The sequence below is a fragment of the Gossypium arboreum genome, chromosome 11, assembly GCF_025698485.1.
Source record: "Gossypium arboreum isolate Shixiya-1 chromosome 11, ASM2569848v2, whole genome shotgun sequence".
In the NCBI taxonomy this organism is placed as follows: Eukaryota; Viridiplantae; Streptophyta; class Magnoliopsida; order Malvales; family Malvaceae; genus Gossypium; species Gossypium arboreum.
In genome coordinates this window covers 4519521-4590293 of record NC_069080.1, presented here as the reverse complement: position 1 = coordinate 4590293, position 70773 = coordinate 4519521, and the positions used below count along the sequence as shown (strand labels likewise).

At 31.1% G+C, this 70773-nt stretch overlaps 7 protein-coding genes across 14 annotated transcripts; 3 read left to right on the top strand and 4 right to left on the bottom strand.

Moving 5' to 3' along the window:
• Positions 1-565: 565 nt before the first annotated feature.
• Positions 566-2150, bottom strand: LOC108450071 (transcription factor MYB73-like). Its single transcript, XM_017747516.2, has one exon. It carries the CDS (start codon positions 1696-1698, stop codon positions 754-756), a length of 945 nt encoding a protein of 314 aa, XP_017603005.1. The 5' UTR covers positions 1699-2150; the 3' UTR covers positions 566-753.
• A 17887-nt stretch (positions 2151-20037) lies between these two features.
• On the bottom strand, positions 20038-26226 carry LOC108489968 (phosphatidylinositol 3,4,5-trisphosphate 3-phosphatase and protein-tyrosine-phosphatase PTEN2A-like). 2 transcript variants are annotated; one of them, XM_017794740.2, is made up of 13 exons: positions 25608-26226; positions 24493-25092; positions 24179-24280; positions 24040-24096; positions 23177-23242; positions 22749-22925; positions 22552-22638; positions 22391-22455; positions 22248-22324; positions 21854-21900; positions 21643-21773; positions 20857-20926; positions 20038-20754 (listed from the first exon to the last, which is right to left on the bottom strand). In XM_017794740.2, exons 2-13 carry the CDS (start codon positions 25042-25044, stop codon positions 20242-20244), a joined length of 1944 nt encoding a protein of 647 aa, XP_017650229.1. In that variant the 5' UTR covers positions 25045-25092; positions 25608-26226; the 3' UTR covers positions 20038-20241. The 2 variants fall into 2 exon arrangements, with proteins under 2 accessions (XP_017650229.1, XP_017650228.1); XM_017794739.2 differs by having other exon boundaries at positions 24493-25073; positions 25608-26052.
• A 1772-nt stretch (positions 26227-27998) lies between these two features.
• On the bottom strand, positions 27999-31466 carry LOC108453748 (cathepsin B-like protease 3). Its single transcript, XM_017752031.2, has 11 exons — positions 31103-31466; positions 30451-30504; positions 30270-30350; positions 30008-30164; positions 29894-29898; positions 29733-29807; positions 29504-29629; positions 28919-29137; positions 28563-28676; positions 28434-28469; positions 27999-28345 (listed from the first exon to the last, which is right to left on the bottom strand). Exons 1-11 carry the CDS (start codon positions 31163-31165, stop codon positions 28211-28213), a joined length of 1065 nt encoding a protein of 354 aa, XP_017607520.1. The 5' UTR covers positions 31166-31466; the 3' UTR covers positions 27999-28210.
• Positions 31467-35175: 3709 nt separating this feature from the next.
• LOC108450429 (uncharacterized) lies at positions 35176-38254 on the top strand. 5 transcript variants are annotated; one of them, XM_053020873.1, is made up of 11 exons: positions 35176-35354; positions 35516-35634; positions 35717-35773; positions 35884-35946; positions 36030-36098; positions 36228-36320; positions 36560-36664; positions 36743-36820; positions 37052-37180; positions 37624-37729; positions 37863-38254. In XM_053020873.1, the coding sequence occupies exons 2-11, from the start codon at positions 35521-35523 to the stop codon at positions 38063-38065; spliced, it is 1017 nt and encodes a 338-aa protein (XP_052876833.1). In that variant the 5' UTR covers positions 35176-35354; positions 35516-35520; the 3' UTR covers positions 38066-38254. The 5 variants fall into 5 exon arrangements, with proteins under 5 accessions (XP_052876833.1, XP_052876834.1, XP_017603540.1 ...); XM_053020874.1 differs by having other exon boundaries at positions 35513-35634; XM_017748051.2 differs by having other exon boundaries at positions 35472-35634.
• Positions 38255-38810: 556 nt separating this feature from the next.
• LOC108450465 (uncharacterized) lies at positions 38811-44591 on the top strand. 2 transcript variants are annotated; one of them, XM_017748106.2, is made up of 14 exons: positions 38811-38968; positions 39070-39099; positions 39185-39312; positions 39611-39754; positions 40120-40265; positions 41037-41264; positions 41553-41722; positions 42302-42402; positions 42775-42921; positions 43300-43355; positions 43449-43506; positions 43744-43864; positions 43950-44060; positions 44159-44591. In XM_017748106.2, the coding sequence occupies exons 2-14, from the start codon at positions 39090-39092 to the stop codon at positions 44251-44253; spliced, it is 1515 nt and encodes a 504-aa protein (XP_017603595.1). In that variant the 5' UTR covers positions 38811-38968; positions 39070-39089; the 3' UTR covers positions 44254-44591. The 2 variants fall into 2 exon arrangements, with proteins under 2 accessions (XP_017603595.1, XP_017603594.1); XM_017748105.2 differs by having other exon boundaries at positions 38811-39099.
• Positions 44592-47658: 3067 nt separating this feature from the next.
• Positions 47659-48974, bottom strand: LOC108450386 (protein IRX15-LIKE-like). Its single transcript, XM_017747984.2, has one exon. The coding sequence runs from the start codon at positions 48740-48742 to the stop codon at positions 47798-47800; it is 945 nt and encodes a 314-aa protein (XP_017603473.1). The 5' UTR covers positions 48743-48974; the 3' UTR covers positions 47659-47797.
• A 7566-nt stretch (positions 48975-56540) lies between these two features.
• On the top strand, positions 56541-61033 carry LOC108483665 (polyadenylate-binding protein 2-like). Of its 2 annotated transcripts, XM_053020818.1 has the most exons (10): positions 56561-56624; positions 56787-57139; positions 58132-58250; positions 58365-59021; positions 59143-59220; positions 59309-59398; positions 59606-59743; positions 60088-60249; positions 60347-60535; positions 60649-61033. In XM_053020818.1, the coding sequence occupies exons 2-10, from the start codon at positions 56860-56862 to the stop codon at positions 60895-60897; spliced, it is 1962 nt and encodes a 653-aa protein (XP_052876778.1). In that variant the 5' UTR covers positions 56561-56624; positions 56787-56859; the 3' UTR covers positions 60898-61033. The 2 variants fall into 2 exon arrangements, with proteins under 2 accessions (XP_017642670.1, XP_052876778.1); XM_017787181.2 differs by having other exon boundaries at positions 56541-57139.
• Positions 61034-70773: the final 9740 nt, after the last annotated feature.

Here is a 70773-nt window from a genome sequence, read left to right as displayed (position 1 = left end):
TTGAATATACTCCCAACAATATAGGCTAGCACGATGGGGGCTTGTAGGGGATGGGCATTGTCTTTTAATGCTATCAGGAAAGAGACCAGGAGCCACATTATCCTAGGCTGCACTGAGCTGTTACCAACCTAAAAGGTAAATCCTTGATCACTATTACCCTTGAGCAAGCGTGGCATGCCTTCATTTATGTTGTATGGAGAGAAAAGAAAAATAAAAATGATTTTTTCAACGAGGAACCATCCCGACTCCTAGTCAGTCTAAGTAAAAAGAACAGTGTCCACGAGACCATGGTGTCTTAGAAAAGCTGCGCATGTTTCAACTTAAGCATTGTTGTTTTCCTGTGGCAGCCTTGCTACTATCCCAACTAAACTCGCCCTTAGTAAATAGGCGGTTAGTCCAGTTATCTTTCGTCTAGTTTTCAGTTCCTGATTTCAATATGAAACCCAATGCATGAATCGTCTCCTTTTGTTTACCAATTTGAGAAATTCTCACATTTACATATGAAAATATCTTAGAAGCTATACACGTAAAAATTCTGTAGGGTATAAATTTAACCAAGCTTGGATATTGAAATTCAAGGGATTTTTGTCATATAATTTTTAAAAGTCCGTTTTTCTTTCTTTCTCAACTTCTCTTTAAACCCATCTCTTTCTCATTCTCTGTACATTAATAACAATTATTAAGGGGGGAAAACCAAAACAAAATAAAAGACCATTCTTTTTTGAGTTTTTTTTTTTTTTCACAATATGGAGTTTAGTCAATCTTATTAACCCCAACTCGACTCATAGACAAAACATTCCTAAACCCCGCATCCAAACACATCCCCATTCCCTCTCCTCTCGAAACGCCACCGTTTTGCTGTTGCATCTGAACCATGTAATCTCTCACCTCCATTCTTATCATTTCTTGCATCACCGCCATAAACTCCGCACTGAACCCCATCACCTCGCCTCCCTTTCCATCATTTTTTGCTTCGTTCCTCGTCTGAGTAGACTCGGTAACTGGGAGGGTTGAAACTGACAACTCATACGATTCAGCCCCAGGTAAAGACAAACTCAGTGAAGTCGGTGGATCGTTAGAAGAAGACGCCGCCGCTTCGACCCCAGGTAATGGCATAACATTGACGTCAACGCTGACTCCGCCGGTCCTCGGGATGGGCTTGTACACGTGTGAAGATGATAAAACGGGGACGCTGGAATCGCTCAAATCGGACCCAGATGGGCTCCCCGGGCTCATGTAAAGCCCAGCACTAACTGATCTTTTCAACGGTTGTTGCTCCCCTTCCCCTCCCAAATTACCGTCATACCCACCATGTATAATGAAATTACTCTCTTCCCCAACCGACAAGCACTTGCGTTTTAGCGTTGAGTTCCAGTGGTTTTTAATGGCGTTGTCCGTACGACCGTTGAGGAGTCGGGCTATTGTGGCCCACTTGTTACCAAATCGGGCATGAGCTCTGATGATGGTCTCGTCTTCCTCGGGGGTGAAGGCCCGATGCTCAACTTGCGGAGACAGTTGGTTGCACCATCGGAGCCGACAGGACTTCCCGGACCTACCCGGGATCGATTTGCTGATCAAAGACCAATTTCTAGGTCCATATTTTTGGACTAGTTTTTGAAGCAAATCATCTTCTTCGGGGCTCCATGGACCTTTGATCCGATCCATTTCTTTTCTGTTTGATGTGCTTGTTACAGCCATGAAATCAAATTTAAAAGCATGCAAATAAAATTTTGGTTTCTTTTGGATATAATATCGGGTTTTTGGCTTTTTCTTTTTTCCTGGTTTCTATTTGGAGCTTAAAAGAAAAACGAGATAGTGAAGGGGGGTTATATAAGAGAGGAGAGCTAAGTAACCGGTTGAAACGGTGAGGAGAAACGTTATGGCCACCGACTGTTCAAGTTAAGCGGTTGGGAAAAGGGGTTTGGGATACAGCTGGCCAATAGACACGTGTCACATATGAATTGCACTGATTTACATGTCACTCTCTCTTAATATTTCTTTCTTTTTCTTTAGAGCTTTTTTGCGACTCTCTACATAGGAGCGTTTGTCTCACGTATTATTGCATTCTGCGGAGCGTATTTTGGCTTTATATGCGTTTAAAGGGTCTAGTCATCTACAATAAGTTTAGATCTTGAATAAAATTTTATTTTAGTTTGAGATAGTTTGTTTCAGCTTTAATTACTCTTTAATGATTATAACATATATTGCTTTATTTACATTTAATTATAAAAATTTTATTTTTATTATCTATTAAATTATAAATTAATGAGACTTTTAAATGTCTTCTAATTATAATTTAAGTTAATCTAAATAAATTTTAAAGTCTACAATTTATTTAATTTAAATTTTAGGTTTAAAATAGATTAAAAAAGTAATTTATTATAACATTTTATAGTTAAAGCCACATAATTGCATCATCTCAGTTTAAACAAAAATTATTAACATAAAAAAAAGGTTTCAGACAAAAATTGGAGATATATATCGAAGAAGCTTCCTTGGAGTGATGAGAAGTGTAAACACGCGCCCTAAAGTGAGGGTGTAGAATACGGTTGCTTCTTATTCACTGTTCTGAAAGAGATAGAGACAAAACCGAACTCTGCGGACAATAATTTATCACGAAAACAAAAAATAGATGTTAAAATTTTGAATTAAAATAAATTAATAAGATAAGAGATAAAGATGAAGATGGTTGGGTGAGGTTCGAGTCTGACTTTGACTGAGAACGCCAGCCTGTGCAGCATTTTCGTGATGAATTTTTCTTTACTTTTCTTAATATTATATTTTCAACTGAAAACATTAAATAAATAAAAAACGGGCTCACGAAAATGCTGAGCTGGCAAAAAACGACAAGATTGGTCGCCGAATCGGAGGGCGAATCATTACTGCTCTTTTTTTTTTCTTTTTTTAGTATAAGTCCAGCCTGTAAACCTGCCACTACCTTTAACGGCCTCTGTCTTATTTAACTGCCACCTGTCGGTGACCAATCGCTTTCCATCCGTCCTTTTTTTGCTTTCTTTGCTTTTGGGATTACCTGTACGGAAGCGGTAAAGGAAGGAAACCCCCGTCAATTGCTAACCTAACCACATTTCAACTTTCAAGGTCTTGTTCCAGCCACCTTCCTTTACAAACTAAAATAATCAACGCACTTTTTTATAATTAATGAATGCATTAAGAGGTGATTAATTAACTAATCAATTAATTAAATAATCATGACTAAGGGTACCCGAATCCATATTCTGTTACTTGTTTGATGGTGGAGAAGAATGTTGGATTTTTTAATTAATAATTAATTTTTGTCTGATTTATTTTTATTTAATTATTTTTTATGAAAAGAAATTTGTTGATTTTATACCTTTAGATATATGGTAGATTTGGTCCTGAATTAAATAAGCCGATCCGGGCTAATAGAGTGGATCAAACACATTCCAACTTGGGTAAGAGATTTTGTAATTTGAATCCACATGGGTTGAATTAATTACTAATTAAAGTAATAAAAGTTATTTTATTTTATTTTATTTGTTTTAAATATAAAATTTTAAGTATAATACATAACCTGCTTGATATGTAAAGTTTTAACTTATAAATTTGAAGTATTCAAGTAACGTTTCTTTTATATGATGAAGGTGTTATTTATATTTATTTTACGGTTTATGAAGATTAATTTTTTAAAGTTTATGAGTATCTTTTTAATAATGTCATAATCAATTTTAAACTTACATTCTATTCTACATAATACAATGTGCTCCATCAATATATCCAATTTTTATTGGTTTCAAAAAGAATTCTAGACCTTAATTAAAGTACGAGAGACTTAAAATGAAAACCAATATTTCCTACATTTATGAATTTCATTCAATATTCCTAAAAAATAATTTCATTGATTTATATAACAGATTGTTAGAGCTATCAATTCAAGATTATGAATTATCTCTTAAAAATTATTTAAACAATATACTATTTTATTAATTTTAAGGAAAAATGAACTTATTTATTTCACTTTATTTTATTTTTACAATTATCACATTAATTAGTATGCACGATAGCAATATATGATAGCATTGATGACTGCATTTTATCATCGCACCTTAATTTTATTGAACCCACAACATTTATACGTATTAACTAGAATATTAATTTATTAATACTTGTTCAGAGTACTATCTAGACGATAAGGATAAAATTGTCAATTCTATTAATTCATTCTCAATTAACTAAACTATTTTTTATAATTTATTTATTGAAAAAATTAGTATTAATAATGCAATGTACAACAAGGAAGATAATGTGATGGTGTTGAGGAGACCGATTTACTTTAAAAGATAGAGAGTTAGAAAAGACAAGATGACAAGGAGAAGGCTAAGGAAGATAAGTGCTCAAAGGTTGCTTAAATGCTCAAATGACGTTTTTCTCATTGCTTGGAAGGATATTTATAGGAGAGGTCATTTTGCCTATTAGTGTGACATGATAGACTGTTGTAGAGAGGTTGTATAGGACGTGCATCATGAGACACATTCTTTTATAGCAATATAAGGTTGTTATCCTCAGGTGGGGCCTAATGATCTTTAGGGGCATGTTCACACCTAAAAAGCGGGTGCTTGGCAAAGGTACTTATTAAGCGGGTAGACTATCCCTAAAAGTGGGTGGTCCATATCTTTGTTGATAATGAGAGCCAAATGGAGAATAGGGATCCGAGAAGGCTAGTCATTGAGGTGTCCAAGTAGAGTTAAAGGGTTAGTTACGAACATTTATCAAGTAGCTTGCTGACACGTGTTCGAGTCTAGAGGAAGTATAACAAATACATACTTCTTTTCTATTTTTTATTTTATATAAAAATAAACAATAATGTCATATTCATCTTTTGTACCTTGTGATATTCAGAGATTATATAGTTACTTGAAAAACAATAGTTTATAGTATATAAAGTTTAGGAGAAATCCACTTATATCGATTTAAAACTAAAATAATTTTTTACTCTTTCAGTAAATTTTGTAAAATTAATATTTTAACAATTGAATTGTTAAATTTATCAATATAATGATACTTATTATGCATATAAATTTTTGAACCAATCCAATATCTCTATTATATCGATCTAAAATATTACATTTATTGAATGGTTAAAAGCTTTTTGATAAAACAATTACTTAGAAAATTTAAATTTATATAAAATTGACATGCATGATCTATATAAATAAAATATAAGTTATGACGATTAAATCATTAAAATAGTAATTATATAAAAAATATAAAAAGGTATAAAAACTACTTTAATTTTACATCTCTCCTCTAAATTTTAATATGTTGATTATATTTGTATCATTTTAAATTGTATAATTGTATTTTTAATTATTTTTTATATCAATGTGTTGAAAATTTAAGAATTAATTGATTAAACTAATAATAATAATAATTAATAAATAATCAAATATCTTTATCTGTATTAAAAATCTGGAGGAAAGAAAATAAAATTTCAATTCAACTAAACTTAAAATCCATTGCAATCTTAAAAGAAAACTCGCACATACAAAATTTAAGAAGCATCTCAAAATATATATAAGAATTGATTATAGAAATAGATTAAGAACGAAATTCTTGATAATTTCCATCCATTCTTGATGCAATGAGGCTTTGACGGCTTCTTTTCCTTTTTCACGCTCCTTATTTTGTTGTCAGATAATTTTTTTCTTTAACCTTAAAAATAATTATTATTATTGTGCTGCTCCAACAATGGAGTCAATTGGAGAGGAAAATTGATTGCCAAAATTCTCACATCCGACACACGTTTCAAAAACAGTAAGATTTGTTGGAGTGTTAGAAGGTCATTTAAATGGAATTATCATCCAACATTAAGTTTTGAAAAATTTTATTCTCAATCTAATTGTATCAACACTAAAAAGATAAAATTTATTCTTCAAAATTAAGCCTAGAAAATTTTTGAAACAGAATTATTCATACAAGATAGTTTTGAAGATTCATGACGTCAATTAAATCAAATTTTCGAATAAGTGTCTCACCATCAATTTTAAGATCAAATTTTGATGACTTTTAAAGTAATTTATGTCCATATAAAATTAAGTCTAAATGACCTTTGAATTAAAGCTTTAGTGAAAAAAAAATTAATTTTTTTTTATTCTAGAGACTTTCAAAAATTACAACTCGTAGTTCATAAATAAAAATTCTTTGATTTATTCCAAATTTTCAAGTATTATTTCGAAGTGAAATTTGTGTGTGTAAAAGCACTTCAGCACCTAAACAGGTTTCTTTCAAGGGTAAACTTCAATAGTACCCAATAGTTTCCTCCTCTTATGCTTCTTTTATGGCGGGCGTTGTGGTCGTAGCAAGAAATTGCAACGACAAAGTCATGTTGGAATTAATGCACAAGCATAATTTATGATTTTATGAACACATTTGTAGCTGTAACCCTAGTGACTAGATTAGGTATGTTGACTAATGTTCGCAATATGTTATAGTCAAATCAAAATGTTTTAAAGCCATTTAAATGTTGAGAGGAAGCTTGTGCTTCACTTAGGCGTTCCAACATAGGCAACATTGTCTCACGAACTACTTATTTGGGATTTGTATGCTTAGATTATTGTCCTTCGTACTGACTATCTCAAAAAAATTCTATAATTTATTTATGATAAAAAAAATTCATATAGTTCGGTTTCTAGAGAAGAAGAAGTGGGTCAATAAGTGAAAGAGTCAAATATTGAAAAAGATAGATAATAAATATTTTCTTTTTATAAATGGAAACAATTTATTTTTTATATTTTTTATTTACTAATTTTCATATGAGTGTAGCATCACAGTGCGTCATAGTCTTTGTTTTTTAATACAATGCCTAGAATTACCTGTAATTTTTCTCAACTCTTAAATAAAAAGATAATGCGCTTTAGCGCATTTGAACCCACGTCTTTTCTATATTGACAACAATGCCGATACTTAAGACTCAACCGACATCTTCTTAAATAAAAGCACAATTAATATATTCTTTTGAGTGAGAATGAATTGTTTTTAAATTTAAATTTTAAATCATTAGATGAATAAATTAGTAAAGTTAATAACCTTAAATCTGATTTTATACAAATTTCCTATAAAAATAATTTTTATATAAAATTCTGCACATAAATTTTTATGATAATATTTTTTATTTTTATTAATTATGCAATATTATATAATAATTATTGTATTCATCTTCGTTGTACCGGTGTAAATTAAAACTTGAAAAAAGAATAAATAAAAAAAACACCGGTGCAGATGGGAGTGATTTCCGACATAAAACGTCTTTTGCACTGAATGGATTAGCAACATTTTCGATTTTGCTATCGCACGTTCCCGATACCTCGCTTCATTCACCACCATCGTTTATTAATAAATCAAATTAATCTTAACCATCATTCAGTCACCCTGATAGAGTTGAGTTGAGTTAAGAAGGCTAAAAGTTCAGCGGTAGCGTCCTCCGGTTCAGAATCATTAAGTTTCCACTTTTTTTTAGTTTTGGTGCTTCACCTGTATTCTTAATTATTATATTATATTATATTATTTGTCCTTATTCGAATTTCAACTCTTATAATTTCTAGTGATTTCATGTTTAAAAACTAGTATTTTTTTTATTATTTCGATCTCATAATATTTAGTCCACTTATTTATTTGATAAAAGTATGAAAATATTAAATAAAAAACAAGATCAATCGGTTTAATATTTTTTATTTATTTTTTGAAAATTCCACTATTATAAATACAATATATTAGAATTGTAAGTTGTAATTTATTGATAATTGTTTATTTACTCCAAAAATAATTTAAGTTTGAACCGTCATTATAAAAATATATATTTATAAATATATTAAAAATAGGAAGAAAATTAGATAAATTTGAAAATCCATAATAATATTAAATTATTACATGAGACTTGGAATTCGCGGTTACACCTGAGAGGCACGTGGAAGACGGAGGGGGTGCACATTTGGGCAACCACGTCCAAAAAATCCCCATCACTACAAGACAAAACCGACAGTTGTTGCTGTTGTTTTAATGAAAAAATAGGTAAATTTTAGATAGGATAGTTCATTCTCAGGCTAAGATCCTCCAAAGTCCGCCTCTTGTTTTCCGCCATGTCATCAGTTTTTGTCAATTCTCAATTGACAGCCCATTTTTTATTCTGTCGATTTTCTTCTGACATTCACAGAAATAATTTTTATAAGGATTAATATATCAAGAGATACTTTTTTTTTTAATTTAACCGGTATCCAAAGTTGATAATCATAAATCGAAATGGTACCTTTTTAGATATTTGATGGATGCTGTTAGTTTTATGTTCTGGGTGCCAAAATTGATCAAATAACTACTCATTATATTTTTAGTAATTTAAAACAAATAATTTTGTCTTTCCCATTTTATAATGATAAATGATTGGGGATTTTGAAATTTAAAAGAATTTGTTATAAACTTATAATTAATTAGATTTTTATGAAAAATTCTAATAAAACTTACATAGGAAAAAAAGAAAAGGTAACACCCAATACTTTCGATTTGAAAGATTAACCTTTGGGGAAAAAACCCCATTTATTCACCCAGTATCCTTTTTGTTCTTTCTTTTGAAATTAAAAAAGCTTTAATTTTTTCTGGTAATCCACAATCGTTCTTATTTTCCTTTTTTGGTGTTATCATGTTAAACCCATTATCGTATTTTGTTGGATAAAAAATGTTTTTTTGGATTAAGGTTTTTGAAAATGTTTTCTTCTAAGGTTTTTTTTGGGGTTTTAACGTGATTAATGAAGAAAAATGGTTTGTTTGTTTTTTTAAGTTTAGAGTTTAGGTCATACCCACACCGACTTCAACACTCACAGCGAGTTTAATTTTTGTCTTCATCGTCACCCCACCACCCGCGAAACCTGTACCTATCATCGCCCAATTGGGTGCGAAATGGGGCGAGACTCTACGAAATCTGCCCTACTGACGTCCCTAATTGAAGTGCATTATCTTCCTATTTAAAAATTTTGGAGAGGCTTTTCATGCAATCCATGCTGATCTCCAAGAAAATATGTGATGGAATTAAAAGCCTGGTGAGGAAGTTCATTTGGGGAGTGTCCAATGGAAAAAAGAAGATGTCTTTAATAGGTTGCCAACCCAAGTGATGTGGAGGTTTTGGCATGAGACAATTACGTGATCATAATATTTCTTTTCTCCTAAAGCTTGGCTATAAAGTGGTGTCTGATGATGAAGCATTATGGGTTTGTGTTATCAAATCAAAATATAGGTTGAATGAAACCTTATTAACAACATTGCGTGGGATAGAAGCTCTTTCCTGTGGAAATCGCTTTCGAATGTTTGGAGAAAATCTTATACGGTCAGTTGATAATCAGAATAAATGTAACGCCCATTACCCGTATTCAACGCTGGAACAGGGTACGAGGCATTACCAGACTTAAACACAATTAAACATATACAAATCCAGATCATAAAACTCATTCCAAATTAAATATTATTCAAACACATGCTTAAAGTTCCTTTTATGGGCCTATGAGGCCTAAAACATACGTTGGAGATAGTTCAGGACCAAACCAAAAACTTTTAGAGTTTTAAGAAAACTTAAGAAAGTTTTATCATGAAACAGGACCACACGTCCATGTGGGTAGGCCGTGTGGTCACACACGCCCGTGTCCCAAGCCTGTGGAGCTCTCTAACTTTCATTCAATAAGAAACTTGAGTCACACGGCCTGAGAATACGCCCGTGTTGCTAGGCTGTGTGATAATTAAATTTCACATTTTAGGTGCAGACTTCACACAGTTGTATCACACGGTCATGTTAAAGCCCGTGTGCGTCACACGACCAAGCCACACCGCCGTGTGTTAGGCTGTGTGCCTAAACCTGGACATTCTATTTCTTATTTTTAAGTTGCAGGGGACACACGGCCTTATCACATGCCCATATGGTAGACACACGGCCTAGACACACGCCCGTGTGCCTACTCGTGTGGACGAAAATAGGCCATTTAAGACCATTTTTCTCACCCTCATACTAATCTCCTGCACAAAAACACATTTATATACCAATAAAGTCCAACCAATCAACCAATTCAAGCCAAAACATGTATATTTCATTATCTATTATAACTAACACATTCAAACTACATTGCATACTTAATCGTTCATCCTATTACATTATCAAATCAACCCCTTTACATGCCATATAAATCAAAAAGTTGTTTAACAAAATCTACCGGAGTAAATCTGGATAGTGTGATCCTCGATGCAGATCCGATCCTCCGAATGTATATACGTTAATCTACAAGATAAATAAACATACATAAGTAAGCTTATAGAAGCTTAGTAAGCTCATAGGCATAGAAAATAAATTTTACCGAACATTTAACAATAATCATATATTATACAATTCGCTAATTCATCATTTCTTATCCAATTTAGGGAACAATTATGGAATTGAGTACTTCGTTATCACAATGCCATAATAAAACTATGGTCTTGCACATAGTCACATGTCACACGCCGAAGCCATAGCCCAGCCATGGTCTTACATGAATCACAAATCACATTGATGCCATATCCCAGATATGGTCTTACACAGAAGCACATATATCATCGATGCCATATCCCAGATATTGTCTTATACAGAAGCACATAATCAAATCTCACCGATGCCATAACCCAGCTACGGTCTTATACGGAAGCACATATCTCATCACACCGATGCCATAGTCTAGCTATAGTCTTATACGGGAGCACATGTCACATGTTTCCATGGTCTAACAATGGTCTTTTCCGTCAATTCATCTTGAACACAGAACAAAAGTACCATATTCCATCGTCCCATTTAATTTGCATTTATCAAATATTATTTTACAATGATCACGGTTTAATGACATTCATATACCATAATATACTATGACATGTATGAAATTTATCTACCAAAACATTGAATTTAACCATATGAACTTACATGGGCTAATTTGCAAAAGTCGTAGAAATTAAAGGACTATTCTTGCAATTTTTCCTTCACACGATTCACTTCGTTTTCTTGATCTATAATTATAAAATAATTCCTTCATTAGTATCTATTTCAATTCTATTCTAATTCACAATTTATGCCCTTTAATTTTTGAAATTACACTATTATCCCATATTTTTTAATTTTTACAATTTAGTCCCTGCTCAATTTATTCATCAATTGAGCTAATTCCTCTCAAATAACACTTCATCAAGACATTATAAACTACTTCAAAGCCTTTAACATTCAAAATTTCAACACAAAATCCTAATTCCAACAACTTTCACAATTAGATCCTAAAAATCAATTCTTATAAAAATCTCTTCATAAAATCATCATATAATAAAATAAAAACCCCAATTCCATGATAAATCATCATAAAATTTCATTACTTATTCATGACAACTTTCAAAATTACTCATGAAATAAAAAACTAATGAATTAAATAAGTGGACCTAGTTGTAAAAGTATCAAAAACACAAAAATTACAAGAAATAAATAAAAAAATGAGCTTTCATGTTGTAAAAATATGAGAGACCAGCTTAAAAGAACCCTTCAATGGTGTTTTTTCTGGAGAGGATGAAGAAAATGAAGAAAACTCTAGATTTCCTAATTTAATCCAATTTTTAACTATTCAATTTCAACTAAATTACCAATTTACCCTTAGTTCACACCATTTCTCAGCTAATATTTACCTAATCGTCCAGCCCATTTTATTTTGGGTCAAATTGCTCTTTAAGTCCCTCTTATTTATTATTTAAGCTATTTAATCACTTCCCACAGTTTTACATCTTATTCAATTTAGTCATTTTTATTCAATTGTCTACCGAAATGTTAAAATTTCTTAACAAAACTTTAATACTAACTTAATAACATTCCATAATATTTCTAAAAATATTTATGGCCCAATTTAGGAATTAGAGGTCTCGATACCTTGTTTTTATCTCATTTTATCCAAAATTTTCCTTTAATTCACAATTTCACCAATTCAAAAACATTTTTAAAATTACACTTAACTTTTACTTACTAATATCTAAACTCACATGTCGGATTTAGTGATCTCACATCACTATTCTGACACCACTAAAATTTGGGCCTTTACAATAAAATTTGTTGTTGGAAAGATTCTTGAATTCCCAACATTAATTCTAACTGTTTGTTCAGTGATTTGATCATAGAAGAGGGCACTTGGAACCTTAACCTTTTGTAGGTTTTGTTACTAGAGGAGATTATTAGACACATTGTGGACATTCCTCCCCCACACCCTTCTAAGGGGCCCGATAGACTTTCCTGGTGTCATACCTCGACAGGAGCCTTCTCCATTAAGAGTGCTTACAAAATGATGAAAGGTAATTATTGGAATTACAAAGACGAGATATGGAAGAAGGTGTGGAAACTTTTTGGAACACAAAGAGTCCATTTCTTTTTCTAGACTGTCCTAAAACAGAGATTACTTACTGTTGAAGGCCAATTTTGGCCCAAATACAACCCAATATCTAACCCAAACCCGCATGGCCTACTACAACCCATTCCAGCCTAATACCCACCCTAATTTCATCAACCCAACATCATCAAAGCCCAATCACATTCAGCTAAACCCAATTACCCATTTGCCCATTTTTAAACCCCAAACTCGAGAGCCCAATTAACCTACCCCAAACCCATTTACAACCAGACCCAAACCCATCGGACCCACTAACCTAAACCTAGCCCGCTTACAACCCCAAAACCCAAACAGAAACCCTAATAAACCAAACCCCCCACTTGCCCCCTACTTGCGCCGCACGCCCCTCAACCTTGGCCACCACGCCCAAGCTGCCCGACATCTGCTCCACCTTGTCGGCCACCACGCCCACATGCATGAGCCATCACACACTCCACCGTCCATGCCCATGCCCTGCAAACAAGCAAAACAGAAGCAATAATAGAAAATAATAATAAAGTATGTAAAAATTAGGCTATTTAAAGCCATCCAAACAACAAATGTAGGCTTCTAGATTCGGCAATTGGAAAAACATAAGAAATAAGAAAATATTTCAAGTCCAAAGCAATAATAGCAATTGCATCAGTATTTTAGATACAAAAATAGCATCCAAGCAAAGAAAACATCACAGATCAAAAACCAGAAGTTAAAGGAACCAAAAAGGTGATTCTTTTTTTTTTTCTATTTCGTTTTTAAAAAAAAAAACCTTGTTTTAGTCTACCATACATATTAAAATATAGTAAAATAATAAAATAAAAATAACAAAAGAATAAATAAAAAAAGAATTTTTACCTTTCCACCATCAAGATGCGATTGGCCGTGCCAGCGGCGGCGACGATCCGGCGATCAAACCGACGCCCTCCCCTCTGGCCGGAAATCGCTCCGGGCCCTCCCTCTCCCTCTTTTCTCTCCTTTTTTTTTTCTTCCCCTTACAAATGATTTTTTTTCTAAATTTAGCCTATTTATAGCCCTCCAAAACGACGTCGTTTTGGGGGCTATACTTGAGCCCCAAAACAATGTCGTTTAAGCCTAACCCGACCCGATTCGACCCGCTCCAGACAAGGATCCACGCGTTTTTGCTCTAAGGGGTTATTTGCGTAATAAGTCCTTCCGCATTTTTGATGTTTTAAATCAGGTTTATATGTATTTATGAATTGGCCCTGAACTTTGTCTCGCTTCTCCATTTAGTCCCTGGCCAAGTGCAGCGTTTTAAAGGCTTGGGGAAAATTACTTTTTTGGCCCCCACTATTTGCAAGCGCATTCAAATAGATCATCTGATTTATCTTTTATTTTAAAATTCGCCCAAAACTTTGTTTTTAATTCAAATTTAGTCCTTTTTGTCATTCTTGCTCTCAAATTAAATTTGTAATATTAGTTTTATTTAACATTAATATTATGTTTACTATTATTATTTTTAAATATTAGTGTACTTTGTATGTATATATTATTATTATGTATATTTTTAATACGTATATATATATATTTATGAGGTATTATTACTAGTTGTTTATAGCATTATTACTCTTTAATATATTATGCATATATTCTAATACTATATTATATATATATATATACATTTTATTTTATATATATATACATACTTTTAATATTATATTCCACATGTATATTCTTAACATCATATTATTATATATATCATGTACAAATTTTTAATACTTTATTACATATATATTCTTATATATTATATGTATATTTTAGTACCATGCTTTATATATCTATGTTTTATTTCATACCATACTATGTATATATTGTTTATTTTCATTATTAATATTAGTACATATATTTCATTACACGTACATATATACTTTTTATTAGTATTATTTTGTATATCGTATTATTATTATACATGTATATATATATATATATATATATATAGATATTTTAGTACTTATTATAATATTTTTCTTATTATTTATATATGTTCTTTTAAAATATCATAGTATTCATGTATTTTATTATATATGTATATTGTATATGTTCATTTTAAATATATTATGTATATATATATATATATATATATTTCTTATATACGCTATGTACATACATCTTTCAACATTTATTATTATGTATATACTTTAACATTACTAGTTATATATTTTTCATTTCATATATATAGTTCAAATAATATATATAGTATATTTCTAACATTATTACTACTTATATATAGGTGTGTACAAAAATATATCACGTATATACTCTTAATATCATTTTTATATATATGTATATTCATTGTTTTCTCGTATTTGATACTATTATTATATTTCATCTTGCATGCATTGTTATTGTTTTCTTATATTCTTGTCATACTCGTTATTTGCTTCAATGTATTTCGGTTCCTTTATTTATTTTCATTTCACATCAATTTGTTTAGCATTATTTGAAAATCTTATTCTTGTTTTTTAATAAGTGAGGCAATGTATCGATTTAACATTAGGCCGTAAGTTTCATCGCTATGTTGGATGGAATTTTTAGGCTCGTGTTTAAACGGTATATCCTTCTAAAAAAAAAACCAAAAAAACTAAGGTTTCTTGTCTTTTCAATTGAATCATGACTAAATATTAAATTGAACTAGCATTTTTGAAAATTAAGACAACATATGTTTAAAAGATACCAATTTTGGGCGTCGCGAGGGTGCTAATACCTTCCTCGCGCGTAACTGACTCCCGAGCCCTACTTTGTCTCTGATTTTAACGTAGACCTAAACTCGGCCTTCTTTTGTTTTAAAAATAAATTTATTAGGTGTCCGATCACACCTATAAAAAGGATCGGTGGCGACTCCCCTCTTTATTTCCGTTTTTCAATTTATGTTTCAAAAAAACCGAACTTCAGTTTTCAAGTTTTCAATAAATTGCCACAATTAGCGACCAAGCGAAACTAAAATTTTTTACGTCGCTACACTTACTAATGCGGAAAGAGTTAGGTGCTGTCTAGTAGTTGACCCTTCTTGTCCAATTTGTGGACATGACTCAAATGATGTTATGCATGTTATTAGAGATTGTACGGAAGGCTAGAATTAGGTTATCCAGGATAATTTACAATGTAATTTTTCTCTAATAATTTGCGCGAGTGGATTTCTTTTAATATACAGAACACCTCGAAGTTCCACGGGGAAGGAGCTACTTGGACGTGCCTCTTTGGGTCACTAGCGTGCCGTTTATGGAAGAATCATAATCTCTTCATCTTTCAACGGAAATCTTGGAGTTCAAGCAAGATAATCAAAGTTTCGATTAGCTGGGCTGAACAATTTTCTTTTGTCTTCAAAGATGAGCCGACAGAAGGCCACGAAACTTCCTATGGAGAATAACTAACAAGGGGTTGGATTCTTTTCAATACCGATGGTGCAGTTCAATTGGAATTATGAACTGCATCTGCTAGGGGAGTTATGTGAGATAAGAATGGTGATTAGATCTCTGGTTATAACTGATTTCTAGGGACATGCTCGGTCTTTGATGGAGAACTTTGGGGCATTTTAGATGGCCTAAAACTTGCCCAATGAAGAGGCCATGATAAGGTGATTATTCAATCAGATAGTTTGGAAGTTGTTAAAGCCATACATGAAAATGCTTTGAAGACTGCAAATTAAGCTTTGATTAGAAGAATACCCAGCAATGGATATTAAGATACATTTCTAGGGAGCATAATCAAAACGCGGATTGTATAACCAAATTGGCTTTCACGGATACGGCGAATCTTCATCTGTTTGAGACCCTTTCAAAGGAAGCATTAGACTTTCTCGTTGCTAAAAGGAAAGAGGGTTTTGTATCCCTCAATATTTTTTCATGTAATTTAATATAGATTTATTTTTTTCACCAAAAAAATTTGGGGAGAGGCTATAGGTTTTAATGTATCAAAAGAATAGATATTATAAGAACTTATAATGAGATTAATGTTAAAATATATATATATTCTTTTAATAATAAAATATATTTTTTATATTTTTAACTAAAAATAAATTATTAATTTTACAAAAAAATTCGTTTCTTAGATTTGATAAAAAAATTGATACATGGTGCACAATTAATAACCAAATTGATAAAAACTAACGGCATGCTTTGATTTATAATTGGTAAGTTTTAAAAATCAAATATTAAATAAATACAAATAATTAAATTCAAGTACTTTTTTATTTTATTATTACTACAAGTTAAAAAGATGAATTTATTAATACTATTATTATCGTTTTTGGAAAGTAATCTATTACCTTAGCCTGTCCCCTTTTGACCCGTCAATGCCAGCTACAACGCATTACTTCCCCTTTTCTTATATTTATTTTTTGTTTTTAAGTTATCCTTTTTTTATCAGAATATTATAAAAGTGTTTTAAAAAAGCATTTGTGAGTTAATATTTTAATTATGATTCAGGTTTTGCATATAATCGAAAAAGACAGCATCTCTTTGTTTTTCTGTGTTATGGGATTGGTTAAGTGGGGGTTGCTCCCGTGATTCTCGCTGTTGTAAGCCGTATGCGTCCGTCGTACTATTTTTCCCATCTGTTTCCGCATCTCTATTATTTATTCAACTTACCTTTTATTCTTCTTCTTCTTATCTATTCAATTATTATTTCATTTAAATTTTGGTAATTTAATTTGTTTTCTAAAATACTGAGACACTTAAGATGTTTATATATATATATATATATATATACACTTTAACTTATATTTTTATTGAATATCATGGATTTTAATTACCAATGTTGTACCCACCAACCAAAATAAGATAAAATTACAGTTTATATTTTCATTCTAGCATGTGATCGGCTAACAGTGAATCGTCCATAATAATAATAAGAAAAAAAGGAAAGATGGTCAAAACCCATCAAAAGATTAGGTGGATATGTTTTATGATTATCCTATTAGTTAAGTAATTTGCCTTCTTTCTTTATGTTTGATTGATTATATTAAAACTCATGTATTCAATTTATTGTTGTAGGTAATATATCGATACCAGTTATATTTATTTATAAATATATGTTTTGATCAATATTTTCGTATGTTTAGATTATTTTAACGTATCTTGGTTTATTTCCGTCAATATCAATTTATATTAAGTGCATATTGATCTATATTGGTTGATACACAATTTTAATATTTTAAATCAATTTTTTATGGATGTAATTGAGATTCATTTATAATTATATATAATATATATTTTATTAAAATAAAAATATAAATATAAAAATATTTAAAAACATCTATAATTAATTCAAAATGATATATCAACATATACCAATATTAATATGTAACAATACTAAAACAACACTTCCTTATTTACATACACCAATAATAATCTAAAATCTTTTGTTGATAATAATAAACTGGGTCAATTCTTTTTTTTTTAATTATAAACAAATTTTAAGTGCTACTGGATTAAATTTTATATTTGAACTTTAATTTTTACATTCGGATCCCGTATATATTATTACAATGTTATTAAGTTTTTAATTCACAATTAATTAAAAATTCCCATGTGTCAAAGAAAGAAAGTAAGCATTTGTGGAGGGAAAAACTGTAACATAAATCCCTCCACATATTTTTATATAATTTTAATGATATTTTGCAAGTTATATTTTTATAACAAGTCATTCTCATTTGCTTATATTCAATAATTTAATTTATAATTTTACATAATAAACCATTGTAAAATTTAAAATCGTTTAAACAAAATCTTTTCAAGTTTATCACTATTTTATCAATTAAATACACTATTAAAATTGAAATAGATATTTTAAAATATAGATAATGTTATAGTAAATTATTTAGCGGTTACAATATTTAAATTTAATTAATTATCTACATTCACTAATTACTAATTAAAATAATTTAAAAATATATATATAAAAAGAAATTTTCATAAAATCTACTATTATATTTATATTTTTTAAAAATTAAAATTTTGTTTATTTAAATTCAGTCTAATATCAATTATTATGTTTTTAAAATTAAACTTATATATTAATATGTTTTAATTTCATACCCATATTATTAACGAAACATTACAAAATTTATAAAATATATTAAAGAAAAAATTAAATGTAAATTAATTAATACATATAATCAATCAATACATCACATGGGTGAAACTGATAAATAAAACTAGTTAAATATCTAAAACTTACTTTAAATTTAATTAGATATTAATTTGAAATAAATATATTAAAATATTTGGATTTAAAATAAAGTATATTTAAAGATAAATAGATTAAATTATGCATTTGTTAATAATAAATATCATTAGAAAATATTAAAATTAATAAAATTGTTTTTTATAAAGGTAATTTTAAAAATTATTGTGACGTTCTTAATAAATTGTTATTATTATTATTTTAATTAGCACCTTCCAAACATTGTAATATTACTTTTTTAACAATAACATTCTTGACGAAAACATTTCCATAAATCACAATGCATTGAGGTATTAACATAATATTAACACGAAAGTAAACATCAGCTTAGATATGGACAGATTTGGTGGTGGGTGGGAGAAAGAAGCAAAAATTAGTGGGTTTTGAACTAACCACCAGTTTATGCTTTGTTGTATATGAACAAAATTGAAGACCATCAATGATTTGCCATTCAATGCTCGGTTGAAAAACACAAAACTCTCATTGCTTTCATTGTTTTCACGTGCCATCAATGGCTTACACTCTTAGCCCACCAATAATATAGGGTTTTTGTCTAAAGTGGTGGAGCCCCATGTCCCTGTCCTCTTGCCTGTTGTTAGGTTAAGGGTCTTTGTCTTTTTTTTCAGACTCTTCTTAATAGGTAGCTAGCTAATCCGTTTTTCATATTAAGCTTCGTTGAGATTAATCAAGATTTCGTCATAATTTTTTTTTACAAAAAATAACATATTATCTAAAGCTGAAGGCAAAAAATATATATTTTACTTAAAAAACTCGAGGGTGTGTGAACAGAAGGAAAAAAAATTACCATTTTCATTTGATGACGATATTTTTTAAAAATTTTTTTGGATCAAATGATGACAATATTTATTTCTCAATGGAGAATGTAGGATTTATATCTATATGTTATGATGGTTCTTCCTTGTTTGCTTATGGCCATTGGTCATTATTATATATATTGTAGTTATTTGGGCACTTTGTTTACAAAATTTCCCCCTGGTTTGATAATGACAAATAACTGTTGAACTGCAATTATTTAATTTGGTTATCAGGTTTTCAAAATTTCTTGTTCAATGATTTGGTTGGGTGGACTTGGTCTTTTAAGTTATATATATATATTATATGTATAATATAAGATGGTGGAATGAGGGACCCTAATTGACTGAATAAACCAACATCTACTGCCCATTATCAATCAAGTTGCCATAAAAAAGTTCTAAGGAAATTGGGATTTGTCTTTTAATCAAATAAACTTGGGAAAGAAATTCCGCACAATGTAATGCTGTACTTGTAATTCGCTTTTGTTAGGCCATCTGTCATGTTAAGAGAAGCGAAATCGAATAATAAATGTAGTTCGATACTCGATTTAATTTTTGTTATTGTTCCCCAATATTACTGTTACGCACGAATATGCAAGATAATAATGCCTAAGAGAATTCAATATAAAGCAAAGAACAAATGGCAGCTAACGAGAGGTCAAGCTATCACCTTCAACCTCTCATTAGTGCAACAAATTCGTGCAATAAATTGTTTAGTTGCATTTTATCGTGTGTTTTTTTTTTCCAAAAGAATAATCAATGGGAATTTCTCGTTTTGATGTTTAGACAAACCTAGTTCAGTCACTGTCATAATCTTCGTCGTCACCAAAACTGAAGACTGAAGCATCAGCAGCAATGGATTTGATGTCACCTGCACCCATCAACTCCATACTGGGGAGCTCAACTCCTGTTGAATGTTTGCCAACTCCATTAATGGCAATGTCTTTGGAACTATTATTCGATGAAAGCTCTTGGTTTTTGACAGATGGTTTTGATGTTCCTTTTTGCTCGGCTGCAGGGTTCAATAGGTTGCTGGAGATTGTAGGTCCTGCTCCAGCGGCCGGTTGAGTCGGCCTATTCGGTGAAGCCCCTGATTCCTCTCCATCACTGTCTGAGAATATGTCATCGTTATCTTCAGTCTCCGAAGCATTGCTTTGTTTTGAATTGGCTCCTACGACTCGATCCTTGACATAACCAGAGTTACCCTCAGTTCCATTGTTTGCAGAATCGGACTTAGAATTCATCTTTAGTGGGCCATCATAGTCTATCATTACCAATTCAATCTTGAATCCATGGTAAGGCACATTTCTCTACAGGTTAAAGGTAACAAATCACCGTAAAACATGATGTCTGAAATGAAGGAGAAAGCCCTTTCGCATACTCATACATTAGCTTCTTTATTAAGTATTTACCTTATCAAAACCATCAAGATCCGAGGCATTGAGTATCATTCTGTTCTCTATCATTGTTGTATTTAACCAACTGAAAAGGAAAGGACAAAGAAAAGGTATCACTGTCCAAAACTATCATATGCATCTTAAAGAGATTTGTATCACACTAAATTTTCATGAAGAAAGCATACTTTTAGAGGCAATTAAGCAATGGCATTAGAAACAGATTTCGTCACCTATGGTATTCCGACACTTAATTTTTCTTGAAGTATGTCAGGATCTTGTGTCTAATGCATATCCAGACATGAGAATGAGAAAATGATACCTGTATCTGACACTTACATTCAAATCCAAATAACATTGTGTATCACACTACATGTTCATGAAGAGAGCATACTCCTTGATGCAATCAAGCAATTGCACTAGAAACAGTGTTTAAAGATAGAATGCATGATCTGCCATTGCTGAAACAATAGCTTTGCTTAGCTTATGAATGCGTTTAAGAGCTATGTTACTCTGATTTTCCATTTTTCTTGAATTTCCTGTATTTGACACCTATGTTCAGATACGGATATGACAGTACAACCCCTCAAATATATGGGAAAACTTAAAAAACTTGAACATGCACATCACATATACCCATATCCTGACATTCACACCCAAGTCCAAGTAACAGCTTAAGAGTAAATGAACTGGCAAATACCTAAATTCATTCAAAACAGGATCTAAAAACTTCTATGGTGAATGTGAGTTCGCTTTTCATTTTAATTGAGATACAAAAGAGCAGAAAAGAGAGATATTTCAGACCAGTAAAAATCGCCTTGGCGGTCATGAAAATGGATTTTGAAGTCACCCACTACTTCTGCAAGACCAGGCTCCCTGGGAAGTGCAAAAATTACTATCCCTTTCTTAGGTGCCTTAATCCAGAAATCTTCTGGCTGCAATTGCAAACACATTAGCAGAGTACTGACAGATAGCACTAAAATGAAATTGTAAAGCTTTAGAAGATAATTTTCACCATTAAATTCTTTGTTTTGGGATGCTTGCTTGTAGAGAACAGAGTTCCTGCAATGAGAAAATTTCAGCTATTACCAAATTGCAGATAATGCAATTCAAAGAAGACCACATGATACGGAAAACAATGATTCATCTTGTATTTAACAGTATATGCCGGCATTGCCATGGGGCCAAGATGTATCGGCTCACCGCTTCAGGATAGGTGCGATACGAAACAGTAAACGTGAAATTGAAGTTCTAGAGAAAAAATTACGGGTGGAATCACAATTAAAATTGCTTTACATTCCTACAGTATATTATTTGTAAGGTATATTAATTGAGATAAGCAAATTTCACACGGTATAATACCATTAGGATGAACACCATGCAGGACTACATGAAAAACCAAAGCATACCACTGTGATCAGAGATGGTAATGGAGGGCCTAATCCAATAAGGGCACTTGTGAAGCCGGAAGCCCCTAATCATGCACCTACAAAACAATTAACTTCAGTAATATTAACGGTGAACGAAACACAAGTTTAAACAAATGACATACCTACGTCCAGGCTGATCTTCTCCGTTGAAGCGCGTTAGGATACGCTCAAAATATTTGACATATCTCTAAGGGAAACAGGAAAAGACACCTATGAGCAAGGATGCCAAAAATTTATCGTTGACATAAATGATTAAAATTTTCCACAGAATGTAATGACTGACAATCTGACTGGGGAGGACCAGAGCTTTCCCATCTATGCATCTTTTCTGGTTGAAGTAATCAATGGCCTCTTCAGCTGTGGGAAAGAACTGAAGAAAGCAAAGTGATAATACAATCATAAATGAATTGAAAATGGAGCTAAAAGAACAAGTCCCCTAAAAAACCCCACAGATCTAGTGAGGAGCTAATAAAATCCCACCTTAAGGAATAAAAGAAGACTGCAAATCATTAGCCCTGTCCTTCCCATACCGGCTTTACAATGAACAACCACAACATTTTCAATGTCCTCTTTCAACCATGAGTAAGCACTTTGACAAAAGGATTTTATGAGATGAAATGGGGGGCAATTGTGGTCATTAAATGGGAAACTCGCAACCTGTAAATAAGTTGGATGTTAGATCTAGCCATCTAGGGGCAGCTGCAAAAATTAGCATTATAAAAATCCCAATGAAATAGAAGGTAGGCTAGAAACTCTAGCATTAGGTATAATAAACATTACAAGCAGTCTCCAAAATTGCTCAAGATTTACTATACCACATAGTTACAGAACCAAACACCCAAATTCGAAGAGCACAGACCACCAAAATGCAATTTGGATTTAGTGGGAAAATAGAGATGAGAATAAACCTTCCCCTGGAACAGTGATGCATCATACAACCTCTCTGAACAAAGATTGTACACTTTGTATCTCCCCTGCACAAAAAGTTGTTGATATAAGATATGTGACAAAATGAGGCCTCCAAAAAGCTTCAGAAATATAAGACAAAGACCTACCTACTCACAGACGTACAAGCAGATTTAATCCAGAACACATAAAGCCACTAAGTCTGGAATGTGCTATTACCAGCCAGTAACAAAACTAAACTTTGAACTTTTATTACTGCAGATATAGAATTACAGAGATGGGAAAGAGAATGATATTACTATTCAACTGTTTTTCTGTAACCCTACAATTTTTAGTTTCCACAACACTTGCAACTTTGCCTGAACTAAACTTACTCTTCTACTATGATTTAGTGAGACAAACACTGACCTTCACAGTTAAGATCACAGTAACCATTAATACATGAGTAATGACATAGCAATACATCCTTCCATCATATTTTAGACAAAACTTAAACAACTACAATCCTCCATCTCCGAGTGAATTCCGTAATTATTTAACTGTATATGATGTTTCCTGAAATATAGAAAATATTTCCATATAGTTTCATATTGTTTTTACTGAAATTATACACATCTCAAATTATCCCCTTTCCTCATCCAGTCACCTATATTATATTAGTTAATATTGAACCCCTAATTTTTTTGCAATGTTGTTTAGGCATGTAACATACAAGATATTAAATTGCATAGTCCATATTAAAATTCTAAATAACCCTCTTTATAGTATTTCATTATTTAAAGGGAGCACCTCTGTCCTCACCCTTTTTAAAGATCTAACAGATAAACAGATAAAAGAGTCCCTTGTTATGCATGCAACATCCTACCTTATGATGAGTTTCAAAAAACTTGATCACTTCCTCCATTTTATTTCGGTAAAAGCCCTGCATCACATTTTAAGTCCATAAAACCAAAAAGTGAACTTGGACACGAAAATTCAATTGCAAACCAGGTAAACCTTTTTACCTCAAAGAATCCAAAAAGCCCAGAGCTTAGATCACCAGCTGGAAACCCCATAGCAATTATATTCTCAGTGATATAAGTCATATCCAAATCAAACTCTCCCTCCTGTATAATATGCATTAAAAATCTTTTGAGCATGTGATTCATTATAAATTGGTATCATACTTGATATATATACATCTGAAAGATAAGGAACTTCTCATCATGGTTGGATAAGAGAGTCTTTTAATATTAACATCTAAAATCAAGATAACTGTTTGATGTCAGACATTTTAATTAAAAACAAACCACCACCACCAGTAACACAGTTAGGATACCTGGTATCTTCGATTGTTTTGCGAGACCATATGGCGTGCTTTGACCTGCACAGCCTTCACTGCATTCAAAGACGAGTCAACTATACCCTTTTTAAATGATTCAAAAACAGCTTGTGGTGCTGTAGAAGCATGTGCTGCCCTGTCATCCGGTGATAGAGTCATCGATTGCAACCTCAATCCAAGCCCACTGGTAAAGCGTGCTAAAGCTGAAGTCCCATCATTTCCAGCTTGAGATTCCTGTCGTGGTGCTATGGGCTGTGGTAATTTCAAATTTCTTGCCCAAGAAGATATGCCAGTGGAGGGTAACGCAGATGCTGTGGAGTTCTGCGAGGAAATGGTTTTCACAGTGACAGTAGATGCATTATCAGCAGGCTTTGGAGGTTCAATATCATAAGTTTTGAGAGGAGGTTCCACATTGTTGGCCATTGGGTGACTTTTCATATCATTCATATTAGCTGGCAGTTTAGCAGTAGCGGCGACTTCATCAGAGGTTTCAACATGAGAGGCTTTACTTGGAGGTTGAGATAAGGAATCAACAGATTTTGAGTCCATTCTACTACTCAACTGCAATCAACCAATATCTGAACAAAGGACATAACACTAAAACAGAGTAAAAATATCATAATTTAATCATCAACGAGTTGCAACGTGGAATCAAGCAATCAAATCCAAAACTAAACCAAGAAAAAAGTGTATTTAGGAAGCAAAATAGAATGGAGCCAAAGAAGTTTGAAATCCTCTCAAGCCAATGAAACGCTCAAAATACCGCATTTTGGAACAGTTATCATTGACAACTATTATTAAAGATGGCTTTTCAAAAACAACAAATCCTAGCTCGAAAGCTAACAAAGTTCATTGATCGCTACTTATACACTGCTCTTTGAAAGCCAACGTCTCAAATTCAAATTGCAATATTTTTCTTTATACGTATAAATCTAAGCACGGGCATATCCTAATTCGACAATGAATTGAAATGCAATTAGTAAAAGATTAGATCTGGAAACAAAACTTGGTTTACTTTAAACAAAATAAAAATCCAAAAATGTTCATGAATTTCGCATTAACAAATGGAATCAAGATTAGCGGCATTTTGATTTTGAAAAATAGAACCTTACCAGAAATCGGATCCTTAACTGAAATTATAAGCTGCAATTGTTGAAGATGAACAAGATCTTCAACTGTTTATTTGATTTGATTGGCTTGCGTCGAAGCTCATGTCCGCAATTGAAAATAAAAAAAAATATTACCATTGAAAAAACCGGTATCGCGGGTCGGAAATTATCCGCTAATTTAGTAATTTTGCTCACTAATGGGTTAACGATTATTTATAACGGCCGAAAGCTCCATCGGTCCATCCTTCTCTACAAACCTCGGCCCGAAAAAATGACGAACCGGGTTTGGGCTGCTTTTAAGTTAATTTATTCACAAATATCCCAAATTATATTAACCCTCTCATGTAGGAGAGAAGTTTAAGGAGGACCAAAGTTCGCCGAAGAACGCTTTACAATTACATGCAACATTTTCTTTTACGTAGAATTAAACTGGAACATGTAATATTTTTTTTTTCTCAATCATGAAATGGTATTTATTTATAAAATAAAAGTCAAGTACAAGGACTGCCTCTTCCAAAGACAACCGACAAAAATCAAAACAGAACAGCCAAGTTTGAACCAAAAGGGACATCTCTGCACAACAAACATCAGAAACAAACTGTTTCTATCAATTCCATCTATTAGATTTTCTATTGCCCGTGGGATTAGTTGAATTTCGGTTAAGTTTTCTGAATTTTTTTATTGTTAATAATAATTCAATTCAGTTGGATTTTCTATTTTAATACTTTGATTTTGTTTTTAAAAATGTGTTTTTTTTATGACTTGAACATTATTAGTAAATTTTCGAGCTTCTTAAAATATTTCTTAAAAATTTTAAAATTTCAACTAAATATAAAATAATAAATAATATCATACAATATTTTTGAAAAATAAATTTTACACAAATTTTTAAATTAATTTTTGAAAAATTTTAATTTATTTTACTATTTTAAAAATATTGTTTTTACATAATAAAAATAAAATTAATTATTAATAAAATTGGATTGGATTTGAATAATGATACTTATGTTCCTTAAAAACCATCCAAATATCTTGATTGAAATCAATTTTACATAATTGTGCAAATATTGATCATGTAAAATGTATTTTACAGAAAATAATATCAATCGAGTTAAATTTATTTTTAATTAATTCATATATCAATAAAAAGAATATTTAATTATTTTATAATTTTTATAATCTGTTTTATATAATATATAAACTACTTAAATTTTATTCCAAATTTAGTTATTTGTCTAATATTTTATATCGATTTTAAAAATTTAAAATAGTTTTTGAAAAACTTTTTATTGAAAAAGTATTTATAAATATAAATAGTTTTAAAAATTTAAAATATCATGTTAATAGTTTTAAGTTTCTATACATTTTAATTAACAAACTGTAGCATGTTTTAAACATATTTTAATCACTTTTTTAAACATTTAAGTAAAATTTCCAGTAATTTCAGCAAAGTTTTAAAATTGTTTTAAATATGTTTGTTAAAAGTTTTATTTTTCTAAAATTTTGTTAGAAATATGTCAAAATATTAACAATATTAAAAATATTTTAATTAAATATTTTAAATATATTAACTAAAAATATTTTTCAAAATATTGTCAGTGTTTATGGAAATATGTTAAAATAATATACAAAATTGTTAAAAACAATTAACATTGTCTATATGTTAAAAAATTTACTTATTTTTGGTATTTTTTAAACATGAAAAAAGCCAACTTTGAATTTATGGAAAACTTCCATTTATTTCATATATTTCTACTTTTATTTGTAAAAATTTCAACATTGATTACAAATTGGACTCATAAATAATTTAGTAAAGAGTAATAAATAAATTAAATACTAATTGCAGATGTCTCATATTAGAGAGGTTTTATTTGGCATAAAAATAAGATAATTATGAAGTATATTAAAGTATTTTTGTATAGTATATTGTTAAATTAATTTGGTGTATATAATTATAATTTATAGTTAAACATTGTTAAAATAAGTAACTCTGAACTTTAAATATATACCGTAAAATGAATATGAAGAGTACTAAAGGATTATGTATAATTTAAAAAATTACTTTGTTTTAAATTAATGCATAGAAGTCAAAATAAATTTCCTATTATCTTAATGTATAAATGACAGGTTAGATTGTTTTCTAGATTGTAACTTTAGATTATTATAGTACATATATATGATTAGATTTGTGAAAAATATTTTTCGCATATCAGAACTCAAAAAAGTTATTTTTGGAAGAAAAAACATTAAATTATATTGCATTAAACACGATTATACCATATAAAAAGACCGAATTACACCGCAATATAGAATGTAAGTCCATTACTTTTTGCAAGTCACTGTGGATATGATCTCGAGGTTGGCAAAGAGATCATATAGTACACTATCAAGCCATTTGTGATGATAATTATAAAGCTAAATCGAAGGGGTAATATGTCAGAATGGGTACATTACTTTATCCATACTACGAAGCAGCACATATGAATTATATACAGGCCGAAGTTCTTGCAAGGCGAAGCATAACATTTGAAACTTGAAATGGAACAAACGACAACAGTTCATTGATAAACTATGATATTAGGTAAGCCTGTCTAGATGATCTTCTCTTAGAATGAAGCATCTTCGACAATTCCAGTATCTGTAACCTCTCGAACAAGGTTTTTGGTGGAAGGCAATCCAGCTACGACATCGGATTCGATACCGCATTCATCTACACCCCTTTTGATCTTGAAGTAACCATCCTGTTACGAGAAATACAATAGTCAACATTTAAGCATCATAAAGACGGTTTCTTAATGAATATGGAGAAAAGTGGGACAGGAAACATACATCACCCCAGCCTCTATTCCATTGGTTTGCAAGAAGCTGCAATGGAGGAAAAAGGTAAAATATTAAAATGAAATCAAAGTAAATGATTCTTGAGATATTTGGCTAAAGATACAAGCCATTCAAACATACCCAGTAATCCTCTCCATCATATGAAGTTCCCCACCCGATCAGCTTAACTGCATGGCCTCCCATAACATCGCCAGTCAAATGTCTGTAAACTCCCGACTTGTAGTGAGCAAAATCCTGTAAAAATCATGAACCAGTTTAGAATATCGAACTGTGTTTGATCAGACTTTTCATTTCTAGAAATACCTATACCAGACACATGGATATAGGGATTCATTTTTCTTGAAGTGCCAAAAACATAGCAACTCTTGCATGGGATTCATGCAAAAGTAATAGTTTCAAAGCCTGCTACCGCTTGGAAATTGCTCATCAAGAGAAGCAGGAAATTCAATTAGAAAACTACAGAGTTCTTCCTTTACCTCATAAACGGTGAAGGAGACCTCAACCGGTCCATTCTTATAAACCTCAGCCATGATATCAGCAGGATTTGATTTGATCCTATACGCACCGACGCTATAGTGTTTTGACTGCTTCCAGAGAAGGTTTCCCTTAACACACTTTCTCACACATTTGGGAGTCGGAAATGCAGGCTCGCAACCAGGGTGAGAACAACCAATATCATCAAAGTATGGATCACACTGCAAGATGAAGAATATAATATTAGGAGGCAAATTAGGTTAAGCTATAGATTTTAATACTAAATCAGGATAGATGTCCAGAATGTTTATCTAATACAGAGATATCACCAGATTTTCGAAAGAAATAATCTTTTCATATTTATACTACTTGGAACTATTAATATAAGAATCTAATTGTTCATCTATGTTACTCTGGTATTCGTTTTGGTTTGAAGCACTTGCGTCTGACACTATTGTCTTATCATATCAAGTTATGATTATGGCGACATCATTTCTAATACTTTGGAAACTTAGATCCGTATCCATCACTCATCCCACGTCTGAGTGACAAAGTTCTCAGTGAAGTTGTGCTTGAGAAAAAAATACCTCTTCAGTGACAACACCACTGCGTACAAAGTATCTCCATGCAGAGATTGGATACCCTCCATCACAACCATCTCCACATAGAAAGCCACAGCATGCAAGAAGATCATTAACAGACAGAGATATGTTCTGTAATCAAAGATTTTGCAAGTAAAAATTGATGTCTATGAACCGTAAATGCTGTCTCTTTTCCTTTAGAAAGAGAAAGGAAACAAAAAGGAGTTTCATTTACCATGTCAAAATGGATACAGAACCGATCAGATAGTGATTCAACAGCTCCAAAAGCCCAGCAAGAACCACAGTGACCCTAAAGCATAAGCTCAGCTAAGCATACTCAGAATTTAATTATACAAGAACCAGATATAAAAATTGAGAGAAATGAAAATGAGTTACCTGATCTTTAATATTGAAATTGACCCAAGAATTGATTTCATCATAAAAAGAAGGAAATCATCAGTCCAATTTGTTTAAAGTTGGCAAAATTTAATAAACCAGCACATAACTCACCGAGAATTCTTCCAATTGAGGTACATTGTGGCCAAGCTGTTCTAGCATCAAAAGAAGTTGGCAATTTCAAGGATTTGTCATGACTTAAAATAGGAACGCCCAGAAGTTCTTTCTTAGGTGTTGGTTTTACTCCAAGAAGGTGCTTAAACTCACCAATCTATGCATCAAAACAACAAATTTGGAACTAATAAGCATACAGAAATAGCAACATAAACGAGAAAGAGAAAGATCAATGATGAGGTCCAGCAAGTTGCTGACTTACGGTGTAATTAGAAAATCTAGGATTCAGTGCAGCTTCCCATCCAGCCTTGGGGTTTTGATTTACTTGTTTTACAATTGAATCCTACATGATCAAGGTGAGAGTAAAGAATCAACGGCTGTCTATTTAACAACTGAAAGTTGAAGCCCTTCTTTCCCTTAAACATATCAGATTGAGAACATACCTGAAGGATCCGAGAGTTAAGCTTGACGTCTGAAAGTTGCTCCACAGCAATCACCTGCTGACAATTCAGTATCAACTAAGTCCAAATTGCAACTTTGGGGGCTGAACCATAACAACCTAATCAATATTTCCTAGCAAACAAAGATGGCAGCCATACATAGAAAGCAACCACAAATAAGCTCCCCTGAAATCTCTCGTTGAGAAAATCAATTTTCTTTTTAGTTATATTGATTTAGTTTATATCTTTTCATCAAACACATGGTAAACTAAAAAAAAAAAGGTCAATAAACCACTATCAGCTCAAAAAAGTTTCCATCAAAAAGATCGAAACCCGGTTAGGGGAAACTACTAGCAGTAAATAAGTTTTCCTGAAGCCTCTCGTTGAGAAAACCAATTCTTTTTAAAGTTTTTATTGAACACATGGTAAACTATAAAAAAAAAAAAATCGTCTATTTCATGAATCACAACTATGAGCTCAAAAAAAAGTAAACGATTTAAGAGTTTCCATCTAAAAGATCGGTTTCGATCTGGTAAACACAGATTCTAGATACTATTGCAAGTTATCAAAGTCAAAAACAGTATAGAAACTACACATATATGCCCCAAAAAAATCGAACCCAAATTAAGAAAACGGAAGAAGTATCGGAAAATACCTTTGGATGAACCGTAGAGAGAAGCAACAGAAAGGTAGCAAAAAAGAACGAGGGAGAAGCCATAACCTTAGTTTCCAAGGACAGAGGAAAGGGCAAAAGTGATTATGGGGATTAGAAGGGTCCTATTGCTTGACACTTTCCTTTATTGTTAAGAATGCAAAGAAAACGACAAAGGAGAGGTTAAAAGCGAGATAAGGGAGAGAGATGACGAAACTTCAAAAGTCCCATATTTTGAGGAATGATTGCGTGTTGGGTTATTATTGGACTGTTTGTGGACATTAAAGCGGCGCTGACGTCGAAATTATGGAAAATCTGACACCCTGTCTCGTGGCATCTTTCCTCCCCGCCATTGTTATCTCTAATGAGATATTTTTATACTATATGTTACTTGAACTTTCACAGACAGATTCAATGTGGTGTCTTAAAGGCTAAAATAGACAGAGATAATGTTTTTAGTTGGGGGTTATTATTTTCATATTTTAAGTTTTTAACTGTAATACCTCACGTAATTGGAAATCAAAAGACGTAACTTTCATACATCATTGGAAAACGCAATGCAATTATACGTTCGAGTTAGTTCGGAGTATAAATTTGTCGAGGAACGTCTAAATGAGATATTTGTATTTACGATTTATTTTATTTTAAATTTTTAAAAGGAAAATTGAGATAGATTCGATTAGTATAATCACTAAAATATACCTATTCATTTCGCTTCATCTACCAGGATAAATTTTAAATAAACTTAATATTTATATTAATATATGATTAATGTAATGATTCTATTTTTAAATAAATAAATTTAAAATTTAAATTAAATTACTATAATAAATCTATATAAATTGTGAATTTAATTGAAATATGACCAAAAAATTAATAATAATTAAAATATATCATATTACGAATAATAAAATCAACATAATAAATATATAAGTATGCCAAACTCTATGTAAAGGAATTCAAACTTACAAAAAATGGACTCAATTCAAATTTACTTAGCTCAATACGAAAATAATCAAAATCAACCTTAATTTCTACATGGATGCTGTTGGTGTCACTAAAACTATAACTTATGATCGGAAAATATGTGACATGAAGGAATAGCTCTAAAAAAAGTAAAATCCCAAAGTAAGCATTTTTGTGGTTTACAAAAATTGCATCAACATAACATAAATATGCAATTGTGTCAAATTTTATATAAAACTTTGGACACATTACAAATATATATAATTTTTATTTAATTCAATCATAATAGTAAATTGTGTAAAATATGAGATAAATCAAGACACAACATAAATATGACATAAAAACATAATTTATTCTATAAATTGAACCATTACGATTGATTATGAAAACATGATATGTTAACATAAACGCATCACAAACAATGAAATTTAAATTTACAAAATATGAATTATTGATATATATAATATATACAAATTTATAATATTCTAAATAAATATATATATATATATTTTTGAAAAATATATCATTATATATAATGAATAACATACCACCACAAACATAACAAAATCAAATTATTAATATCTAAAACTTATATAAATAAAATATGCATAAATTTATGATACCTTAAAATATAAAAATTTAATATAAATGTGAATCACATCACTTCATTTCATCCGAACACAAATAAAAACAAAATCTCAAAATATTTTTAGATTGCCAAATACCTTTCTGGGAAATTCTATTAGCATTGCTTACTTGGCAGAAAATTAGTCTTCCTCAAACTTTAGTTGAGTATCTATTTTTATAGATTCCACGTCATCTTGAATTTTCGGATTGAATTCATCTATTATTAATCCGAGTAAGAAAAACCAAAATTATTTTCCTCCTTTCTTTCAAATGTACTTATTAACTTAAACAGGTAGCATTAGTTTCATCCCCAAAAGGAAAATTTATAATTAGGATGCCTTTGTTCTATGAAAATTAATTTACTAATTTTTTAGCTATTTTTATTTATTTTAAGAAAAATAGTTAACGAAAAACAATTTATTTATTTCAAAATTGAAAATTGACTTTTCTTTTAAAAGAATCCTTATAATACGTTGATTTATATATAAAATTTATTTGAATAAGGCAAACACTATTATATTTATAATATATTTAAATTAAAAATTTTATCATTAATAAGAATTATAAATTATAATAAAATAAAGACATAACACATAATATATTACAAATTTACACACCTATGAGTAAATGTATTTAAAAAGTCTCTATATTTCAACAATAGATCAAATTAATCTCTTTATTATTAAATAAATTAATTTAATCTTTATATTAATAAAATTATAAAAAAGGACAATTATTAACAAAAATATGACATGAATGTTTCATCTTTTAGAAACCACCACTAAATGAGAGAAGAAAATATTAAAAAAAAAAACATTATCAAGAACTTAAGAGAGCCGCTAAATCAATAATACATAAAAAAAACTAAATTTTATATCTTCCTACTGATCTCGGAATTTAATTTTGTGAACACTGTCATAATACTCTATTATGATAAGCATTCAATAACAGCTTTTATTAGATATCACGTATATGCTAATAATTGAAACTAAAATTGCTACTTTCAATAGATAAAGAAATGGATAAAAACTATCACATTTGCAGAGAAAATAAAATGGACGGAACTAAAAACAAAAAAAGAATCGGGATTGGATTATGTTGGAGTATATCGAGACGTGGGAGGAATTGCCTGCTTAGTTATCATATCTACATCTCATATCATATGTCTTTTTCACGGTGTTTCTCTTTCCAAACAACAAAGCTCATTTTTCTCTTTCTATTGAAACCCTAATCACCCAAGAAGTGTGCCACCGTCAATGGTCAACTTCGGTCACTAACACCGTCAAGTCGAAGCTCTCTCATGATTCTCTCCTCTAACGATTCAGATTTTGATTCTCATTGTTCTTTATTGCGATTTTCGATTTTGGCTCGGGATATCTATTAAGTTGTTAGGTTTGCTGATAAATTGGGTTAACATTTCAGGTAGATGGTTGAGTAGAGTTAGGAGGGGTGGATATTGGTTGGGATAGCAGATAAGGTTTAGGAAAGAGGTGATGGTGGTGAATTGAGAAAATGGCAATGGTGAGTTGAAGCTTGGGGACCGGCCCATACAAAATTTTATTGTGTTTTTTTATATGAAAAATAGATTTAAAATTTTATTCGAGTATGGTCTAAATTAAAAATTGTTAAATATAAGTCCGACTCAATTTATTTGTATTAATTATTTAGATTATTTTATATAAAAATAAATTTAAAATATATAATACATCAAAACATTTAAAATATTAAAATAAATATTTTTCAATAAATTGAAAATATATTGAAAAATTATACTTAATACTAAAATAGTTGTAACTTAACAAGTAAATGCCTCAAAAATGGTAACAAATTTAACAATAAAATATGAGTTATGTTATATCCAAATAACAACAATGGTATAATAATATAATAAAAATAATAACAAAACAATAACAAAATAACAATAAAACAACTTATTCAGGTCGGATAAGAGAAAAAATCTTATTCGAGGCTCGACCAATTTAGAAAGCGAGTCTTATTTTTTTGTCTAAGGCTTTAAGCCTATTTTCTCGACTTATATTTTTATCCAAATTCTCTCATTTATCGAACGAATTTTTAAATCCGGACGAATAACTAGACCTATCATTAAGTTTACTTGGAAATTGTGTAGATAATTTCCAGATTAAATGAGAAGTAAAAAGACATAACTATTTATAAGGGAATTAAAGTTCCATTTGTATGAGATTATGCATTTATTTAAGTTTTTTGTCAACTGATATTTTATATTACTTTATATTTAGATAATCTAATTATTTACCTTATTTTTACCAAAATAATATTTAAATACTATTTTATATTAATTTATCAAATTAAATTAAAAATAATATTAGATTTATCATACAATTTATAAATTCTATAAAAAATCAAGCTAAAAGCGTTTGAGAACTTTGAGGGCCAAAGACAAATTATCATATTTTTAAACATTAATTATAGTGTTAGAATAAAATTTTAAAAACCTTGAAGGGTTAAAATGAAAATTTTCAAATTTTAGAGCGCTGCCCCCCTGCCACCGCCGCCCCCAAAATTCGCCCCTGTTGACAGAAAACTGCCAAACCCAACATTAAACCCTAATTCCAACCCAAACGGAAGCTATTAGGCCGGACGAGATAGTTCTCTCTCGCCTCTCAATTTCAAAATGAGATAGGTACTTTACGCTTCTATTTTAAATAACCTATTTGGTTTAGGACTTTTTCTTTTCTTTTTTTTACTCGTGTAAGCTGTAAGCAAGGTTCTTACATTGATCTTCATTCAACAAACCTAGCTAAAATCCAATCCAACTCTTTTCTTCTTCACCACCGAAAGTAGAAAAAATGGATAATAAGGACACAGCTCATTCTCATCTATTGAGTTTTCTCAATGCTATTCCTCCGGTTGATTTTTGCTGCGTCTATGGCTCGACTCTCCATTCAACCGATCCTGGCAAGGTTCTTCTGTTTCACCATAACTCTGTATTTCTTGCATTTCACCTTTGTATATATATATTTTTTACTTTTTGTTCTTTTCCAGTCAACCATGGTAGATTACATCCTCGGCGTGTCTGACCCCCTGCAATGGCATTCCGAGGTGAGATTTTCATATTTTAAGCTATGTCACTACAAATTAACAATTCTTTACATTGCGATTTTCCCTTATATTTTCATCTATCTAATCTATTTTGTCTTTCTCCCAACTAGAATCTAAAAATGAATGCAGATCATTACGCCTCATGGATGGTGCTTCTCGGAGGGGCGAAACTGGTTCTCTCTGTCTCTCTCATTCATCAGTACAGTTTTATTTTTTTGTTTCCCATCAACTCACACTACAGTTTGTTGGTTTGTAGATTACTAATATCGCAGACAAATTAGGAGTAGGAGTACATTTCAACCCGTATGTTACTTGGAATGACAAGGTAATTGAGTATTAATTATTTGAGATCTTAAGTTTAATATGATTAGTGAAATGGATTATAGGTGTATACACACATTGATTTCGTGTAAATCTTAATTGCCCCACACTTTGGCTTTATTGTGGATGGCAGATGTTGAAATATGGAGTTGTTAGAATGCATGACTTGATCCAAGACATACTAAATTGGGAGAGGTTCTACTTGAGTGGTCGTTTGCAAAAACCGGTGTGTTTTACCTGATTCTTTTTTTCCTCAGTATCTTGTGTTATATTTCTTTCAAAAAAGTACTGCAAAAATGGATACTTATTGTGAGTTGTAACTAATTGTTAACTGTCTTGTAAAGCTTGTCTAATGTTAAAATCACCCTTGTTTTCTTGTTTGCCAAATGAAGGTGAATCATTCGGCATTTTTTTAGAAGCATATTCACCATTTATTGCAGTATTCTTTTACCTTTGTTTTTTTAGGTAAATATGCTTGTGGATAACCTGGACATTGAAACTATAAACTCAGTTAACCTTCGAGCTGCAATGTCTGCTGCTCTCCTCCTCTTACCACCCAAATTCACAGAGGTTTGCTCTGTTGCTGTTTTTTCCTCTTAGAAATGTCATATTACCAGATTTATTATAATCAACTCCGTGTTCATGTAGGAAGACCTTTATGCCAAAATATGTAGCCTGTCATACATGGGTGACGTGCGTATGCTTTTTGCAGAGGACCGAAATAAGGTAAAACTTAAGTTTGTTTAAGGTGGAAATTTGAAGGGAAGTATTTAGCTGTCGATTGTGCAATTCATCTTCTGAAATTTACATTGGTTTTGTTAATCAAAGTTGGGGAATAACTTCTGAAATTTCCTTTTTTTTTTTTTTTAGTAAATTTTCCACTGCTTGTTTGTTCAATTTTCATTTAATCTGGTATTTATTTCATTATGCTGTAAGAGGGATATTTTCTTGATTCAGGTGAAGAAGATCGTACAAGGGCAGTTTGATTTATTCCAGTCCATGTATAAGCCGTTTCTTGAAGAGTATGAAGGCAAAGACTTCTTAAGATTCTCATCATCTAAAAATCAACTTGCAAATATATCTCAGGTTTATATGAATTCAAATTAAAGAACCCAAAGTTGGTATCATTTATTGCTCACATACTCAAATAAAATGAAGTGTCTGCATTCTCTACTTTTATCCAAGCTCTCTTAATAGTTAAAAATGGGGCAAATACTGAAGTTATTTTATATGCACTAACACTTACTGCTTGCATGGTTTTAATTACATGAATTTGTTTTTTCTTTAATGTTATTTTAGGTTGTTGTGTAGGTATGAAGATGGTAATTTCTTGTTTCCTGTATTTGTTGATTTCACCTCATAGAGGGAATTGCTGTAAATGGTATTGATGAGAAGCTTTACTAAATGGCTTAACTTTTATGGAAAAGTTATTATATGTTTCATGCCAGACCTTTGGGGCTTTTGAATTGCATATGGAATAACATTCTCTGTGAGACTATTGATATTGAAATATTCTTGGTTGAAATCAGGATTGTGGCTTACCAGTGACTCACTCGCACATATCTTTCCTTCCTCCAACTGTTAGAAGCCAAATGGGGATGAAGATAGGAAAGAAGAAAGTAATCAGTGAATCTGGTAAGTGACCACTTACATTAGCCCCCCTAGTCTTGAAAGCTTTTTTTTTTAAATACTGCTACTAGGTAAGTTGGTGAAGTAGATTGATTTACAAAGGGAAATTGTTATGTTATGTTTGGTTGAATATGGGCAGGTAAGGTTGGGAATGGGAATGAGTTAGGATTTGGGTCAAGAGAAGAGGCTGCAAAGTGCATGCAGAAGGCATTGAGGCGAACAGTGATGGTTTCAAGTGCAAGGCAAGCAGTATCTGGTTTATTGACTGTGGGCGGTGTTAAAGCAGCTAGATATCTAACCAGTAAGATGTGCAAGGCTTGGAGATCATGGACAAGGACATGATTATCATAATCTAAATCAAGGCTGGGCTGGGATGGGAAGCTGTTATCGTAATCTAAATCAGGCTGGGGATTGGGAACTGTTGTTGTGGTTGGTTGGTTATTGTTAAAATGAGGAAGGATAGTAAAAGTGTTTCTCAATCTCATTACTATTTTCCTTTTGGTTATACATAAAAATATTATTAAGATAAAATCTTATTATATATATGTATTGACTTATTTGAAATTAAGTCACATTACAAGAAGTTCGAACAAAAAAATTACAATACAAAATTTTCTCAAGTAAGATAAGTCATAATTATTATTAACTTTTTGTACTCAAAAGTAATTTTATTTATTTGTTTATTTTTAAAGTAAAAGAAATCTATTTATAATATACTAATAAACATAAAAGCTAAAATTCAATTGTAATAATTGAAATTATTGTTAAAAGATATATACTTTGTAATGGTAACCAAAAATATAAAAGATAATTTAAAATTACAAATTAAAACAAACTAATTATTTATGTTATATCTATTTTAATATGAATTTATATAATCATATCAATTTAAGTTCAAATTATTATTTGTTTTGAAAATAAGTTCATTTTATTTTGATCTTGGGTGAATTTGAATTAAAATGATTTTGTAGTTTTGTTTTGTAGTAAAATCGTAATTGATAAAAATATAAAAAATAAGGAGTAAATTTGTAATTATTTTTAAATGGATTTAATGAAAAGTCATTTAAATAACTAAAAAACTGAAAAAAGAAGACCAATTTTGAACAAATTTCGAAATATAAAAAAGTTACTAATACGAATTATTTTCGGTGGCATATGCTGGCGAGACAGGGCAACTGAACTCTCATCGTAGAAGTAGATTATAAATTTATATAATTCATAAGCGGCTGCGGCGGCCACCGCTTCGTATGAGTTTGAAATTCTGCCAAACCCAAACTAAAGCCGTATTTGTTTCTTCTTTTAAACTCCGACGTACTGTTTCTTATGCGATTTTTGTTTCTCTGCAGTTTTTTCAGTCTCCCAAAACATGCCACAAGGTTCCTAGAATTTTTCCCTATTCCACTGTTCCAAATCAATTAATAAAAACTCAGCTAATAGTATTTGAGTTTGATGTTAATGCAGACCTTCCTGGGTTCTACTATGATGCGGAGAAGAACAGGTACTTCCCCAATAAACCTCGGATACCTGGCTCTTCTTCTTTCTCCAATGTTTCGCCATCCCAAAACAACCCTCTTTCTAGCTCCCTCCAGGTAACCCCTTCGGGTTCTTCTTCAATAACTTAATTCTTATACTTCAACACTTTGAAACTCAAAACTCACATTAAAAAGTGGTTTCTTCCCTTAGGAAATAATAATTCATTAATTCATGCTTGAATACATCTGCTTCTGTATTTGAGACTTTTCGAATTTTTCAGTTGGAAAACTATATATTTTAATCATATCCAGTATACTTGCAATATTAATTCTTACAACTAACTTTTTAACTTACATACACATAGCTTCGTGTGTTTCCCATCTTCAATTTCTTTTAGGCTCTTTTTGGGTGCAGGCAACCACGTTATGTCCAAAAACCAGGGTTCCCGCATCTAAGCTGCTTCATCTTAGAGAGTTGAACGGCGATGCTTTTAGTTATGATCGAGGAAGGCATAGCTTTGTGGAGGAATTCCATAACTTACATGCTTCTAAACCTGTGGTAATTTATACGTTGCCTTTTCATTTTCCATTTATCCAGAATTATTAAATTATTCATGTTAGTGGAATCTAAATCTAACTAAAATGGACTGCAAGATTTTTTTTTTTTATCCCATTAAGAGCTACCTTTAGTTTATCTCGCTAAGGGATCAAACCTTCTTCTTTTTCCTTTGTGACCCTCAAGAATATGTATTGAGAAAACTAGAGTTATACTGTTTTATATGAATTTATATTGCCTGTAATACTCACGGATATTCCTTTTGCAATATTAGTCATTCTTTAAATCAGAGTTTTATTCCCAAATTTCTTACTGATAATCACTTAGTTTTCATTATTGTATTTTACAGTATTTCAGATTTGTTTCAGGTTTGGAGATATGGTGCAACAGACGAAAATTTATTAAGAAATATACGTTATAGTGCTTTGGAGCAGACACAAATTGATGTCCAGACACTAGAGGGTCAAATGGAAACAGAAGTTCTGCTAGCGGGCAGTATAGACGGCTCCTTGAGGTATAAATGTAGTTGGAAATAGATATGGATGTATCTACATCCTCTTCCAAGTACAAGATGCCTCCAATTTCCTATTGCTGTACTATAAATTCTACTACTTTAGGTGGATCTACAATCTATTAATATGAGGCATTAGCTGTTGGCATTTCTTTGCGTTGATCACATTTACTGGTGTCAAAATACAATATGCTGAAGTGTGTCATCTGTTACTCTGAGTAATGACCTCTAATTTGAAATGATTGTGTCAGTTCTTCCGGTGCTCATGCATCACGGTTCGGTGACCTAAACATGCCATACTTCTTGCAACTTGCTGTCAAATGCGATAAAAATTAGGTCTCCTTTTCAATTTTGTTGCGACATTGGAACATCTACATATCTTGCTCATCTTTTCTTTCTCCCAATGATCTGGTCTTCTTTTTGGCGTTACCATCTAACATTACATATCCCTTCCTATTGTTGTATTGGAGCTTTTACATGTTATGATGCATGGTGCATTCTCCTACTACTGCAACATACATGCAGATGCACTAGTTCTTTCTCACTTCCATTTTTCTGTTTACGTCTGTTACATTGTATTTCTAAGCATTTGTCTCGTTGATTTGTTATTTTCTACTGGCTGCTATTGTGACATATGTTTAGCTTCCTTTGATGGCGTTGCAAAGGAACCTATATATCATCCATTTTTTTTGAAACCTTCTATCAGTGTTGTGGTACTTAATAAAAATTTGGATACTGTTTAGCTATAGTTTTTGAAGTTTGGTTTTCTTGCAGTCTCTTAAAGGTTGGAAGTGAACGCCATTTTGACTATGGGATCACACACATTCCAGATCGTGTTTGGCCTTCCACCAAAGGGGATGTGGAGAGTGATGAAACGCCTCCGTATGTCTCGAGGCCTGCAGCTGCTCCACTCCATATGCCGTCAAGAATATCTTCTATAAGATTGTGTGAAAAGCAATCTTTTTCTACAAACAATGATGATTCCAAGTTCCAATGCTCACTGTATCCTTCAGTGATCGCTTATCTTGACAAGTTCTTCAATATACTGAAGACATTAATTCCTGAAATCTTCATCTTCTCTGTGATCTGGATGTCCCATAGTTCTATGGTTTATGAAGCGTGAAATCTCACTTTGCCTAATGGATGTGCTATCTAATTCATGGTTTATATGATTTAATATGCTTCATTCTTCGCTCCTGCCATAAATTCCTAGATTTTCTTATTTATTCTGTTTGCATCTCAAGAAGAGATTTGGTTTTTCACTTGCAATATCTTAACGTAAAAAAACAGCATAACTACACTGGGATCTGAGACTTACGGTGGATTTGTTTATATCCTTAATCTCCTGGAACCAGTAGATTTTACTTCTCGATTGGATCGAAGGTTACATGCAGTTGCTTCTTTTAATCATACCATTTGGACTGCAGATTATAGTTTTAATACAGCTCAAGCAGCAATAGGCAAGTTTCTTTCTCTCTTCTTTTAATTTTTTGCTCTTTTTAAGTTATGTTTGAATTTGCTTTCAGATTGTATTTCATTTTTAGCATGGAAATTATGTAGCTTTCCAAAAATTTATGATATTTCTATTCCTATATTATGGCATTGTCCTTTAGATGGATTCATTGACCTTCCTAGTCTTTAGTTTGATCAGTAATGCAAGGTGCTTTGCTGTCATCTCTTGCCATGTTTTCCTCTGTCTAGTCTAGAGACATTGAAGTAACATGTTTCCCTGCTCAGTTCAGGTTGCAATTTCATAGTATTAGGCATAAACTTGTATCCACTTGAGCTAAGGTACGATCATTGGTATAGCATTTCTTACACTTGCTCTACTCTTCAACCACAAACTGCAATTAATTGGGAATTCTCTTGATAACTTATGATTATGTTAAATTTCTGTTGCTGTATCTTATTTGAACAACTGCTCCATTTCCTGATAGAATATAAGAATAAATAAGAGGGGTAGTGACCTTTAGCCGTTGCTTTCCTTCACCCTGTAATATTCAGACACTTATATTATATATGCTTTTTTATCATTATAGGAACTGATATTGGAGTAGCCTTGGTCAGTGTTGAAAGAGGAGCAACGAAGTGGGTGTGTCGTAGCAAAAGTGATGTTTTGGCTCTACAATTTGATCAGACAGTAAGAATTATATCCTTCAAGGTTTTGGCTAATGATGTGAAATTCCTCTTTACTTTAATCGATGAACCTTTTAGTAATATATCAGTTTGTAAGGGGAAAAGTATGTTCATTAATATCAGTATTCAATTGTGCTTAATTTTGTTTCTCCCATTACCCACTGGGAGTCAAATAAATTCATTTTTTTGAGGTTCTAGACCTTTCTTTCTTTTGGTTAAGTTTCAAGTTATTTGTTGTATCTTATTCTTTTAACTGGTGGCATAACGTGTTCCATGATAATTAATGTATGATATATGCTCTGAGCTTGGAAAGGAAGCATTGAAGCTTATAGCATACTTATATTTTGAAATTGATCCTGAATGTGACTTGTTTCAGGGAAATATTGTTCTTTGTGGACTCAGAAATGGAGCAATTGTCACTGTGGATGTTCGTGAGAACCAGGAGCGCATGTTTTCTAGACTTACTAAGCTTAAAATACCTTACTCGTCTTCAGGAAGAAGTAGTCAGAAAAGATGGTTTGAGGTACCAATTTCTATTTAGACATTAAATTGAAGTTTTTATGTATGCACAATGAAGATTTTGGATGATGGTGGTTGATAATTCTGAAACACGGTTGTGGTTTTAGAGTAGATATATCATATATCTTGCCATCTTCATCTTCTTTCACAGACTGATGAAGATCTATGATTGAAAATTATGGATACTGCAGTTGTTTATTATGCTTATTAGTTTTTGCAGATATCATATTTCCATTTTTCTACCTTGTAGCATCAGCTTACTCAATTTACTTTATTTATGCCTCAATCCATCTCATATCTGGGAAACATGTTAAAATATTTAACTTGGAATTTCTTTTTGTTGTTATCAGAGGTTAATTTATGTGGTTGTCATGTTTTACAGATCAAAGGACTCATATCTCCTTCTCATACAATTCATATGCCGTCATCTATTTCTAGGTTGGTGAGTCTTGATGCTTTTGTAAACCTGCTTTGTAGTCTTGTTTGTTTGCTTCAAGTTTATTAACTCCTGCTATGTTGTCTGACCTCAAGTTTGGTATCACTTCAATCCTATGATCAATACTTCTTGGCAAGCTCAATGGATGGTTCGGTGAGTTCCATTTGTCCATTTAACTCTTGTACTAGATTTTGCTTTGCTTACTTCTCACTCTGCATCTAATTTTCCTCCCTGGTTAGTTTTTTAAATTATGCTTTGCATGGATAGATGTTTCAGTTACCTTGTGTTGTAATTTTTCTGATATTGGTTGTAGCTGTGTCAGGTGATATTTTAGATTAATGATTTCTCTTGTGAATATTATTTTTCATAAGGCGCAACTTTTTTTTTTAGATGAAGCTCTATGATCACCGTCTAACTAAGAGAGGGGCTGTACAATCGTATGGAGGGCATGTGAATTCGCATACACGTATACAGCTTGGAGTTGACCAATCTGAGAGATTTGTTATGTCAGGTGAGGTGCATTAACAACTGAATGAATGGGCATACAATGTTTAGCAGATGTAAGAATTTGAGTGTGACAACATTTGATCTTGCAGGGGGAGAGGACTGCTATTTACGACTGTGGAGTATCAAGTCCGGTAAAATGCTGCTTGGGGAAAAATTTTCTGATTCCGTGCTAACAAACATTTGCTGGCGAAGAGCTCAAAGTAAATTTGATTTCCCCCTTCTTTACTTTTGCTTTGCCCCGGCTTCTGGGGTAGCAACATCATGTAATAAATTGACTTTGTTTTTGTCCACTTTATAGGGACCTTGGGAAAGGAAGGTGAAATTAGACAAAACCATAATTGTAGAGCATGGCTTGCATCAGAAGAAGGGCTATTCCACATGCACTGGTCCTGAGTTGGAAACCATGGATTTTGGTGAGAAGAGACTTGACACTTAATATGGCCAGTTTTGATAATATGGCCACTATGGGGAAAATTTTAGGTTCGCATACTGTAAACTAGTATTAGTATAGTATCCAGCATGATTATGTGAGGAATTTTGGTGTCTTTGCCTGTTTGGCAGTGTAGTAGGAAAATGCTCTCTATTCCACATGCACATAGGACATGAATATAGGCGTAGGCATATTTGATTCCAACACTGACCAATAACCATGGGTAGCGACTAATGAATTGAGAAAATGAAAATTGTTTATTTGTGAATTTATAAAGCGCTATAATGTTGTTGGTGTCTTACTTTGTCGATTTTTCCTTATTGTGGGTTGAAGTTTTAAATCAAAATAAATGAAGAGAACTCGCCGTTAGCGCAACAGCGACACCAGTCCCACATTGCGGAACATTTGGATTTTCATTTAAACATTCATATTAAGCCAAAAACCTAGGCACACAAATTGTACACGGGACATTTTGAGAAATGAGAGTGCTTTTATTATTCTGATGGCAAAGAAAATTGATTCCCTTGCTTTTTTAATTCTGATTGATGAAAAAAGATCTGACAGTTGTATATTTTAACAAAAAAATATTTAAAAGATAGGAAAATAACAACAATTATATTGAAGGATTATCATGTTATAGTTGAGAGAGTCGTATATAAGATAATCAAAAATTAAATTCATAGCTGTTCCTACGTAATTTCAAATATATAGAAACACTGCAGCTCAAATAATAGTGTAATTTCTTTGGAAATTTTTTCAAACATAAACTTAATTTAATTTATCAGATATCCCAAGCTTGATAATAAAAAAATTCGTGCTTATAAATTCCTGATGTGCATGAAACGCAATTTTTAGAATTATCTTACGCCTAACAGAATTGCATGCGACATAAACGTAATTTGCGGCCGCAAAACTAGGGATCAAAGAGAATATATAAAATATGGTTGAAGTTAATTTATACTCCAGATTTAAGGCCAATGAGAAATAGATCAGCTGTTTCATTGCTATCCTCTACCTAGCTAATTGCAGAGCTGCTGTTACATCTGACCACGACCTTCATAAGTCCCTGCTCTCATGCTTCTGCATGCCATCAAATATTGGCCATATCTCAGCCCACAATACCTTTCCAATTCCAATATTTCTACGTAAACCAGCCAACCAATTTCCTTTGGAGTCCCATATGGCGAATTTGAATTATAAATTTTTAAGAGTTGAAAATATAATTTAATCATAGTATTAATGTAAAATTTTAATATTTTTTCAAGAGCTAAACTATAAAATTTCATTTTTAGAGAGGTTATAATCAAATTTTATGTTTAAGGAAGAGTCTAATTACAATTTTATCATTGAATCAACTTAAAACTTCACACTTTTTAAAAGAACTAACAGAACAAATTTTCATTTTAAAGAAATCGGTGTTTGCTTGCCCTGTTTGGCTCCGCCTCTATCCAAAAGGTGAAGAGCCTTGCCAATCGGTGGTCTTAACTACCCATTTTGTACTCACTTTTACCCACCCAACATCAGGAGACAACCAACAAATTTTGCGGAGGCACCCAATAGACCCGACTAATACCTCTTCTTATACTGTAGAATGGATTTTTTGTGCGAGTAAAGCTCTATGTAATTCAATAAAAAATAAACTTGTTCCCACGCGTCCAAACATTCCAACGTATCACCCCAAATAAAATATTCCGACAGGTTATACCATCCCTCCATAAAAGACTCATCAAGAAGGTTAATACAAAGCCAATAAGATAAATCAAGTTTCCCTCAAGTCACTGAATAATTTTTTTGCACGTATATAGTTGTCTCTGTTAAATTTTTTTCAAAAAGGGTACGAAAAATTTCTAGCCTTTTCTCTTAGACATTCTCAACCGTTGTCAGAAAATGATCACACGTTTATTTAATCTTTTGAGGTCCTCGAAATTTTTTATAATATCCTATCAATTAGCTCTAGCTTCTCAATGATTCTCAACTATATTTGAATTCAAACAGACATTATTTTTAATTTTACTGAAATAACTTTACTGCTTACCTAAAAGAAGCATAAGTTGAAATATTTAAGTTTATTCTTTTGAAATTAGTTTTATAAATTCTTATATTAATTTTTTTTCTTTCATTAACTATTTTATTGTTTACATATTTTTAATCTAACTAACAACCGTGGCAACACTGCAATAATAATGATTGCCGTTGAGAGAACTATTATTTTATAGTCATTAATTATTCATTATATTTGTTCCTTTGGAGAATATCATATAACTACCTTTGGAACTTATATTATCATGTTTGAAATAAATAATTTCAAAATTACTTCATTTGATATTTCTGAATTTTATTTTATTATTTCAGCCAAAAAGTATATTAGAGTTTAATAAATCATGAAATAAGCATGCAAAAGAATCAAAATATCAAAAAAAAAAATGAAAATGATTTTTCTATATTAATCCTAATTTCATGTACTTATCCGTTACCACTTCAACAGTTAAATAAACAATTTATTAAATTCAAAAGTGGTTGAATTGTACTTAAGTATATAAATTGAACTTGTGAGAATTAATAAAAAAGATGTCAACTAATGCAAATTAAAGATGTAGTATACCTACCCTATATACACATAAACTTTGACGGCATATTCATAATTTGTATATTTTGATAAAAAGTATTAGGAATTAAATTGTATTTTATTCTTTCTACTTAAAATATGAATAAATTAATTCATGTACGTTAGATTAAAGAATAAACTAATCCTTTTGTTAAAATTTTTATTCATTTCTGCTGCTAAAAATTTGTCCCTATACGTCTGCGTAAGGCACATGTGGCATGTCACATGTTATTATCTGATTATTCCATCAACCACGCATGTTTTTAACAGTAAAAATGGAAGAAAGTTTTAACAGAAAACACTAATTTGCTCTTTAATCTAATATACATGGACTAGTTTGCCCATATCATGAGTAGAGAGGGTAAAATGCAATCAGACTCCTAGTATAGGGACCTCCATGATACTTTTACCTACTATTTTATATTTAATTGTATTTTGATATATTATTTAAATATTCATCTAAAAAATTAAAAATTATGATTAAATACCAACAAGTGACGATGTAATGATAAGTCAAAAAATAGTCTCATAGGTTTAGAATTTGACCCATTTTCTTATTAAGAGAGGGGTACGAAATAAATCAGATTGATTTTTTAATCAAAAGTACTATGTGAAATCTTCGATTTTTCCTTTCTCTATCACTATCTCATAAGTAAATCATTTGAATCAATAGAGAAGATTCGAACATTGAGCATACATTATTGGGAGAGGTAGAAACGAACCCCAACATGAATCCTATTACGAAAAATAAAAATAAAAAAAATTAAATGAATTTACCTTTTTTTCATTGAAAAAAAAAAGTTATTTTTTACAATCACGCTTCCCCTACCCGCACACAAATTACAAATGATGATAAATAGTACAAAAGATTTATCTTTTTCATGAACTTGAATTAACGACGACTACGAAACTGAAGCTTTTGTTGACGATGATGCATTGTTCTTATTGCGACAGTACTGGAAGCTACTCTCTTCCATTCTTTCGACCATGAAATGGGCAAGCATATCATTGCGTTCCACCATGTTTTCTCTACACAAAAACTCATCCCCTGACATCTGTTCCACATCTCTGTAATAATCATGTACGAAAACATGTGTTTTAAGGCTGCCCCCTTTCTTGCTCCTCGCTAACACGCCGGCGGTGAAGATCGGTTGCATTCTGCCGGGACTTTCCGGTCCGTTGCCTCTCGGCCCATCGATTAATATCACATCCCAATCCACTTCGTAAACGTGGTTCGGCAAATCGTTGATTCCGAGCTTACAATCTGAGAACAACAGGTTTTGGACCGGCCGACATTCGTTGTGGATTTGTTCTTTGGCGGACGCTATGAGCTCCTTTGTTTCATTCATCTTGGTCGTGTATTGGACGTCGAAGACATCGATTTCAGGATGTATCTCTTCGAAATAAGCGGCGTAGTATCGGTTTTCTTCGATGAAAACCGTGCGGCCGTTGTGGTTCAGTGATTTCCAGAGAAGGGTTTCTGGAGTTAGCCCGAAAACAAGGAAATTACACGGCGAGGAGCATTTCCGGAGCACATCGGAGATCGGCTTCAGCTCGGAATATGACATGTGGAAGCTGTCGTTGGATTTCGAAGCATAATGGAGAAGGGTGTTGACAACGGTGGTCGGCAATGGCGCCGCACCACCAACACCACCCCCTGTCACGGCTATGATCCCGGCGGCAGTTGGTTTACCAGTAATCGACTCTCGGGTGTATACAAAAGTGAGAAGAAAAGCTATGGTGAAGAAGGAAATGAAAGCAAGAAGCCATAATTTGTTAGAACTTCCTTGTTTTTGGATATAAGGATGAAGGAGGATTAGCTTAGTATTGCTGTTATTGTTCTTCATTTTCTAATGAACTTTCACCTGTGAAAAGAAAAAAAGCAAGACTTTTTTCAAATCTATTTCAAAGGTGTTTGATTTCTGAATCCTGAGAGCATCAAAGAGAAATGTTTGATTTAAACAAAGATATACACAACATGAAGTGACATCTCGGACAACCTAATAATAATATTCTAGAAATCAAACTTAACTTTAAAGGCCATTTTTTCTTTTAAAGTTGGTGGTTTTGTTTCCATGCAATTCCAATTGATTAGGTATACGTTGATTTTTGTCATAAAGGTATTGATGATGGGAAATAAATTATATTACAACTAGTAATTAATAAAATAAGATCATGTGATTAAATTTTAAAAGTAATAAAGTATTATTATATGAGAATAAATTATATTAGAATGATTAAATTAAAATTGGAGAAAATAATAGATATGAATGAATTTATAATAATATTTTATTATCTTTAAAATTTAATGATGTATCATTATTTTATTGATGTCTAAAAACTATACATTAGGATCATCTTAATATAATTTATTCTATTCATGATTTGGTGTTTTCTTTTGAAGGGTATTTAATATGATGGGAATAACTTGGAATTTATTTATTATATTGAAGAATGGTGAAGAAGGTGGTTGGAGCAGGGGGTAGTGGGAAGGGAGGGGGGACTAAATTGTAGTGACCTAATAACTAATTACAAGCCAAATGTCGCTTTTACTTAATTTAATTTTCACGAAATCATTTTTAAATATGATATATATAGGATTTCTTAAATAATTAGCTACCAATGGAAGTTGACAATTCACCTGCTTGAGATTCCCATTTGCAGAAACATGGCCTTAAGATGGTGTTAAATATGCATGATTGAAATTTTGTTTTGGAAAGGTTCTGCCGTCTAACAAACAGATTATATATTCTGGTTTTCAATAATTATTTAGATTGAAAATTTTCAGACTTGTTTAAGAAGCTAGCCTCAACGGTAGACTTATACATAAGCAAATTTCTATATTTAATTTGATTTTTATTATTAAATTATGATATTGATGATAAATAATATTAGGTAATAAATATATTTATAAAAATAATTGAGATTTTAGTTGTATGGTACAATAGAGATGTTAAAAATATATTATTTCTTTGATTTAATTCAGTATTGTGTGTTTTATATATGAAAATAAACTTTGTTAGTGGGTGGTAACATCAATATTTTGGGTCAATTCAAAATACTTCTAAAAAGTGTGTTTGGGATAAAATATTCTTATATAAGTTGATTTTTAGAAAAAAATTATTTCAAGCTAAAATTAATCTGAAAATACCTTTTTTTCAGAAATTTAAAAGTATTTTTAAGAAATATTCCTAAATTATTCCTTCAACATTGAGATGGAGCAAGGAGAAAAAAAACAAGAGGAAAATTATGAAAATCATAACAAGGTAAGAAAAGTCAGATGTTGGAAGTGCATTAGTTAGCTTAAGAAGATGGGGCAGATGGAATGGCATTTTCGAAAAGGTAAAGTGAAGATATCATAAATAAATAAAAAATGAAGATACATTAATGAAATATAGTATAATAACAAATAAGAAAAACCTTTAGATTTGGGATATAAATCTAAATCGGAAATATTTATTTTTTACTTAATTGCGTATATTCGTTGAAATTTAGGTCACTTAATTGCTTCCAATCGATGGAACATTATGAAGAGGTTGAAGATCAATTCATTGCTCATTAAAATTTAAAGTAACCTGAAAATGTTGCCAATGGTGTTGCGACATCCACCAAGCACCAAGGCTTTTTCCACGACAACCAATGTAGACCCCCTTGGGGACTGATTCCGAAGTTTTCTCAACTCTCACCGGCTACTACCTTGATTCGGCACCAGAGTCTTAGTAACCTAACCTGTGACTTGCGGGAGTAAAATTTTCCTACTTTCATAGAATTTGAACAAGTCTGAAAATTTTCAACCTAAATAATTATTGAAAATTCTGAAGGTTTTGGAAGGTGGAAATTAACTTATTTAAAGACCAACCAATAGCAACTAGTTTTCTGCTAAAATTTGATTACCAACAGATTATTGATAGTGATGCTCGAAAGCTTAGTATGTAATGGATTGTGTAGGCTACTGCTTGTTCAATTGAAATTAGTCATTTGTACTCATTTTTAAAATTACAAAATAATCGAAGTTTATACCATGGCTCGCAAAAGAGGTTTAATATTAAAATCCCTATTGTTACTTCTTCACATATTTTGGTAGGGCAAAGTTAGAAAACTTTTTTAAAAGTTAAAATTAAATTGTAAATTTAATTTTTATTATAGTAAAAATGTAATTTTTAAAAGATCAAATTAAAATTTAATATTTTTTAAGAGGTCAAAATATAATTTTATTTTTATTAATTTAAAATTTTAAAAATTTTAAAACATCAAAATAGAAAATTTTCCGGGTCATGTATTTGAGATGGTACGTTATTAGGTTGTGTTGTCTGTTTCGGGTTATTTTGCATGAATTGGTTATAGGAATATGATGATAAGGTTACAAACACACTATAATAATAATAAAATAGATTGAGTAGGGAATTGGGATTAAGAAAAAAGAGCGCCCAAAGCTGAGAAACATAGAATTTGTCGAACGGCCGTACAAAGTGATAAGGATGAGAAAGTTGGGGACTTGAGGAAACGGTGCTACACCTCTTGCGGCGTCTAGAGCTTATGATAGGCGGTTTTTACCTACGTGGACTGTCGGCTAAGCTGAATTTTTCCGACCGTTTGGCAGGAGAGAAAATTGGTGGCACCTGGTGGTTTGTCGGCGGCTTCTGTTTATATAAAGGCTATTGAAGTTGGTGCTAACTAACTAGAGTTGATGTTCTTGAGGCAGCTCATCATCACCACCGCCACTTCCGCTAGTAGGGCCACCGTCAACATGGTCACGATTATAATCCCAGTTCTCTGGCTCTGGGCGAGGAAGGGAAGGAGGGGACAGTCGCTAACATGCACATTGAACTTGCGTCACAATGGGGTTTGGGGTTATCAAACTTAATGTTAAATTTTCAGTACTAAATTTTATTAGTATTAAATTTATGTCCATTGATTCAAAAAAAATTTATGTCCATAAAAATAAATACTGGATATCTTTATTTTTGAACACATATTGAATATATTTATATTGTCATGTATCTTAATTTTAAAAATTATTTAATTCATAACTTTAATCTTAAATATAATATTTTAGATTATTTTAGAATACTAAGAATATTTTAAGGTTTAAAAATATTTTTTATTTTAAATATAAAAATTTTAAAAATAACATTTTCAACGTGATGTGATAATTACTTATTTATATTTTATTTATGGAATACTTTAAAACAATTTTAGAAATGACTTATCAAAAAGATTAAGTTTTAAAAAATTAAATATTTTTAATAAAATTAATTTTGAATTTTTAAAATTATTTTAATGAAACAAAGAAAATTATCAAAGCTTTGCATTTGACAACCAAAATTTACCTTACAATGACTATATTATTTTATACATGCCTAATAATAAATAAGATTAAATTTGAAGTTTCATGTATAAGTTTAGATGGTGACATATTTGAGCTTGCAAGGATAAATGAAACTAAAAGGATATAAACAAATAATCATGTTTATATTATTAAAATATTTGCATTTATATTATAAATTTTATTAAATATTTATAAATCATATATTATACATATTTATATATTTAATATAACAAAGTGCATATTAAATTTATGACAAGTGACACTTTTTTATTTTTATATTTATATTTATTTTTAATTATTTATTAAATTCGTTTTAATAAAATCAAATTATTGATGTATCATTAAAATTTTAAATAAAAATAATTCAAAATAATTTATCCTTTAAAAACTTTAATTTTTTTTCAAATACTTCTAAAAAGTTAAAAAGAAAGAGAATATAAGTCTATAAAGAAAATTTTAAAAGTAAATATTTTAATTAGTTAATAAAAAATATCATAATGAAATATTAGATTTTATAAGATTTCATAATTCTAAAAAATTAAAATATGACAATGTTTAAAATTTTATTAAAAAGTTTCAATTTTTATTCAAAATTTTAAAAATAAAATATACTACTAAAATAAAAAAATTAATTTAGTTAGTCATTTAATTTTAAACATTTATATGTATTTTAATTTTTTATAAATACTATTAAAAATTTAAAAAATTAATACTATTTGAAAACATTATTAAAAATAAAAAATTATATGAAATTTAAAAATCCTAAATCATAAGACAATCTATAAAAATATATTTTCTCTAAAAAATCAATAAAATATATTTGAAATGAAGTTTAAATATTTTAAACTAATATATTTTAAAAATTATATTTACTAGTTACATATTTTTTATATTTCCCCTAACATATTATTATTTGCGACTAGAGGTGTGCATGGGCCAGGCTACCCGGCTGGACTCGAAGGCCCTCCCGAAAAATAAGAGGATTCGGGTAAAAATATAGACCCAAAATATGAGTTTGGAAAAAAAAATAAGGCTCATTTAGAAAATAGGCCGGGACTTAGATAAAAATTTTTCGGCCCGAACCCGGCCCGACTTGAATTATATACTAAATATATATATTTTTTTATTTTTAATCATATTTACATTTTATTTGCGACTTGTTACATTAAAGAATTTAAGATTTATTTGAATAGTTAACCTTTTTACAAAATAAACTATACTTAGAGCAATGCAGAACTATTGAACAGCATTATATCACTTATTCAAGTATTTATTTATAAAATAAAATAAATTTATCATTTTATATTATATTTAAGTTTTTAATTTGCATCTTTCATTATAATATGATTTATTAATTTTAATATTTTTATAAAATAATATATATTGACACACAATATCAATGGAAGTAGAGGGATGGTGGTTATTGGTTCACCCATCTTAGGGTCGAGAGTCATACAAATAGAGGAATCCAAGATGAATGTTTACCGTATTAGTGCTTTGGGAAAAGAGATAGTCCCCCTACAATGTTGATATTATAATTATTAATAGGTAAATTAGAGCTCTTACCCGATATATTACTTAGTGGGCCCTAAGTGGTCCAATAGGGGTCCAACTGGATCCCAATTAAAGAAACGTTAATAGTCCCCTCTAGTCTAGAGGTTTTTGATGATTTTTATATATTAATAATAGTGTTAATTAAGTTGGTTTACAATTTAATTTCTTTTATTTATAAAATATATTTAAGGTGCTATTATTAATTAATTTCTAATAATTTGTTTCATTATTTGTTATATTTTATTTTCAAACAATTTTAAATACGGATATAATTTTTAGATAATAAAACTTTTTAAACTCTAAAACCAAAATTAATTTTTTGGGGTTGGAAATCGAGGCTTAATCAAGCCTAAACTCTTTCTTGTTCCAGTGTAGTCTCGAGAACGCTGGGAGGTTGATAAAAAACGCATAAGCCACTTGTTGTAGCCCTTCCAACTCTCGCCATTAAATAGGGCAGTCCTATTCTGTTCACGGCTTATATGTTTGGAAGTTAATTGTCAATTCCTGCTGTGCATCACCTGGATTTGTCGTAGTTCGGACAGTCTATTCCTTGATGCATAGCCACTGCAAATAAACTGGATCAGAGAAGCATTGTCTCTCTCCACCTCCATCTTTCCGTAACCCTTGTCCCAAGCCAATGCCAATCTAAGTCCCTCAAGAAGCGCAGAAGCTTCTGCCTGAAAAACGGTGGTAAACCCCAATCCTGTCACAGAACGAAAGAATCCAATTACCATTTGTGTCCCTTAGCAACCCCTTCGATAACTGAGTTTCCTGCTACTAAATTAACAAAGCCATCCGAATTTAACTTAATCCAATCCGATCTAGGAGGTTTCCAACACTTGTTGTGATCAGAATAAAAAGTAGTCCACTGCATCTTAGTCGAACGGTTCTTGCCCATTTTCCCTTCCAACAATGGCTCTCTTTCATACCAAGCCTGAATCTGTAATGGATCTCTGAGCAAAAGCCGAAGGCATTGCCTGACTCTTTGGGGTACCTGACAATTCCACACTAACTCCGAAAACCGCATTCAACACCCGCAGTAACCTTTTAAGTGTCCCAAGTAGATAACAACCCTTGCTAGTCCAAGTCCATGCAATTCTTCCATTCCCTGCCTTAATGCTTGTCAAAATGTTCCGAGGTAGAATCATTTCTAACTATTGCAATTTTAAATATTTATTAATTCTAAACTAGTATCAGAAATCCCAATTCATTAACTAAATATCTCAATTCAATATCTATTGGAATAAATTTTATATTTGTTTAAAGATTCAAATATTAGCATGCAAATTGGTTATCCTATTTCAATTTACAACAATCAAAATAAAGCAAATGAAAGCAATATTCGTAGTGCCTATTTAATCACTGTTTTTGCATCGTTTAAATTCACCGGAGAGCTTGTAGCTTACTATGGCAAATCAAGGGCAGTGGAGATTTTGAAACCTTAACAAGCGAAAATTCAGATATAAATGAATCAGACTGCGAAATTTCACACGCGTAAAAGGTAACTCTCCCTAACATGTTTTGCTTCTAAAGCAGTTTCTGGAATTGGTATTACTACGTTCGGTTAAGTTGACAACAAATACGCATCGAAACATTAACAAGAAACAGATACAAATTTTAAAATTTTAGAAATTGCTCGGTAATTCGTAGAAGTGAAATTAGCAAAAGAATTCTCACGAAACAAACAATAAAGGAAAGCAAGAAAAAGTGAATGGATAAGGTTAGGAACCGAAACGGAATTGGCGGTGCTAGCGGCCACCACGGAAGCGGATGACCTGCAAGAACCAGCGCCGGCGTGAAAGTGAATTACAGAAATATGAGGCGGTGGACGGGGCGAAAGGTGAGCTGGCAAGTTATGCCGTGGAGGTGGAAGTGGCGCGTAGGCGCGTCAAGGAGAAGGAATCCGTACGGAGAACTAAATCCCTTCTTAATCCGTCTTTTTTGGTAAGGGAATGTCGGGACATATTAAATATGGATATTTTTATTTTTATTTTTAAGTGTTTTATATAAACAAATAAAATTTTAAATTACATGTTTTCTGAAAATAAAATAAAAAGTTTTTAAATTACATGTTGAAATAATGTAACGATGTAATTTTATTAGAAAAATAAATAATAAAAAAGTCTCACGAAAATATTTTCCTTTGATTTTGTTTCTTAAAAAGTTTTGTTTCTTAAATTAGAATACAATTCTTGAACAAAATTCCATGTAAGAAATTCTTTTATAATATAAAAGGTTACCCTTATTGAGAAAAAAAATAAAGAGCTAAGTTTTTTTGGTATTATAATCTACAAAAATCAATACGAAGCATTCTCTTAATTTGATTCACAACCACACTAATCTAATAAACAAATAGTATAAATAATTTTGTCAATAAAAATCTCCAAATTATTCATCACCAAATATATTCAATTACCACATTTTAAATAATTTATTGAACTGAAACTGAAGTAAATTAAATATATTTAATTAATTATGATTCAAATAAGTTGCAATAAAATTTTAATTTCTTGAAATTGTTTTCGATCCAATTTTTTTATCAAAACTAATAATTAATTTTAATTATAGACAAAAGAATCTCCTCGCGTTTACCCAAAAAGGGAAAAAAAAGGTGTCAAAGCGCCTCACATGGGAACTAAATCAGAAAGGGACCCACAACGAGATGATAAAATAACCAACGGTCAGGATCTCATCAAACAAATAAAATAATAATAAAATTAGGGTTAGACAGTTGTAGGCCCCACCTACTTTCCTTTAGTATATAATCTCCCTCCCTCTTACCATTCCTGTGCGGTGCCGTTCGTGCTGCCCAAAAGCTAAAAATAAATTTTCTTTTTAACAAAAACGTTGTATTTTCTCTTCTTTTTCTTCCTTTTATTTTTTTTAAAAAAAACCAGCATTATTTTCCGTTTTATATTCATTTTATTTTTGTCCAAAAAATTTTAAAAGGATATTAAAAAACTTATTCAGGTTTTTTCGTGTTATTGTTTTATCGTCGTCCTTCACAGTCAGTTTTTGAAGAAAAAACTCGGAAGGAAAAAAAAAAACCCAAAAAAGAGCGAAAGGAAACGGAAGGAGGTAATGGCGGAGGTTCAAGTGCAAGCTGAGGTGGCTCCGGTGGCTGCGACGTCGTCGCCGCCGCCACAGCAGCAGCAGGTTGTGAACGGGGTGGCGAGTAATAATGGTGGTAGTGTGACTACGTCGTTGTATGTCGGGGATCTTGATCTGAGTGTAACGGAATCTCATCTTTACGATTTGTTTAGCCCACTGGGAACGGTAGTTTCGCTTAGGGTTTGCAAAGACTCGAGGACCCGCCGCTCTCTTGGTTATGGTTACGTTAATTACAGCAACACACATGAAGGTTACCTTTGCATTTCGTTACTATTTGGTTCTGTTTGTTTGTTTCATATTTCGTTGCTTTTATTATTATAATAATAAGAATAGAAGCAAAATTATGTGACACGTCACTGAAAATGAATGAATCATTAAAATTTATGGATATTGTTTACAAAAGCTTATACGAATGTTATTGTACCAAAACAAATGGTTTTTGCTTCATTATTATTCATGGAAATGGATTTAGAGTTATAAAACATGGTGCAAGATGATGAATGCTTTATTTAGTTTTTAACTTTTTAAGTTATATGTATTGCGGACAATCTTCTGTTGAAGCACTGCCTTGGGGAAACGAAATGTGTTAGTTTTAGGTACTAGTGGCTATTGTATTTTGGAGTATGGCTCGATTGTGTTTGATAGAATTTAGAAAAAGGATGAATTGTAAAATGGATATTAGTAGGTCTATTGTCCCTCACATTCCCCCCCCCCCCAGCTTGTCTTGCTGTTTTGGTCCTGCTAAGTTGGAAGAGATTTAAGAAAGATTATATATGGTTGGCAGAAATTCGGTTCTGACATAGCACAAGAGAGCGTTTTGCTTGATAGTGAGACTTACCATCAAATTTGAAACCGAACAAACTGTTAGAACTGATAGCCATTCAATTGGTTACTATGTTACAATATCAATCTGCATATGTTTTCTTAGCAGTTAATGATTAGCTGATGACCGCAGAGCAATAGTCTTATGTCTTTTATCATTGTGATGAGCATAAGGTGTTGTGGGAGGAGAACTGAATATGTATTGGTTCTCGACTTGTTTCTTCCTGATTGCTTGTGGCTTCATTACTCATCCTTGCTTACTTTGCAATTCTTTCTGACAATCCTGTATGCTGAACAATCAATTTTCTACTTCTAGTCCTTTTAATCTTCATGGACCTAATGGAAATATATATATTTAATTCACCACAAGAAAATCCATATTAGCTGATACCTTTCCGTGTGTCTTATTGTTCATGACAGCTGCACGGGCGTTGGAGGTACTGAATTTCACTCTTCTCAATGGCAAGCCAATTAGGATAATGTATTCTAACAGGGATCCTACTGTCCGAAGAACTGGGGCAGGAAATATTTTTATCAAGGTACTTCTGTTCTCCAATGTCTCTGATGATATTTCTTGAACCCTGTTATATCAGATGCTTAACTTTCTTTCATCTTCTGATTGATTCTGAATCTTTATCTCTTTTTCTTGAAAGAATTTGGACAAGACAATTGACAATAAAGCTCTGCATGACACGTTCTCTACGTTTGGGAATATTCTATCTTGCAAGATAGCCACTGATAATACTGGCCAGTCAAAAGGATATGGCTTTGTGCAATTTGATAATGAGGAGTCCGCCAAAAATGCAATTGATAAGCTCAATGGTATGCTACTTAATGACAAACAAGTTTTTGTTGGGCCTTTCCTTCGTAAACAAGAAAGAGAGTCATCCATAGGCAAGGCAAAGTTTAACAACGTCTATGTAAAGAATCTATCAGAGTCAACAACTGATGAGGATTTAAAGAATGCATTTAGTGAACATGGACCTATAACTAGTGCTGTCATTATGAGAGATGCGGATGGAAAGTCAAAGTGTTTTGGATTTGTCAACTTTGAGAATCCTGATGATGCAGCTCGTTCTGTTGATTCTCTCAATGGAAAGAAGTTTGATGATAAAGAATGGTTTGTTGGGAAGGCTCAGAAGAAATCTGAAAGAGAGATGGAACTGAAAGGGCAGTATGAGCAGACCTTAAAGGAAACAGCAGACAAATTTGCAGGACTGAATTTATATGTTAAAAATCTAGATGATAGCATCAATGATGATAAGCTTAGGGAATTGTTCTCAGAGTTTGGTACAGTCACTTCGTGCAAGGTTTGTAACATGGTTCAATATTAGTAAATTCCGTTTTGTCAATTTGCAGCATAAAAACTTATGCAAGATATATGCTTCCTTTTCTTTCCCTCTCTTTCTCCCCCTCTATCGGACTTAACAGGTTATGCTTGACCCTAATGGCGTAAGTAGAGGCTCAGGCTTTGTTGCCTTTTCAACTGCTGAAGAAGCATCTCAAGCTGTAAGATATTTCTGTTCCCATTTTCCCAAGTTCTTTAATAGATTTTATCTTTTCTTTTCCTATTGTTCCTAACATTTGTTCTCTGTAGCTCATGGAGATGAATGGTAAAATGGTAGTTAGCAAACCACTTTATGTTGCAGTTGCTCAGAGGAAAGAAGAAAGGAGAGCTAGATTGCAGGTATTCGATTTAGTAGTTTCTTTCTTAAACTATTGTGTCTAGGTGGCATACACATGTATTACCAGTGAAAATGACAAAAAGGTCATTGAGCCGATTACTCTTTGTTGTGTATAGATTTTTATGTTTTATACTGGATGCGGAGTTAAAACCAGCATAGTAAGGAATAAGAATGGTAAATATATACGATAATATTATGTTTATGCACAGGAACAGTTTTCTCAAATGCGTCCTGGAGCAATGGGACCTACTGTTGGCCCTCAGGTGCCCATGTATCCTCCTGGCGCTGCACATTTTGGACAGCAACTCTTCTATGGTCAAGGCCCTCCTGCTATGATTCCACCCCAAGTAATACAACTTGATTATGTTGATTAGTTCTTAACTCTATGGTGATTTTTCAGTTTTTTGGTGCGTCTCAAAATTTTCCTGCCTGTTCATATGTGATGATTGTTTGAATATATTTATTACCGAGGCACTTCAATTGTTTATTCTTTCACTTCTCTTATTTTGGGTGACAATTTATATTTCATCTCTGATTTTGTTGAGACTAGTTCGTAACTTCTGCCGTCCTTTTATTGTGTTATAGTGTGACTACTCTGTGCTGCTTGATATTCAATGACAATTCATGCCATCCTTTTGTGGTTTGTTTTTGGATGCTATAAACTAATTAATTTTCTGTAATTTTATAACAGCCTGGATTTGGGTATCAGCAGCAACTAGTTCCTGGGATGATGCCGAACTTTTTCATGCCAATGCTTCAGCCTGGGCAGCAGAATCAGCGCCAAGGAGGCAGACGATCTGGAGCGGGCCCGATGCAACAAACACATCAACCACTTCCCTTCATGCAGCCACAGGTCGAAGGGTTTTCCTTTTACGACTGCAAATGAACGTACCTTACTCATTTTGCCTGTATTTTTTCTTCCGACATTTATGTACTGATACTGCCTGCAGATGATTCCTAAGGGCCGAGGCTATCGTTATCCCCCAGGTCGCAACATGCCTGATGTTCCTGGACGTGTGCTTCCTGTTCCTTACAATGTAGGAGGAATGCCATTCCGAGATGCTGCATTTTCACAACCCATGGCAACTGGAGCTCTCGCTTCTGCTCTTGCAAACGCAACACCTGTACAGCAGAGGACGGTAAGCTAATCTTTATTGCATTAATGCATAGATAATATTACTTTTTTATTCATAATCAACTACCAGTGATAAAATAGCATGGTAATGTTTGTTTCAACATTTTTTGGGCGCAGTTGTTGGGAGAAAATCTGTACCCACTTGTAGGCCAGCTGGAGCATGATAATGCTTCCAAGGTGACAGGCATGCTTCTAGAGATGGACCAGACTGAGGTTTTACACTTGCTAGAATCACCAGAAGCTTTGAAAGCAAAAGTTGCAGAGGCCATGGAAGTTCTAAGGAATATTGGCCCGAAACCACAGCAAGCCAATAGTGCAACTGATCGGCTAGCCTCATTGTCTCTAAATGAGAACCTTGTCTCTTGAGTTTAATATACATCTATTGCCCATCAACTATTTGATCCTTGAAATAAGTTTGTGGATTTGTTTTTGTCCCATTGGGAGTTGCTTCACTGGATTTTCTTGGTCTTGGCTTTAGTTAATCAATTTGCATGGTTCTTAATTTCTCTAGTCTTGTTATCTATGTTACTCCAATTTTGGCAAAAGCAACATTTCAAGATTTCAATTAAGAATTTGTAAAGAATCAATACTGTATTTGGATATGCATTGGATACAAAATTTAAAATATAATCAGAGCAATAAAGAATCAGACAAAGCCTTTGAAAAGGGGAGATCAGCCAACTTCTCTCTTCTCTAAAGCCCTTTTTCGAATTGGAGATATAAACTGGAAAATGAACCCAAGAAAACCAAGAGAAGATTGGCCCTAAATATAGAGAAAAATAATGAAGGCCCCAATTTAATGTTCTCTATAGCAGGCCCAAGTTTGCATCCATTTGCGCTATGACGATGTGGCTTAATTTTATTGGTCGTAAGTGGGTTCTCCTAAAATCAGTTTCTTAGAAGATGAAACTAAAACTAAATTAGCCTCTAATTAGCCGACTTATAAAGGTGAAATTAAAACTACTAATAAGGGATATATATAAACTCTTTTTCAGGAGATTTGGGCTCTGGGCTGTTCTTGGGCTGGATTGATAGAAGGATCTAGAAGACAAAAGATCGATTATGAAGACGCTAGTGTCATGGGACTAAATTTATCGTTTTACAATCTGTGCGGTCTTAGATGATCTTTCTCTTTGAATACGCTTAAGTCAGTCTAACTCTCGCAAAATTCTTCCTAGGCACCAAAATATAGCAAAATCAATGTAGAAGCTCGAAAGAATAAAATAGCCACAAAAAAACTATGAACACGAGATGTTTAAGTAAATACTCTCAATATTACTCTATATTTATAATTGAGCTCCCAAAACCGATGATACAGACTGAGTACATCAACGGACGAGATCGAAGCCTACCTACAATTAAGAGATTTACACAATCTCCAAGGTTACAAAATTAAATCTTATCAAATTATATATCTTCTAAGAATATTTTTCCTATTTACCAAAGTAACTCTAATTTATCAAGGCTTCAAGTAGATGAGCTTCGTCATTCATTTTTAAAATAGGGTCAATTCAAGTGAGTCAAATAAATCTCATTTAATAAATAGACCTCCATGAGACACTTTTTATATTTTGATCACGGGTTTTAAATCGTAGTCTATGATACTAATACTTGTATGTCAATAAACTCTTCGAGGTGATAGATATAAGTGATAGAGCGACTCTTGCAAAATAATAGTAAGTTTGAAAAAGATTTACACGAGTATTTATATAAAGAACTTTTGGTTGTTCCGAGGCTATCGATTGTACAAGAATGTACTAGATTAAGTTGTTGTTCCATGTGATTGCCTTGGATGAATGTTTTTGGTTTGGTAAGATTATACCTCGTTGACACTGTTCATTGATTTTTGACAAGTACTATTGTTGAGGTTTAGTTGTGCATCGACAGGATTTTTCATAAAACTTGGATCGTTTTGGGCTGTGAGCTTCTTTGGGTCTTTTTCTAGATTAGTATAACAAGATCTTGAATAAAAACAAAATTGTTGTGGGTTATCTGTAATATATTTAAATAAAATCAAACTTCCTTTGATACGCCGATAAACGATTTGAGTATGAAAATATTAAATTTAAATATTAAATTTGTTATTAATATTACAAACAATCTCTAATTTTTTTAAAATGAAATAAAAACTTTTAATTTTTAAATATCTTTAAGTAAATTTTTATTACAAAGAGAGTTTTAGTGTTAAAATAAAAAAAAACTCCAGTTCTAAGTAAAATAATTAAAATAAGCATAGAATTATTTTATATTATGAAATAAGAACATAAAGTTGTATTCATTAAACATAGAAAATGCAAAATTTGTATTAAATATTATAATGGTTTAATTTTTTTCCTTTCTTTTTTCTTTTACATATAATGGCTTGTCTTTGGGTTGATTAGGCTTTGAGACAAATATTTACCTTTAATGGTTCGACTCAGAGGCGTAACTAGGGGGCTGGCATGGGCCCGGCCCTCCTAAAATGTAAAATTATATTTTTAATCTTTTAAATTTTTTAAAAATTTTAAATTAATTAAGATAAAATTGCACTTTAACCCCCTTTAAAATTATAAAAATTTGATTTAATCCTTTACAAATTATAAAGATATAAACTATAGAAAATTAAAATTTTATCCAGCCCCGCCTAAAAAGTTTTTCTAGCTTACCCCACACATTGTTATATAGTTGGTAAAGCTTAGTAAGTTATGCATCTGTAAAAGCGCATCTCAGAGTCTTGTGGCAGACTCTTGCAGTTGAAGCTTAATAAATACTTATAATTAAATATTATTAATTATTAAAAATCTAATAGTAATGTCCAATGAAATTTAAGATTTAGTCCATTTTTCTATTTTATTATTTACTTATTTTTATTTAATCATGTTTGTTTTTGTTAGTATTTTCGTAAACAAAAATTGACATTAATGCATTCATGCTCATTTTAAAAAGTTCTAAGTGTTTTAAACTCAATACATTATAGAAGCAATTTATTATTACATTTACAAGTATAAATACTAATTATAAATTTATGAGGGCACCATATTTTCACATAATTAGCTTTTAGGGGATTCTATCATAAACCCATAACTAACGAAACGACAAATTAAGAAATATTTTGTAGATTATTAAAACTAATCCAATTATTGATAAAAACATATAATTTTGAATCACTGATTCTTTTTAATTTTCTACTGAATTGATGATTTTATTAAGATTAACTTTTAATTTTTATAAAATAGAGGTATGAAATTTAAAATTATTCTACAACCGCTCTTTTTACATTAAAATATTATTTTTATATTTTTATATTTATTTATTTTAATTAAAATATTATTTTTATAATTAATATCGCCTGACATATTATTGACACCCACATTTCTATGAAAACATATTATTTTTAATAAATAATATTATATATACTTGGCTTTAGCAATTAATTTTTTATTATCTAGATAAAAGAAACCCATGCAACACAAAGGCGAAATTGACGTTTCAATGATTTCTTTTATTTCTATGTGGGTCATATCATTATAATTTATAACAAATTAATAATTATATATATAATAATTGAAGACATTTTTAGTACTATTAGATGTCCATATAATATTATATTTTATATGTACAAAAGTTACTTTAATAGCGACTTCCATGGGATTCTGGAAACTTTATGTAAATGGGTCACAGTCCACGACTGGTACAGTATTGTTGCTGTTTTTGTTTGATGTATGTTGTGTGGTTTGGTGAATTAAAAAAATCGGTATTATTTATTTTAGGTAATTTAAAATTCTATTATTTAAACATATTTTAATTTATTAAATTTTAATAGCGTGGACAATATATCATATACTTTTTCTAAATTAAATGATTGTAACAAATCATATAAAATATAACATAAGATTAGAACTCAACAGTCCAAGATTGAATCCCTTCGGTGCAAAATAACATAAGAAATATAATTCAAACACACACACACACAAAGGAAAACATAAACTTGGCACTGACCCACACTTAATTGTCGGCAAAGGACAACTTTTTATGAATATCATATATATATATATATATATATATATATATGATCAAATTCAATCTTTTAGAGAGAAGATAACCTATACAAAGCATTGAATCCAAAGGACTATATATATAATTTAATTACAAGTTTTGAAAAAATTATTCTTTGTAGCAAAATATTTAAAATTATTTATTGTCCTCTCAATTCATAAATAGGAGGATAATACGCTTTAATGTATTCAAATTCACGTCTTCTTGTATTAACAACAATATCTATGCTAATTTTGTTGTAGATTAAATTGTAAAGATGATAACTATTGATATGAAGTGATAAAGATAATTTTTTATTATTATATCAGTGTAATTTTAATTTTAAAAATTTTGTTTTCTTATCACCAAAGAAAAGTTAAATGATTATATTATAATTATCCAATATTGTGGAGGACAATGTATACAGCTTGCGGCGATGAGTTGAGATACTGTCTTTCTCTCGTGTCTACTCAATCACTGATATACAATACAAATATGTGGAAGTTTGGTCCCAATTTGAAAATAAATGGAAAAATCTTAGGTTATAAAATGTTAAATCAATTAAGTTAAAACATATTCACACTCTCACATGTATGCTACAGAGATAAGAAACTAAAATTTCTGGTGTATAAAATTATAATGGTCCATCTTTAAGTGAAAACGGACATGCATGTGCACTCTGTCCTGAATTGGTCTAACTTAATGGATCATGACATCATACCCTTCCATAATAATAAATAATTTGGCCCTCGTAGATTAAAGAGTTTAATTTGTTAATAAATTTTATTACATATTAATAAACACGTAAATAAGTTTTTATTTTATTTTATGTTCATTTTATTATATTGGAGAAAACAAATTGATGAATGGATTCATTTATTATCTTGTCGTTTTGATAATAATTAAAAAAAAAAAAAGTAATGAGAACGATCATTGTTTGGCACTGGAAAATGGCTCCATTCCAATTGCATTGGAAAAATGTGCGGAATGGGATATTTCATTATGGCCGGTCCGCCGCAGCTACTCATTTTCTTTCTTCTTTTGGCTTAATATAACATTTGGTATTTTAACTTGTCATTTTTTCTAATTTGGTACTTAAGCTTTTTTGTCTAATTTAGTACTTGAACTTCACACTTTTTCCTAATTTGGTACCTGAACTTGACTTTTTTTCCTAATTTGGTACCTAAGCATTTTTTTTTAGGTTCAATTTGGTACCTTATTTTATTAAATATTATAAGGCTAATGGTGTTAAAATTTTTTATTATGCTACAAAAATATTGTCAGTATTAGAAGAAATTCATGTTAAAAAATAGGTATCGAACTATGCTTAATGAATTAATATTAAAAAAGAAAAAAAGAGTTTTAAAACTCAAATTAAAAGAAATTAATTAAATAAATGAAATTAAAAGTAATTGAACATATAAAATGCAAAAACTATCATATCATTTGTCACATGTCAGTCATATATTGATTATCTTTATTACCTTGTAAAAAATTGTTAGTATATAGGAATAATCAGTAACATGTTGGACAAGTTCAAGTATCAAATCAAACAAAAAAGATTATGTACCAAATTAGAAAAATAAATAAATTTAAGTATCAAATTAAAAAAATATTAAATTGATAACAACAAATTGATACATCAATTAAATATATAAATAATATAATAAAACAGTAATTAAAGTCTTTGATTGATACATCAATTGTATATTTCTCTTTTAATTTATAATTTAATTTTGTACGAAAAAATAATAAATATTTATATTATATATTAAATGGTTGCTAATAAATGGAGTCTTGATTTAATTAAGAAAATATCAAGTACTTATCATTTTACAAAACGAGTATATTATGAAAGGTTTTATATTTTGATATAAAATTTAGAAAATAAACATAAATCCTAAATTCTATAGGCTTTGAATTTTAACTAAAGCCTGGTCAATTTCTTAAGTAAACTCTTTTTATAAATAAATTATAAATAAAATAAAATTTCATTTACATCATAAGTGTATTGACCAGTGTTTCACATAGGATTGTGCACAGCCAGCTGAGGCTACCCATGTAATGTGAATGATTGTTATTGTCAGGATATAATTAATTTTGCCAGCTTATATTTTCCTTTTTTCCTCCACTAGAATGCTGTTTTAGACGCGGATGCTCAGAGCTTCAATCTTATAATGATTAAAGAAAAAGAAAACAAGCCAAACATGTATCATGTAGAGAATCCTTCGAGTATACCTTTTACACTGGTATATAAAAAATAAAAAAACTAAATCGATGAAATATAAATGGTATGGTAAATAATTCTTCTAAACTGCAGATTTTGCATTAGTTTCTGGATAAATTTTACACTGCTTTTTTGGGATTCTTCATACAAGTTGTGGAAGAAAGAGATATAAAATGTAGAGCTGTTCATATCAAATTGAATAAGGCCACCGTCATTTAAATTTCAATCTTGATATTCTAAACAAATTTCGGATATATTTTCGATCAAGTTAGTAACTACATCATCCCTCAGGCTTTGTTTTGGTTATTAATTTATAGAAAGAGCAAATCTGATTCATTTTATTTCACAACAAATTTCAATTTAAGTTAATTAAATTAAATTATTCGAATTTTAAATTAACTTGAATAAGTAATTTAATTTTTAAATTCAACATAAGTCAATTTTACAATTCAAATAATTCAAATAATAAATCGATGTAAATATACATTAAGTTCTTGTTAATTTTGAAAATGAGCAACTTAGTCCCTCTAAAAAATTATAAAATAATTAATAATCTTCAAAAATCAAAATATTTATAAACAAATTTTAAAACATAAATTCTTTTTAAAAAAAAAGGTCTTAAAAGGTAGTAAAATTCTTCAAGTTCATCCTCAATCTTGACATAGTTGGTATTGAAAGAAGCTATTTGAACTGAGGGATATGGTTCAACAAGATGCGGATTATCCAAGTTTCAAGTTAATACCGGGAAGATATGGGAGGAGATTATGCCTAAAATGGATACTGTCCCTTGGTGTAGGTTGATTTGGTGTAGTTCCCAAATTTCAAGACACTCATTTATTTCTTGGCATATGGTATAGGATAAGCTTCCAACAAAGACAAGTTTATCTCTTTGGGTTATCAAGTTAGCCCTGATTATGATCTTGTAGATCAACAACCGAGACAAGAAGTTGTGTTTCATTGGATCGCGTTGACATATCTGAAGTTGTTGCAATGTGTTAATGGAAGTGCCCCATTGCGACAAACAATAACTTGTCTTATTTGAAAGATTGATAATTTATTGAAATAAATCTTTGGGTTGTGTTGATGTTGTGGAATGATTCAAGCCCATTAATAAAGATAAATTTACTTGGAGAAACATATCTTGAGGATCGAATCGATTGTAATACCCTGAAAATCTTTACAGTAATATATTATCCTTGATATAATAAAATAAGGAAATAAAGTGATAAAAAGGGAAGTTTTGAGTTATGGCAACATTGGGAAGTAAATTATGATATCTTGATTCAGGAAAGGACTAAATTGTAAAAGTTAGAAAAGTTTTGTTGCCTAAGAGTAAATACTCAAGACTTAAAGGGTTAAAGTGTAAATATGAAAAAGTTGAAGGACCAATAGTGTAAATATTTTAAGGGTAGAATGATCTAGAAACTAAGGAAAATGGATGAATTAAGACCAAATTGAATAAGTGAAGAACTATGAGGGACTAAATTGTAATTTTACCAAATTAAATGATGACTCAAGGATGGAATTCTAAAAGATCATGAAGGGCAAAATGGTCAATTAGTAAGAGAGAGAATTCTAGAATGTAATGATTATGTTAATGATATTTTAAATTAATTAATTAGATAAATATTATTTTATTAATATTTTATGAGATATTTAATATTATTTTATTATTATTTATTTAGTATATAAGGAAAGAAAGATGAAGAATTTTCATCATCTTTCCTTTCCATGCAAACTAACGTGAGAGAAAGAGAGGAAGAAAGAAAGTTTTACTTTCTTTATAATTTGGTCCTTTACCAAAAATTCACCATTTTCACCCAAAAATCAAATGAATTTCCATAGCTACCAAGAGAAAAATGTTAAGGAGAACATGGGGAGTTAGAATATCAAGTTGGATTCAAGAAATAGAAGCTGGAGGAGAGAAAATCAAGTTAAAGATTGGTATCAAGAGAATAAGGTAAGTACATCAAGATTTCAATATGTTTTTAAGTTTGTTATTGTTGATAAATCATGGAAATAATGTTATAGTAGAGTTTTATTACATAAGGTCCTATGTTCTTGATATGTTAGTGAAGAGAAAATAAGAGAAAGTGATGAGAAATGGTGTAGAAAAAGAAAATAAGGGTGTTATAACACGGTAATTAATATCTTGCACTAAAACAGTTATGGACAGCAGCAGTAGTCTAACTTTGAAAAATCACCATAAATTTTATAAATTGAATTAGAAGATGAAAAAATATGGAATTAAATCTTAATGAGTCTAGTTTCTCATAGAAGAAACAGTGTAAGCAATGAATTTGTAAATTTTGATATATAATGAATTTTGTGAGACAAGGTTAGAATGAATTCAGGTTCCCTGTTCAGACTTTGAAAAATAATAAAAAATGAAGAAAAATAATTAGAGGCTTAAATTTATATTTATAGAATTCTGAATGAGTCTAGTTTTATTAGAAACAAACTAGAACATTATTTGAATTCTGTAAAAGGAGATAACTAATTTTTAGTGAAGAAGGGTCAGAATTGTCAGACAGCAGAACAGGGGTGACTTTAATGAATAAACTGTACTAATTGGCTAAACCAAAAATTCTGAAAATTTTATGATAAGAATAAATGTGAGTCTAGTTTTATGAAAAATTAAATGATATTAATTTCGATTTCTGTAGCTTAATATATAAATAATTTAGTGACTATGACGCAAATGGACAGTTTTGAATGTACATATAAGTAAATAGTGAAATTATTGATAATGTTACTTGTTGTATGTTATATAAATTAAGGATGTGGAATGGAGAGGAGGAGGAGGAAAATATGTATGAATATTCATCTAGCATGGCTAATTTGCATGTTTTAGGCTCGGGGACTAAATTGAATAAAAGTAAAATTTTATGGGCAATTTTGTAAAATGTCGAAATGACTAAATTGCATGAAATAGATTATTTTATTATTTAAATTACAAAAATTTAATGAAATTATCAATTTAGTTCAAGATCGGGGGAAAACATGTTTTAGGGATTAAATTGAAAAGTGTTGAAATTATGGAAAATTTTGATATTTTATAGAATTCATGGACTGTTATCAATATATATGAGAATAATAGTTGGAAATAAGGATTAAATTGCAAGAATTTTACTTTCACATCCCTAAGGATGAAATCGTCATTAATTAAAGTTTAGGGCAAAATGGCAATTTTGCCTAGAGCATTAATTAAATGTATTAGAATATGAAATGAATGAAAATGATGATCAAATTTATTTATAAAGATCCGGACGACACAAATACGAGACTTGATCATGGAAAAGAAAATATATCAGAATAATGAAATAATAAACACGAGCAATCAATGAGGTAAGTTCGTGTAACTTGAATTATATTCTTAAATTACTTGAGATTGTATGTTTTGATATGAATATGATTTGAATGTTCATTGTATGAAAATTTATAAAACATTGATATATTTGATAAAATGGGAAGAAATCCGGTTGAATGAAAGGAAAATTTGATGGATCTCCGAAAAGGAATTGACGGTAAAAGGATCTAGCACGACGGGTGATCCTATCCCGATATAGCCCTCCAGAAGAATATGTGTAAAATGGATTTAGCCCGGACGGGTAATCCGAATTAGGTCTGAATTTAGCTTTGGTGGTAATTGGATCAAGCTCATTAGAGTAATTGTCGTTGCGAGGATTTAGCTTTGGTGGTAATCCCGACAATACTCTATGAGTTTATATTGCGAGGATTTAGCTTTGACCGGTAATCCGCTGCAAGGATGAGGTTCATGAGTGTGCTCCACGATATAAAATGTGTAAGACCATGGTTGAAAGATACCATGGCAACTGATATAAAATGTGTAAGACTATGGTTGAAAGATACCATGGCAAGGCGATATGAAATGTGTAAGACCATGGTTGAAAGATACCATGGCAACGTGATATGAAATGAACAAGACCATGGTTGAAAGATACCATGGCAACATGACGAAAATGAGTAAGACCATAGTT

What these genes read in the sequence shown, in the direction of transcription:
- LOC108450429 (XM_053020873.1), top strand. Translation starts at nt 35,521, where the DNA reads ATGGATAATAAGGACACAGCTCATTCTCATCTATTGAGTTTTCTCAAT. An exon ending in ATGTTACTTGGAATGACAAG is followed by an intron (nt 36,099 to 36,227) that starts GTAATTGAGTAT and finishes TGTGGATGGCAG; the next exon opens with ATGTTGAAATATGGAGTTGT. An exon ending in GAAAGTAATCAGTGAATCTG is followed by an intron (nt 37,730 to 37,862) that starts GTAAGTGACCAC and finishes GAATATGGGCAG; the next exon opens with GTAAGGTTGGGAATGGGAAT.
- LOC108453748 (XM_017752031.2), bottom strand. Translation starts at nt 31,165, where the DNA reads ATGGCTTCTCCCTCGTTCTTTTTTGCTACCTTTCTGTTGCTTCTCTCT. An exon ending in TCTCTACGGTTCATCCAAAG is followed by an intron (nt 30,505 to 31,102) that starts GTATTTTCCGAT and finishes AATTGTCAGCAG; the next exon opens with GTGATTGCTGTGGAGCAACT. An exon ending in CTAGATTTTCTAATTACACC is followed by an intron (nt 30,165 to 30,269) that starts GTAAGTCAGCAA and finishes TTTGATGCATAG; the next exon opens with ATTGGTGAGTTTAAGCACCT.
- LOC108450465 (XM_017748106.2), top strand. An exon ending in CTCTTTCTAGCTCCCTCCAG is followed by an intron (nt 39,313 to 39,610) that starts GTAACCCCTTCG and finishes TTTTGGGTGCAG; the next exon opens with GCAACCACGTTATGTCCAAA. An exon ending in TTGCTGGCGAAGAGCTCAAA is followed by an intron (nt 44,061 to 44,158) that starts GTAAATTTGATT and finishes TCCACTTTATAG; the next exon opens with GGACCTTGGGAAAGGAAGGT.
- LOC108489968 (XM_017794740.2), bottom strand. Translation starts at nt 25,044, where the DNA reads ATGGACTCAAAATCTGTTGATTCCTTATCTCAACCTCCAAGTAAAGCC. An exon ending in TGGTCCTCCCCAGTCAGATT is followed by an intron (nt 22,456 to 22,551) that starts GTCAGTCATTAC and finishes TGTTTCCCTTAG; the next exon opens with AGATATGTCAAATATTTTGA. An exon ending in GAAGATCAGCCTGGACGTAG is followed by an intron (nt 22,325 to 22,390) that starts GTATGTCATTTG and finishes ATTGTTTTGTAG; the next exon opens with GTGCATGATTAGGGGCTTCC.
- LOC108450386 (XM_017747984.2), bottom strand. Translation starts at nt 48,742, where the DNA reads ATGAAGAACAATAACAGCAATACTAAGCTAATCCTCCTTCATCCTTAT.
- LOC108450071 (XM_017747516.2), bottom strand. Translation starts at nt 1,698, where the DNA reads ATGGCTGTAACAAGCACATCAAACAGAAAAGAAATGGATCGGATCAAA.
- LOC108483665 (XM_017787181.2), top strand. Translation starts at nt 56,860, where the DNA reads ATGGCGGAGGTTCAAGTGCAAGCTGAGGTGGCTCCGGTGGCTGCGACG. An exon ending in CAGGAAATATTTTTATCAAG is followed by an intron (nt 58,251 to 58,364) that starts GTACTTCTGTTC and finishes TTTTCTTGAAAG; the next exon opens with AATTTGGACAAGACAATTGA. An exon ending in CTGCTATGATTCCACCCCAA is followed by an intron (nt 59,744 to 60,087) that starts GTAATACAACTT and finishes ATTTTATAACAG; the next exon opens with CCTGGATTTGGGTATCAGCA.